Below are 72089 nucleotides of genomic sequence, written 5' to 3' on the forward strand. Positions count from 1 at the left end.
TCCAAATTCTCTCCCTCTCTTTGTCCTCCCCAAGACAGTAAGCAATTTGATCTAGGGGATTCATGTATGACCTTGCAAAACACATTTCCACACTGGTATTGTAGAAGATGACTAATATTAAAAAGATAACATGCTATGTTATTACTATAGTTATACTAATATAATAATAGTATATAATACTATAACATAGCATTTTTTGTTGAGTCCTTTGGAATTCTCTTGGATTGCCTTATTGCTGAGAATAGATAAGCCATTCATAGCGGATCCTCCTACAATATAGCTATTACTGTGTACAATGTTCTCTTGAGGACAGAGCTTAATAATAAAAATGCCCATATGTTAATTATGTTATGCTTTTAGGCTTAAAAGGTACTTTACATTAGAACATTTCACATGATCCTTCCAAGTGCTCTGTGAAGTAGGGCAAGAATTATTACTTCTACTCTACAGATGAAGTAATGGAGGCTGTGATAGGGAAAAGTAACATCCTTAAGGTTATGTGTCTGTTAAGTGTAAATCTGAGACTCATGCCCACCTTGGAGAATCAGATTTAGAGCTGGAAGGGATCTTGAAAATTATCTAGCTCAGTTTTTTAAAATTTTATTTTATAGATGAAGAACTTGGGGCCCACAGACTTTAAGAAATGTTCAAAGTTGTTGCAGGTTGTAGGGAGCATTTGAACCCAAGTCTTCAAACTCCAAATCCAGTGATCTTTCCTTAGTACCACACTGCCAGACCATAAATTAACTGCCTTTTAATGACACTATCCTATAATCTTAGTAAGGAGTCAGGAGTATCTTTAGCAAATGAAAGATCAAAGAAAAATGGGTCAGGGATAAGACATAAGGATAATTAACTTACGGAACTGTCTCCTGGAGCTAAATATTTGGAATCAAAGAGAAGGAAGTGCCTTCTTCATCCAGGGAGTGTGTCAAGGAACTAGAAATGAGGCAGGGTACACAGAGGCCATATCTGGTGAAACATGGCCAAGAAACAATCTGACTTCGTCACTTTCTAGCATCCAAGTGATATAGAAGTTCAAGGGTATGGAAGGAAATTGTAGACTTACAGTTTCAAATGCTATTTTAGCCAAACCGTGTGACTCTGTTAAAATCAGGATAGGGAATGTTCATTCTATAAATGACTGATTCTATCATTTGTTTATTGTTCTTAGTCACTTGATAAAAGCTCAATTTCAAAAATCCCAATTTTGTCTTCTTTGAATTCAAGGGTGAAAGGGATTTCTTTCCATCCCATACCTTGATCAAGAGAGATAGAAACATCAGTGCATTCCGAAGGCCAGCGAGGGCAGCGAGTGGCCCGGCTCTGAAGATGAAGGGATTGCTGTGGCAGAAGGAAGGGACAGGATTGGCTAGAGGCAGTGGTACCATCCCACAGATGCTTCACTCCTCTCCACTATAGACTGCAATTATGACCTCTGCTACCTTTTAGTGGAAGCAGATTGACTTATCTTAGGTTTTCTAGAATCTTGCAGTGATCTGACAGGAGAGCAAGGCATGAATCACAGAATTTGAATTTTAAGAGTGGAAGAGACTTTAGAAATCAACTCATCTCATCTATTTCAGTTGAAAAACTGAGGTAACTGGGATAAGTGCCTCTGAGGTTACATCATTGGTTTATGAAGAGGTAAGTCTATAATCCATGTCTCCTGACACTCTAACCAATACTTTCCTTACTATACAATAATAGCATTTCTGCTCAGGATAACCCATGATTTTCTTTTTAATTCCTAGTCTTTTTGTATGGGTAAAGACTCATGATTTTTTCCCTGATTCATGCTAGGGTTAGAAATATTTCCTGTGCTGGTACTAGTTCAATAACCATTTCTAGGAAGCCTGTACAACATCCAACCTGTAGCAAACTTCTACTTATCCTTTGACCTTCTAACTTTTCCATTTAGCTGTGTTCTGGAGCAGATGAAATTCTGACTGCTGACTTTGAAACCACAGTTAGCACTCCAATAATAGCCTTAGAGTCATGGAATTAGAATCTTAGCACTTGAAGGGACCTTAGAGATCATCTCTTCCAACCCTCTCATCTTACAAATGAAGAAACAGCCTACCAAGGTAAAATGAATTGGTAGCATCACAGCTTTAGAGTTGGATGGGACATTAGAGGCTATCTAAACCAACTCCTTAATTTTATGGGTGAGGAAACAGACTCAGAGAGGGAAAGTGTCATGTCTATCCAATGGAATTTGAATCTGGGGCCTCTGACTCCAAATCTAGCATCTCCCACCCCCATGGTAATACAGGAAGGACATAGAGAAGACAGGACTACTCAGCTTCCTTTTTGCTCATTTTTTTTCTACCACTAGGAATGATGTTCAGACTAGGAAGTATGGGGGGAAATGGCCAATTAAAGCCCAAGCAATGAAAGTAAGAGGAAAGTGTTTTCAATAAGGCTGTGATGATATCTAAACAACTTACATACTGGATGTAGGAAGCAGTTGTTACTGCTTCATGATCTTTGAAAAATCATGGAAAATTAGGAAAGGTGTCACAAGACCAAAAACAGAGTAAGTTTGTTCCAACTTTGAGAAAAAGGAAAAATATGAAGTTTTCAAACTTAAGGCCAGTGAGCTTTGATCCTCAGAAAAATTCCAAAATGTGTTATTTTATTTATTTATTTTTAACTCTTACCTTCTGTCTTGGAGTCAATACTGTCTATTGGCTCCAAGGCAGAAGAGTGGTAAGGGCTGGGCAATGGGGGTTAAGTGACTTGCCCAGGATCACACAGCTGGGAAGTGTCTAAGGCCAGATTTGAACCTAGCACCTCCCGTCTCTAGGTCTGGCTCTCAATCCACTGAGTAGAATGTGTTATTAAAAGATCATTTGCAGTGGCAACCTGGTCAGGAAACGGGACGTTTAGAAGAGAGGAGGGTTTTGGGGGAAGATATTGATTTTTGTGTCGTACATGTTGCATTTAAGATACCTATGGGATGTCCAATTTGAAGTACAAAAGGCAAATGGTGAAAGAGTAGAGTTCAATAGAGAGACTAGAGCTGGAAATGTATACATGTGTGTATAAAATCTGCATGGAAATAATATCTGAACCCATGGGAGTGGATGAAATGTCTAAGCAAGATAGTAAAGAGGGAGAAGAAATTCCAAGTCAGATTTTTGGGAACTACCCAAGAATAAACCATAGTTAGTAGATGCAACTTGGATGATAAACAAGCTAAAGAGCCTGAAAAGTGGTTGGTTAGATGGAAGAACCAAGAGAGAAGGAGGTCCCCAAAACTGCATGAGGATTACTTAGAGCAGTGATTCCCAAAGTGGGTGCCACCGCCCCCTGGTGGCTGCTGCAGTGATCCAGAGGGGACAGTGATTGCCACACTTTTTTTTTTTTTTACATTCTATTCTGAGTTCAATAAATAGTTTCATAATTTCCAGGGAGCGCTAAGTAATATTTTTTCTGGAAAGGGGGTGGTAGGCCAAAAAAGTTTGAGAACCACTGACTTAGAGGAACACTGCGGAGGTTAAGAAGGATCAGGTGGAGAAAAGGTTTGCTCACTTTGGAAAGGGCAGTTTCAGTTGAAGGATGGGGTTGGGAGCCGGACTACAGAGTGGTCAGAGGGGAGAGCAAAGAGGAAGGGAAGGCACCTAATGGAAATGCCTTTCTAAAGGATTTTATTTGGAAGAGAAATATAATGAGCATTTTCTTAAGAGATGGGGGAGATGTGGTTGTATTTGTAAGAAACCACTAGATAGGAAGAGATTGTAGGTGGGGACAATTTCCCAGAGAAGTCAGAAAGAGAAGGATTCAAAAGATTTATACAGAAGGGTCGCTTTTGGCAAGAAGGATCACCTCTCTTCACCTGAGACCAGAATGAAGGAGTTAGTGGGAGATGTCTCTGTGATAAGAGATGGTGAGCAGAGGAGAAGAGGAAGCCTTTTTAAAATGGCTTCAAGGAATGAGGTAAAATCAGGACACTAATACATTGCTGATGGAATTGTGAACTGATTTGACCATTTTGGAGGGCAATTTGGAATTATGCCTAAAGGGCTATCAAAGAATGTAAACCTTTTGATCCAGCAATACCACTACTAGGTCTACATCGCAAAAAAAGATTTTTTTTTTTTTAAACCCTCACCTTCTGTCTAAGAGTCAATATTGTGTATTGGCTCCAAGGCAGAAGAGTGGTAAGGGTAGGCAATGGAGGTCAAGTGACTTGCCCAGGGTCACACAGCTGGGAAGTGTCTGAGGCCAGATTTGAACCTAGGACCTCCCATCTCTAGGCCTGACTCTCAATCCACTGAGCTACCCAGCTGCCCCCCAAAAAAGATTTTTTTAAAAAATGGAAAAGTATCTGTTTGTACAAAAATATTTATAGCTGCCCTTTTTGTGGTGGCAAAAAAATTGGAAACTCAAGGGATGTGAGAATGGCTGAACAAATTGTGGTATAGGATGGTGATGGAATACTATTGTGCTGTAAGGCTTGATGAACAGGAAGATTTCAGAAAGAGCTGGAAAGACCTCCATGAACTGATGCAGAGTGAAGTAAGCAGAAGCAGGAGATCATTGTATACAATAACCGAAATATTGTGGAAGGATAAAATGTGATAGACTTTGCTACTAACAGCAATGCAATGATCCAGGACAAATCGGAGGGATTTATGACAAACCAGAGAAAGAACTGTGGGAGTAGAAATGCAGAAGAAAAACATATGATTTATCACGTGTTTATTTGGATATATGATTGGGGGTTTTGGTTTTATAAGATTATTCACTTAAAAATGAAAAATATGGAAATAGGTTTTGAGTGATAATACATGTATTTACCTAGATTTAATTGCTTGTTAGCTCCTGGAGGGGGGAAGGAAGAAGGAAGGAAGACAACATGAATCATATGACTTCGGAAAACTTATGTGGAAACTCGTTATTAAAGAAAAAACACTAAAAAATAAAATAAAATCACCTCAATTTTTGGTGGCAAGGTCCAGAGGGGAGAATGATGGGAGTAAACTAGGGCTGAGGCTTGGCAAGACCTGATCCTTGATAGGACAAGGGGGCAAGGAATTAAATTATCTCTAGGGATTATCTAGTCTTATATGATTGCAATGACAATTATCTGAGTGCAATTACAAATAAAACACACATAAAATCAATTAATCATTACTAGTGCATTACCAAAGTCTGTAAATCCTGCAAAGTTCGAGAAGAAATGCAATTTTGAATTTAACTCTACTGACATCTGCTGGAGATAAGTTATTTATCATTAGAGCCCCAGAGGTAATGCTTTTTTTTTTTTTTTACTGGAAAGCAGGGTTTTGTTTAAATTAGGGCAGTGAAGGCCTGTAAAAGGAAATAGTATTAATATGGTTGGATCAAAATATAAGTTCCTGAATCAGTATGGAACAAATTTAAAGACAGGTTCATGAAACATGGAGATATGAATTTTATTAGAGAATCCATTAAAATAAAAGGTAAAATAAATAAAAAAACCCCTCTTACCTTCTTGTCTTGGAATGGAACTGTGTATTAGTTCTAAGGCAGAAAAATAATAAGGGCTAGGAAATGGGGGGTGACTTGCCCAGGGTCATACAGGTAGGAAGTGCCCAAGGCCAGATTTGAACCCAGGACTTCCCATCTATGAGCTTGGCTCTCCATCAACTGAATCACAAGGCTGCCCCCAATTCCATTCCCTTATATAATGATATTTATTGACATTAGGGAGTTGTAGAAAGAAAATTTATTATAAATGATCCAAAGACGGATTAATTCCTAGAATGTATATAACATTCAGGGAATAGAAGATTGGAAATAAATGATAACAATAATACTTGATTTTCCTTCTTTCTAAAACTTTTTAGACACGTTGCTTCTAAGCAATCTACTGTCATTTAGGCCACACAGTGGCTAGGGTGCTGGGCTTAGAGTCGAGTTCAAATCTGACCTCAGACACTCGCTGTGGGATCCTGGGCAAGTCGTTTAACTCCTCCTATTTGCCTCAGTTTCCTTAACTGTAAAGTGGAGATAATCACAGCCCCTACCTCGGTGCTGCTGTGCTTAGCAGAGTGCCAGGTCTACACCGGGTGCTCGGCGAAGGCTCACTGCCTTCCCTCGCCCCTTTCCCATGGGGGTCTGCCTTGTCATTACCCATTTCACAGACTCGTAGATTCAGAGCTGGACATTAGAGACCACTAGGGGGCGAATGGCCTGCCAACCTCAGAAGGGCCAGATAAAAATGTAACTGGAAAATGTTTTGCAAAATAAATAAAACCACAGCAGATGTGGATGTGGACTTGCGGTTGGCTAAGTCGACGTGAGGTCTTCGGGGACCTGTTTCTGAGTTAGAAATCACCGATTTTGCTCCACCCTCTCATTTTAGAGATGAGAAAATGAAGGCCGTTGAGGGAAAGGGCTTTGCCCAGGGTTCTAGCGCCCTGCTCCCGAGTACCTCACGATATTCCTGCTGAGGAAGAGGACTCTGTTCGGTAAAAGTGGCGGATACCTCATGGGCATAACAATAACCAATAATCAATTAACAATAAAAAAACAAAATTGATTTTGGCTACTTTTCAGGCTCAGTGGTTGAATTTAAAGCTGATTTCATCCCTGTGAAGTTCTGGGACATGGTAGATTGGAATGAACATTGGACTGGAGACTCGCAGGCCTGCCTTTATTGGGCTCCGACATTTTTTAGCCTTTATTAACCCGGACAAATCATTTAATCTTGGGGCTTGTTTCCTTTTTCTGTAAAAGTGTAATAATCCTTAGTACTATTTACCCGCATTGGGTTGTTGGGAACAAAAAGCTCTCTACGCCTTAGAGCACCGTGTGTCAATGGGTTGCATTATTTTATTTTTCAAACGTTCTTTATTGTTCTAGAACCACCTCACGGGGATCTGCAATTATGCTAGCAGGCGTGTTTTCTCCGCGGATAGGGACCCCTCTGAGACGGGCGCCGGGGCCCAGGCAGATGGCAAGAGCCTGTCAAACCCGGACTCTGTCTCCGGTAAGAAACAGGCGCCGGTCCCTCGTCTCCCCATCCCGCCCCTCCAGCCTACGGCCCGGGAGCACACGGCGTGACGGGCACACATCTGGCGATGGACGGACAAGAGTATGGTGAAGAGGAAAGCTCTCCTCAGTGTCGGCGCAGGCGGACTAATGCCGAAGCGCAAAGGGGTGGCGCGGAGAAGCGCTCCTCCGAGGAACTTGCCAGGCTGCTGCGCACAATCGGCCTAGAGATGCCCCTAGTGTGGGGACAGTCCTGAGCGGTACCAGCCACAAGACCTACTGGGGAGGGGAGAGAACCGCGCCCGGCTCCCTGCGTGGCTCTCCTTCCTGCGCCGGAAGCAATCGGAGCAAGGGCGCGGGCGAGATGGCGGGAGAACTGGTTTTCTTTACGAGGGTCGTTTCTGCCCAAATTTGGTTGAGGTCTTCCTGGGGATCTACGTCACCAGAATGGGACAGGCTTCCTGGGATTCTTAAGAACCCCAATTTCATGGTGTAGCAAACAAGAGGCCCTGAATGTTCCTGTATGACCTATGGCCTACTTTTGTCATACTATTTTATTTTTTAAATCCTTGGCATTAGGACTGTGCATTGGCTCCAAGGCAGAAGAGCGATAAAGGCTGGGCAATGGTGGGGTCAAGTGACTTGCCATGGGCCAGCCAGCTAGGAAGCGTCTGAAGCCAAAATTGAACCCAGGACCTCCTGTCTCTAGGCCTGACTCTCAATCTACGGAGCCCCCCAGCTGCCCCCAACCACGGAATGAACACGCCTTTCCGTCACTGTGGGAGCTGCCCTTTCTCTCTACCGGTTCTCCACGTGGGGTCCAGATAAGATCTCCATTTCAGAAGGGCGGATGCTTGGCCTCTGGCTGCCCAGATAAGGGCCCCAGCAGGTGCTTCAGCTTTATGCAGTGACCAGCCTGATAAGGGTCCTCGGCTGCCCTCTGCGCAGTCTGACCCCTGGAGCACTCCGCCTCTAGGCTGGCTTTCACTAGTTCCTTTTTAATCCCCTCTTTGTATCACTCTGTTCATGAACAGGCGGTCTGAATCGAGGTGAAGGCCGGAGAGCACCCCTGGTGGGGGGACGAAAAGGCTCCGTCCCAACCCCTCTAAAGCTGTGCCATAAACGTTAAACCTTCAGTGTAAGGAGCTCTGGCGGCTGGGGGTTATCATGGGCTCAAGGACGCTGTGACGGGCAGCTATGGAATCCTCTGGGTTTAACTCGAGTCCTTAGTGATAACTTTAAACAAACATTTTTGCTACCAATCAAAAGTTACTGGGTTAGCATCTTATTCTTTCACGATCTTGTTCTATTCACCCCACCCCCACCCCTCAGGTTGTCAATAGTTATAAATAATCTGTGTTCAGGTTTTGATGGTTATTCCCTTCATGCTCTATTTTGACAGGAAGTCGCATTATTTCTGGAATACAGTTTTGAGTATTTGGAGGCAGCTCATCTTTTACCTCATCTCAATCCAGCTACCCAATCCAGGGGAGGAATCCTGAAAGCTTTGAAGGTGGTTGTGGAACTCACAGACATTCTTTCCCTGCCATAGTACAAGATTATATTTAAACTTAAGTAGATAAATCACAGAAAAGGTAATAAAATCTTATCATTCATGGTTTAAGCTGAAAAGGATAAAGATGGTACCATTTCTCTTAGCTCTATTACTAATGGATTGGAAAGTTTTCCATAATTCTTATGGGGGAAAAGGAAGAGATGAAATATGAAAGGTCATGGAGAGTGAATGACTTCTTATTAAAAATCAATTTCTACCAATATTAGCTGCTTTGGGCACCTAGCAATTCGCATGAGAGTGTCAAGTATCAAGTTTTGCAGCATGTAAACCGCAAAATTTTATTGTACATTCTGGAGATTTGTAAGCAAGGGGGAATCCATATATAATTTCTAAAATTGTATTTCAGAGAAACAATCAACAAGGACCATCAAATTTTACCAGAAATCCTCTCAACATTTCCTTAAAAATGTTTTTCTTGTTCAAGTTTCATTATGAGAGAAACTCAACAATTGTAATGGTGCTTTATAAACCGATTTATCAAACAAGTCTTGCATCTGCCGGCGTAATGACAGAGTGCCTCATAAATGTTTTTTCCTAATACTTATTTGTGGCACAATAAAACATTAACTGAAGATTTATTGTTACCATGACTATAATTTGAATGCAGATGAAAAGTTAATATAATGTAGAGATGTGAAATTGAACTAGTTGACTATGTGCAACACTGCTTAGATTCATCCTTCTATCCTCATTATGTCACCTCTTTGTTTATCATGTATTCGGTTTTCTCCTATTACTTACAAATTTGTCAAATAAGTCCCTGGGGAAAATATTGTGAAAGAATTTTGGAAGACAGTATTTGGGCATCTTATACAGTGAAACCAATGTTACCAACATGGACTCTGGCTTAAAACTGATGAAGTTCTCACATATTATTAGGTGATAGGTTTGAGTATAAAGGAGGTGAAATGTAGCAATTAGGTATGAGAGCCCAAAGAAGCAGATATTGCATGAAACTTTTAAACATTGGATTCATGGAGTATTACGTTTAGCCAAAAAATAATTATGTGACAATCATGATCTTTTCTTCAATGTTATTACTAGGGAGATGGTGCAGTAAAGAAAGGAGACTTTTTCTGAAATGCTAAGACAGAAAAGAGATCGAATAAATCAAATCACTATGAACAAGTCCAGCTCTAGTCAAATCTCTTCTCTAATATGGGGACCAAGTTTTGTTTGTTCATGAGCCTGGGAATGGGTGTCTTTGTGATTCCTCTTTTTCAAGTAGAGAAAAGAAATTGGGGAAAAAATAAACAGAGGCGGAAAAATTGGGTGGCATGAACTATGATGTGTTTTGTGGCTGAGTCATGGGAGGCGATGGTACTACTCTAAATATTACTACTGATTCTCATGACTTAATGTTTCCTGTGCTTCATTTCCCTTTCTCAAAGGTAAGAATTAACTGGCATAATTATATATTTACCCTTAACCTGAAAAATAGAAATAAAATTTTGAAAAAATGGAATCAAATTTCTTAGAAGATGCAACTTAATTTAAGGCCCAAAATTAACACTTTTTATTTTGGAAATTCTTTCTTGCCATTCATAGGAGGCACTGAAATGTCTAGCCTTTTACTAGAGAAGCACTTAGCAAATATAGCCATGCATGCTACAAATAATATGTTTAGTCTAATCCAAAACCTTTCTCTCTCCTTTAACATTGCCAATTCAAATTCATTTAGGAAAATAATCCATAGGACCACAGAAATGAATTTCTAGAATTACTGCCTCATTTGTTAATAAGAAGATGTTGGCTCACATGTATGAGACTTGAAAGACACTCTTTGTGGCCTGAAGGCTGAGGGAATGAACTAGAGAACCTTTTAAGGTTTTATACACTGTAGTTACCAAACAAATATGCACACACACAAAATTAGTTGTTGCTCCAAAGATCTGCTGTCTCAAAAAATACTGTTTTGGAAAATCAGTTATGGTCCAAGACGAAAGTCAGAGATATGCTTTAGGGAATGATCCAACTTTTGTGACTACAAGAAAAGAATTTGATTTGTGACACATTTTTCAATAAAATACACATTATCATGACATTAAAAATATTTATTGAGAATCAATAAACTAAAATAAATAATTATATATGTCTTCTTTCCCCCAAACATAACAAAATAAGCAAAGAAACCAAACCAATTTATGGGAAGAAAATAGTTCTTCTATAAACCAAGGACATATTTGTGCAGAAACAGGGTGCTTTGACTTTGACGGTATCCTTATTACCTACTGGAGAAAGTGAAAATGAGATGGGGAATGTTTATAGTAAAAGTAATAGTAGTGAGGAAATCTAGGAGAAATAATTGTAGGTGTGTAAAAGATCACTTTTGTAATTTTTATTGTTGGATTATAAAAAGTAAGGTATTTCGAGATCTACAAAAGAATACTATGGTGGTGGCAGTGATAAACATTTATTTTAATTTATTCATGGAAATTATTAATGCTCAAGGTGACATTATATCTAACTTCTTTCACCTAAAATCCTACCTGCCACAATGATTTCTAATGTGATATAGTTACACAATTGGCATCAAAGGGAAGAAAAAAGAAGGGAAAAGAATTGAAAGATGATTAATGGTTGCAAAACCCAAATGACTCTAGGTTTACTAGAAACAAACTGTCTTTAAAAAGTTAATTTTAGAGACCAGGCCTAGAGATGGGAGGTTGTAGGTTCAAATCTGGCCCCAGACACTTCCTAGCTGTGTGACCCTGGGCAAGTCACTTAACCCCCATTGCCTAGTCCTGACCATTCTTTGCCTTGGAAACAATACAAAGTATTGATTCTAAGACAGAAGGTAAGAGTTAAAAAAAAGTTAACTTTATCCTATGATGAAAAAAATAGCTCCTAAAATTTCTCATTACTGTAGACAGGCATATATTATAAATAAATACTAACACTTTAAGAATATATGCTAAACTTGTTTCACTATCTTAGGTCCAGGAAGAATACACACACAAAAAAACTCCCCAAGACAGGAAAATGCAAATGAATTTTCATGGAATCAACTTTTTGGAGGTGAGATTTTTAACAAAAATACAAAATAAAAGATACTTAAAAGAAAGCTTGAGTTGAGGTTTCCTACTTTTTGCTGTCTCTGATTCTAGGTAAAATGGAAAAGATGCCATAAAATTCGATACTACCAACTAAAAATCTCACTTAAAAATTTCTAGCAAACTACCCCTCAATGGAGGTTTATTAGGCTATTATTTTAAGGTAATTCATGAATTGTTTGCTAGCAAACTATTTTAAAGTTATACACCTAAGGTATTCAATTAAGGATTTTCTTGAAATCTTTTTTTTGAAAAACAAAACAAAAAAACCACAGCTAAATTAAAATCCAAATATCAACTAGGATTCTCATTGAAAACACAATTTTCATCAAAATAGAAGTCTAGTTGGAGTTAAAAGTGTCTGAAGCAGTAAAAGCTAATCATTGCCATCCTCTATCTCTGAGGAATGTATTCTCTTTTGCCTTGGTTAGCAACTGTTTATGGTGAAGTACAAAAACAGTACCGCAGACATAGAGCTAAACCAAATGCGCTTTATTCTTCACAATCAGCCAAAGGCAGATTAGCATTGCTGTGCATTACATTTTCTTATTACTGTAATTGTCCACACAGCTGATCTGCAATCTTTCAAAAGGAAGGTACAGCTTACCCACAGCACTTTAGAAAGATACATGGGGGGGGGACCCCCACAATTTGTACAATCCACAGAAAGACTTACCAGGAAATTGTGTAGGTTAAGTGTTTTTAGAGTCTATTATCAGCAGTATTTAAAGGTTTAAATTATGTCCACTACTATTAGCTATTTTTATGCTACAAGGAAAATAATAAGGATGTCAACACCAGGAGCCAATATGTAGCCCCAGTGCCAGATTTCAACAGAAGTAGCTTCTTTTTGTTCCTTGTGAGGAGATACTGGTCAAATAGGTACATTCTATTTTCTTAAACTCTTTTTTAAAAAAAGCCTTATAACAGTTCCAAAAAGCTATAGAAAAAAGAGAATAAGAGGCAAGGTCCAATTGAGCCTTCTAAGACAGCAGTAGAGGAGGGTGCCGGTAAGCCAAGAGAGTTAGGGGAAGAACCACTGGTGCCTCAAAACCCTCCCACATCTAACTCTGAAGAATCAGAAAATGGCAAATTGTAACACACAACTGGGGAAGTATTTTTTAAAGGTGCATATTTTTGTTATCATGAAGTCAGTGAAACAAGTTTTTATTTATGATTTTGTAATTTATGTAATTTGTAATTTGTGCTTTATCTGCTCTAGAATCACTATATTTTAGTATATATATATATATATTTTTTGCTAATGGCCATAGGATACTTTTTGCCTAGTTAATCAGAATCTTGGTTTCCAGTTAAACATGGTAGCATTCAAATCACTTTTATTAGAAATATGGAAGAAAAATTCCATAAAGATAAAAATTAGAAAAACAAACAAACAAAAGGTCCCTGGGCTAATTTAGCAGAGGCTCTATTTGTTCAGTGGGGTATTCAGCACAGACATCCAAATTATTTGCCCAATAGGGGGAGCCCAGTTTTGTTTATTTATGAGATTAGAACTAGATGCAAACCAGGTGCCTAAGACAGTTCTATTTGTGTTCAACAAATAATTTGTTGCTATTGTTTGGTCTTCTCCAAGTCTCTGTAGCTCTATTTGGGGTTTTCTTGGCAAAAATGCAGGAGTATTTGCCATTTCCTTTTTCAGCTCAATTTTATAGAAGAGGAACGCAGGCAAATGGAATTGCCCAGTCACACAACTAGTAAATGTCTAGGGTCAAATTTGAACTCAGGTCCTCCTGATGCCTGGGTGAACATTTTATCCACTGTGCCACTTAGCGGTTCTTGTTAGATAATACCACAACTAAATAAACAGATGCTATGCAAGTCTGAGGGGCTCTTTTCAAGAAGTTGGCTGGCTGGATTTTCCTTGACTTTTGCAACAAAAGTGGGATAAGTCCTATCCTATTTAATAAGAAGGTCAGGTTCATATAACTTGATAGAAATTAAAATACTCCACAGCATTAGCAAGCAGTTCTAAAGCACAGTGATCACAAGGCAAGTAAAATGGAAGAAAAGGCTTAGGGAGGTGAAAAAAATCACAATATATTAATAAACAAAAACATGTCTCACTGATCTCATGGTAATGATAAAAACATCCACCTTTTAATGAGCATTCCAAAATTCAGAACATTTACCTAGAGCCAAAAATAATAAACATATAATTATTAGCATACTTTGAACTTTATCAAAACATTACAGTAAAAATTTTAGATTGATTATCATATATAATTTTTTTTTCAATTTGGGAATTCTATAAAAATGCTAGCTTATATCCACTAATAAAAAGATGAATGCATTAAATAAACTCTGAATAGACAATGTGAATTTAAAAAAGGCATTCGGATATCTTGGTCTAGCTTGTGGCTTCTTCTGCAATTTTCCAGAGGAAATATATCTCTGCCCCCTTCCCCACACATGGGCTATAGTATCTTTTCTATAGTCCAAAGGAAAATGAATATTTAATGAGAACTGTATGAACATTAAACCACATTGAAAATATTAAATAATGAGTAGTTTCTTACGAGTTCTGAAATATACATGTTTCCAACAAAATACCGTACATTTCACCCCCTTTTAGGAAAATAACCAAAAGGTATTTTTTCTCTGACCCTTCTATAGTAAAAGAAAATGCCGCAAAAGATATCAAGCAGATTAGTGTGGAAAAGACCAATTATTTAAACACAAAGTTTGGTCTCCTGAGTTGAGAAAGGAGGGTGAAAAGCAATGGACTCACTGTAGCTTAATGTTGGCATATGTAGCAATGAGCATGCAGTGAGATGCAAGGACATGTTTAGCCTTTTACACTTCAAAAGCTGGGAATCTGGCTTTTGCTGGAACAAGAAGGTCAGACAGGAAATAAATTGTCCCAGCCATTCCTGAAGAAATCAAAAGAGATAAGGACATATTAAGGAGATTTTAGTCCAGCATAGTTTTCTGTCCTAGCTTTATTTTGAAATTAAGAGAATAACCTAAGTAGAATTAAAAGCATCTTCCCCTCATTATATGTTAGCCATAGCACTACAGTTTCTTAGTTTCCACATATAGTACATGTACATGCTTTACTTATTTGCTCATTACTCATAATGTAAGGAAATCAAGAATTGGTATAATAATTTTTTCCACTAAATGTGAAGGGTAGGGGGACAGCGGAAAAATTAAAAGGACCAGAAAGATTATATTAACTGGAGAATCACTCTGCTGGTGAAACAGACCAAATGCATATTTACATTATGAAAAAAACAAATAATGTGAAAAGAATACCTTCAAAAAGGGAGAAAGGTGTATCAGGAGTCCTGCATCCATGTTCTCCATAATCTAAACACCACTCCGCAAACTGAAAAGGAAAGTTGTGTCAGATTACTCACAGTACATGGCAAAACTCTAATCAAGACCACTTCTCAGTCTTCATCTGAAAAGTCAAAGCATTTATAGGGAAGAACACTTGTTATCTAATGCTATGGGAACTCCAAGGAAAGCTGAGACATTTGTGGCCCAAAGAAGAGGAATCAATGAGCTATCTAAACAATACATAGTAATATAGAGCTAAACTTCTTGAAATCAAGGCTGTATCACTTTTGTTTTTGCATTTCAACATTTATGAGGGAGGTTTAAATGACTGACTGACTTAAATTTTTATCTGAAAGATTATAAATGAATTGCCAAAGGAATGTAGGATTAAAACTAATAACCTAATCCATTTCTATCCTCGATTAGACTGAGAAATGAAATAAATTGTTTTCTAAAATGAAAATTTAACTTTAATAAACTTTAAAAAGGCTTTTAAAAATTTAACTTTTTTTGTAAACACTACAAAAAAAGAAACTAGAATAAAGCACTTTTTATAATGCTTTGAAAAGATTTTTTTCTTTGGCTGTTCTAAATACCTACCTTACAAGCTCTGTACAGATATTTCAAGTCATTGGTGAGGTTGTATAATGTCAGGAAAGCATATGCATTCCCTGCAGCACCATGGCACAGCCCATATCCTTTTTTGAGTAATCCAAACTTCCAGATCACATCAGCACATTTCAAGGCATCAGTAAGATATTTCTCCTCTTTGAATACCTATAGGCAGTTAGGAAAATCCAGTATTACTGCGAATGATAATTGTAACTTCACTGACAACTAAAATATATTAGATGCAGAAAAAAAGAGCCAAAAAGATCTAGAGAGTCTTAGCAGGATGGGTAAAATCAAAGATGACAAATTTAGTAGAGATAAATATAAAGTCCTGAACCTAGATTATTAAAGTGAACTGCAAAAGTATTAGGTGGGGAGTGTATGCTTACACATTCGCTTTTGTAAATGAGACCAAAAATTTCTGTATGCTCAACAGTGTGATGTTGTAGTCAAAAAAAGCTGCATTTGGCTTTATGCTGCATTAATAAAAGTGTCGTAGTGTCCAAAATGAGAGAGATGGTCCTACTAGACTGTCAAAGTCTATTACATCTTAAAAACTATGTCCACTTCGGTGTGCTGTGTTTTAGGTAGAAAATTGATAAATAGGGTCTCAATCAGAAGATGGTAAGTGGCTGGGACAGTGAAACCTTTGTCTTATGAAGAATAATTGGGAAGAATTTGGGATATTTAGCTTAGGAAAGAGACTCTTCAAATATCAAAGACTGTCATGTAGAAGATGGACTGGGCTTATTCTACTTATCTATAAGGAACAGAATAATAATCAGTAGGTAGGTCCTACAAGAGGCAGAACTTTCTAACAGAGTTATCTAGAAACAGAAAAGACTGACTTTAGGGTAGTGAATTCCTGAACCATGGAAGTAACTACAATGAAAGTAGATAATCTCTTTGTCCAAGATGCTGTAGTGGTGGAGGTGAGGTATGGGGGAGTGGCTTGGGGGGTAAGGGGGACATTGAACTCGATGGCTTTCTGAGGTGCTTTCTACCTCAGAGGTTCGGTGATACGTCTATCAGAAGCTGGGAATTAAGAGAAATAGAGCAGGAGGGAGGGTCATAGAAATGAGAGATCCAATGACTAAATGATGTTACATGAATGGTAACTAATTTTACTAACACTCAGTGGTTCTACTTATATATTAAAAATGAATGTGACTTTGTATTTGCAAAGGTTTTTTAGAGTGATCGATGAAGTAGCATTAACATCATCTAATTCATATCAAGCTGTCATCATTAGTCACCTCCCATAGAACACATGGCTTCTTTCTTCAGTGACAAAGATACACAGTTACTAGGAAATGAGGTTGAAGAATATTCAGGAAATTTTTCTCAAGTGTTTACTCCTTATTTTGGAAAGCACAATTCCATGTATGGTTCATACACAATAAGAATTGAACATTATACTTTATAAAAAATGAAGGAAATACAGAGGGCTTATAAAATTATTAGTTACATGTAGGCTGACTTGTTTTATCCTTTCTACCTTTCAAATTCTGGCCAAAGAAGCAGAAATAGAGCTTTATGAGAATATTCTTCAACATTTCATACCAAACCGGATTTTATGAAACCATAAGGCATTTTCTTTTTGTTATGGCTCCTTTGTAGTAAGAGGAAGAATGCTAATATACATGTAATAAATCAATGTTAAGAAGAATAGGAACAGATTAATATGGGGCACAGAAAAGGGTAATTTGGGCATTCTAGACAATATTCCAAAATGTTGAATTTGGTTGTTGAAGCTGGCATTGTCTATAAACAATTAGTGTCTATCATTTATAAAATACGTATCACTATACAAACAAATGCTGCCTTAGGCACAACAGACTAAGCATCCTTCATGGATGCCATTCATTCCTCCACCACCCTACTGCAAATCTTGTTTGTAAGGACAATTAAGTATATTCAACACCACATGGCCATTAGGAGTGTGCCAGGAGACCCTTTTAAAAGTCTCTGCTGGCAGTGACTCTGACTTTATTTAAGCCTGATCCCATTAATTTTGTGTTGTCTTATGTGATGCATTTGGAAAAAAATATTTTAGTTCTTAGGTAAAGGCCTTCTAAAAAGAGAGGATTTTTGATATTCTTTCAGAAATTATTAGGAGAAATTTCACTTTGTGAGAGTTACTGAAATTATACTTTAGCTTAAAGTTGTTCTCAATTCCCTTTTTTAGGATGAGAAAGAAGTTTGTACCTTGTGTGCCTGAGTGAGCATGTAGATAACCCCAGGGGCCCCATGGCACCAGTGGACAAGGAGATCTCTGGAATCATCCACACATGGAGGGTAGTTGCCGGAAGGGAATTTCAGCTGGCAGACATAGTCAATGCTGGGCTTGACCACATTATGCAACTTCACTTGGCTTATCTGAAGGCAAGGCTAGGAAACAAAATGATACTTTAAATCCAAACAGGTGTTAACATACTTAAAGAATTTCCAAATTAAGAAGCAAAGTAAATTTACCATATGCTTAAAAAATTCACTTACTTAGACATTTAAAGAAACATTTACATTCAATAGTATTTATACCTCAACTTTTAAAAACTGGCTTCATTGTTAAGACAATACCAGACTGATTATTAATCCTACTGAAATGAATAGTCTACCTTTTAAAAAAAAGCTTTTCTTCCTAGGTCTGAGAAACAAATTTCAAGGGCATTTTGGGTTCTAGTTGATCTTTTTTTTTCCCTTTCAGATCTCTTTCTGTAACTGGAGGTTATTTTTTTTAGTTTGAAGAATGGAACATTTCTAATTAGGATTATATATGTTATATAATTTTTGAATCTAGGCTTTCAGTAGAATTCCTAAAGAGGCTAGTTATTTCATGGACTCATCCATGTTATTCTGCTACCTAAAAATCCAAATAGGCATCAACATTACTTTAGGAATTTCCTAAAGGCAGAAGAAATTTATTATACAGTTGAAAATTTTACTTCTTTAGACATTTAAGAAAGTACTTGCATTCAACAGCATAAACAGCTTTTAAATGATCGGCTTCAATCAAGGCCTGTGTGGGATTTGATTTTATTATATTCCATTCAGCTATTTAATCAGTTAGTATTTCTTCTTGTTCATCACTAATTGAAACAATCTTCTCTACTATAACATATAGTGCTTATGGATGAGTATTATCTTTGCTAAAATCTTTTCTCTTTAGCCATAAGTCCCTCAACTGTACAAGAACATCAACAAGTGTTGAACTCCAATTAAAGGAAGCTATGCAACTCATGGGAAGTCAGTCAATAGCATTTATTAAGAACCTACCACATGTCAGGAACTATGCAAAGCTATGGAAATACAAAGAAGGGTAAAAATAGTCACTACTCTCAAGGAACTGACAGTGCAATGAGAGAGACCTTATTCAAAATCTTCTTACTTTACATTCCATGTGAATTCTACTTGTGCCAAGTGTATATTACTTAGGTAGGTATCTCCAAATGGCATTAGGCTCTGAGACTTATTACACACATAAAACTTAACTATTTTTTTCAAGCGAATTACACAAAATCCATCGAATGCCCCTTAAGGTTTGTTATCTGAAACTATGCTCAAGTAACATGTGCTCATTTGTTTTTTATTGATCTTCTTTTTCCTGCAGGGTTCGTTTCAAGAGATTGTCCTATATAATGAGAAACGATTTTCTCAATTCAAGACATTCTCCAAAAGAAGTGAATGCCATAGCAGGAACATTTAATATAGAAGTCCAAGTCACAATATTTTCAGTTTCCATAGTTCTGAAGAGGTTTTATATACTGATATAATTTTGGTGGCTTTCCAAATTAAAAAAATTGCATAGTGCTTACCACATGATACAAACGTGTGTGTGTGTGTATATATATATACACACACAGACATATAATCCACACAAGCATAACACACGTCAAACATGTCTGTATATGTACACAAGCACGTATATGCATACATTATATACACACATATTAATGTGAATCATGATTTCATCAGCATAGAAGAAAAAAGTGTAGGAAATTTGTTGATGTGGAAATTTTCCCCCATCAATGCAAAAATGATGATTCATCAAACCCGGCCTCAGCCACTTCCAGCTGTGTGACCCTGGGCAAGTCACTTGACCCCCATTGCCCACCCTTACCACTCTTCCACCTATGAGAAAATACACCGAAGTACAAGGGTTTAAAAAAAAAATGATGATTCATCTGAGTTATCTGGGACACTGAGAGATTAAGTGACTTGCCGCATGGTCAACAAACTGTGTCAGAGGGAGGACTTGAAAGTAGGTGTCCCAGATGCCAAGGTCAGATCCCTATTAATTATTCCATTTTGTTTTTCTCCTTATCTTTAATTAATTTAAGTATTTATGTAGGGGGGAAAACCTTATTATATCTAGTGGAGTTTACGGACATTATTGTGACATCGGGGAGGCCAACGAGACCATTAAATGAACATTATGGCCTTCTCGGAAACAACAGAGGCACAAAGTTGCCCTCTTCAATCTCTCTCTTTGTCATATTACAACCAAGTCTGATACTGACATTGGAATCATGACATTAGAGCTCTAAATGTCCGCCCATTTCAGTCAGTTGCAGGTTTTGTTCTTCATACATGTTATTAAATAACAAAAAACATATGTGGAATACTTTAATAAAGAGTTCACTGAAAAGGGAGCTGCCTTTATCAGTAACAGCCTCATTCAGAACAAAGAGCCATCAAGTTAAGTATTCCACCTTGCTACTCCAAATATAAAAAAGGAAAAAAAGGGATGTTAAAGACATTTCCTAATTTACGTTCAAGCTATTTTTCCATTTGTTTTCCTACTGTAATGGTTTCTCGAAATGGGAAGGGAAATATTTGTCTTCTGATCCTCAAGACTCCAGATCTTTCCTTCTACAAAGTACAGTTTCTCTGTTGCTCTTTTGTGTGTGTGTGTGTGTGTGTGTGTGTGTGTGTGTGTGTGTGTGCGTGTGTGTGGCCAATGCACTCGCACGCGGGGGGAGGTTGTGGTGGCAGAGTTGGATTGTACTTTATCTAGCTGAGGGCCAGAGATCTTGTGAGAAATAATATACAGACCTCTTGACAGATCTTAACCCAAATGACAGGAGACTCCTTAGAGTTTTAGTTCCTTTTCATATATACTCTCACCAAAATGTCCTTGGGTTTGTTTTTTTTAAGTTCTCTAATTTAGTCTCTGCAAATGCCTTTCACATACCACTGTTCCCTCAACATACTGTATGCTCTGTCACTCAGATGAATCCACCATCTGTAAACCTTAGGGTTCCTTTTGATGACTTGGAGTTTTAGGGACATTAGCAAATCTAAGTAGCACTACCTAATTTAGTCCACAATTCCTTATTTATAACCTTAGGTTTCAGTAAAGATCAATTTAAAACTCTTTTACCTCCATAATATTGTTGCCTAAAAATGCATCCCCTATTTAAAAACATGGAGTCAAGGCTTCAAAGCAACAGTCATAAAAACCATTTGGAACTTATTTTTTTTTTTTTTAAAAAGCAGATCAATGGAATAGACTAGAACAGGGAGGCTCAGAAACAACAAAATTTAATTAAGCCAGTTTTTAGTTTTTATTTGAAAAAAAAAAGAGCTATATGATCATGCTTCTCTTTTATCAATATAAGTATTCTTAAAAAATAAACAGGGTTGGTAAACACAATCACAAAAGATAAAATAGTTAATTTTGGTTACATGAAACTGAAAAGATTTTACACCAAAAAAATTAAACCAACTAGGGTAAGAGGCAAAATGAATGACTGGTAAAAAGGACAACAAAAACCTGCATACCTATACACACATGCATAAATTACACATACACTACATAAAGATACACATATATATGTATAAATATGTAAACATATAAAAAATCAAAAACCATTCTCCAACAGATATGTGGCAAAAGATATGAATAAAAAGCTCTCAAAAGGATTGCAAACCACTAACAACCATATAAAAGAATGCTTCAGATCACTAAAAATAAAACAAAATCAAAACAAAACAAAATCAAAACAAAACAAAACAAAACAAAAAAAGCCCTAAAGTTTTCAACTTATACCCTGCAAATTGGCATCATGTCAAAAAAAGTTTGGAGGGTACACTTGTAGGAAGATATGTATACTGATGTATCATTAGTGGAGCTGTGATTGGTATAATGATTTTGGAATGCAATTTAGAATTGTACAAATAAAGTAACTACGATGTTTATACTGATTCACAGGTTCCATTACTGGATTTATAATCCAATGAAGTTATTGATAAGATAGCTTCATATTTGCCAACATACTTATCTCATCACTTTTTGTGATAGCAAAAATTTTTTGAAAAAAAAAAAAAAAAAAAAAGCACAGGCATGGCTCAAGAAAAGTGATATAAGAAGATACTCCTAACTCTTTTGCAGATATGGCAGATCCACATATGGTGCACACTGTGTATATTTTCAGACATTTTTGATGCGCCAGTGGGTTATGCTGATTATTTTCTTTTTTTGTGGGGAGGGTCTCTAAAAATACTCATTATATAAGAGAGCTTTCAGGGAGAGAGGGAAAGATGCTGGGAGGAAACTATGGTGATATGAAAACAAAGAATATTAACAAAAATGTATTAAAAAATAAAACAATTCTAAGTAAAAGTAACAGAATTTACTTCTTTTGGTAAATATCTTAAATAAATAAAAGAAATAATTTCTAATTGTATAAGGCACAACTCTTTAAAATTATGGAACTGCCTTACTGCCTCCAATCGCTTTTCTCACATTCTACCAAAATCATGCCTTCATGGAACCAATGAACCTATGCTGCTTATCAGTGTCTGAAAAACTGGGAAAACAACTTGAAAATTCTTAATTTAATTATTCCTACCTGCATCAGGTAGTAGTAAATACCTGCCAGTCCATGGGCAGCCCCTACATAATATTCTTGATACCATTCATACATCAGTGGTGTCTTTGAAATGAAGTTTCTCTTTCTGGCAAGATTCTCACCTGATGATAATATCATTTCACAGACCTGTAGGAGGGAAACAAACATGAATAATTGAAATATTAGAAAAAAAATATCTTGGCATGGGACAAGGAATTTGTCTTAAGAAGTATGGGAGAATTAGGGATATGGACACTAGTCTTTGGAAATTATTGTAATTTTGTACATGAAAGCATTCATAGTTCTTTTCTGAAAACAAAACAAAGGTGAGGGTTCCTAAATGCTTTCAGGTAATAAATTATCTGTCAGAAAAAACCCAATATTATTTACATAAAGAAGGTCTCTATGTACAAAGAGACATCTGACTAATTCTCTGATGAAAAGTGATAAAATTCTTTAATGGAAGTGACATGGTTGCCAGTTGGCATCTCTACATAGGAAGTTCTCTAATAGCTCTCAATATTATGTGGTATTTCTTGAATGTGTCTGAATTTGAGAGACCACATGCTATTTCAGAATACCTTGAGTAAGAACAAATTCATATTTTGGAAAAACAGTGAGCAAGTGGATTTCATCAATAGCATTAAACAAAAAGTCAGTATACAGAGAATGTTAAAGGACAGGTTACCTGTTGAATATGGTGCCGAGGAATCTTTTCTTGTCCAAAGTTCTCATTCACAAAAAGTAAAGCATAAACATAACCCATTCGTCCATATAGCATTTCATCAGGAGCTCGGGGGTCAAGCTTATTCAGGTGCAGTAGGCTGAAAAACAAAAAGATACATGTAAGGGAATTGGATGGAATGCAAAGGGAGACATGTAAATAGAGCTCTTTCTGCAATTAGTTCTGTCTGGGGTTTCAAGGAAGTTATATATACCTTAAGGTAAATATAAAACTTAGGGATCAAATACAAACCACCAGCAGAATACTGACTCACACAAAAAGAATACAAGCAGAAATGTGCTTCTGATTAGCAGCTTTGTGATTCTAACTTTTATCTAGTTCTGCAAAATGAAGCCACACATAATTGTTCTTGGCTCTGTGAGCCAAGAAAGAGGCAGCATAGCATTAGTGGATAGAGAGCTGGCCTTAAGAAATCCTGGGGTCAAGTCTTACTTCTGACATACATTTTGGTAGTTATTTAAAAGAGCTAAGTTTCTTAAGGCTGCACTAAGTTGCAGAGAAGGTGCTGATAGGCACTGGTAGAGGGATTTTCCTTACTCAAAAGTTTTTAATACAAATGAAATAATAGATACATTTCCTATTCCATTTAGCTTTAAATCTATGATTCTGAGTGCAAAAATCTTTTGATGCCTCAATTTCTAAGTGAAATTAATATTGCGGAATTTATACTAGAACTTCAAAAACAAAACTTTTTATGCTACTGTTAGACTCAAAAGATTTCAATACCTCTCAAGTACTGTTTTTTAAAATGCAAAAATCGAGTTCTAAATGCATTGCTTTAGAAGCTTGCCCTGTGGAATGGTAAAACTTCTTGGAGAAAAGGAAAATGGTTTACACTAAATTAAAAGAAAAAGTACCAAGGGTGAATGATTTTAAAAAAGGATCCAGATTAATTCCTGTAATAACTAACAAGCATCCTGAATATGTCATGTGCTAATAATACTAAAAGCTAACATTATGTGGTACATTAAAACTTACAAAGTATTTTACATATACCATCTCATTTGATTCTCATAACCTCTTTGTGAGGTAGGAGCTATTATACCTCCTTTTAGAGATGAGGAAACTGAGGCAGAGAAATTAAATAACTCTGCCCAGGATCAGACAGCTAATCAACGTCTGGACAGAATTTAAACCCAGGCATACCTGAATCTAAGACTGCTATTTTATCCAATAAAAACAGAATAAACTGATTTAAATGACCTAAACTATTTTCAGATTTAAGTCAGACTATTGATGGTTGATGCTTGAAAACTCAAAGAAGGCTAATATATTTGTAGATTACATCATATTGGCTTTGTAAACTTTGAAAAACTTTATGAGTAGTCTTGAAAAAATTTATTGGACATACTTAAAAAAATAGGCTTGGTGGCATTCTCATTAAGAACTCTGGTGTAATGTCTTTTAAAGTAAGTGGGCAAAGTTATACAGTACCTGAAGGTAAACAGTTGTATGTATAAACCAAAAAATAAGCTGATTAAGGAATCAGTCATCTGAAATATATTAGCTTTAAGGGGGCATTTTCTTCTAGGTGTAGGAAAAAAATGGCATCAAATTTAGCTGCCAAATCAAATATTTACAGCTTGAGCACACAATCCTTCTGTAGCTGTTACACTGGTATCTATGGTTTTTTGAAAAGAAAAATTCCTTTGTCTCATGACTTTTGGTGTTAATTTTATCCCCAAAGCAGTTATGTCAAATCACTCAGGCTAAATAATACACAAATTGCAATTTTTCCTTACTAGCTCCAGAGTCTAGTTTCCTATAAAGATATGAATTATTATTTTCCTAAAATGTTATGACCACTTGTAAATAAGACACATTTTAGGATATAAACAATGTTTTGAGTAAAAATTGGCATCTTTTAGCTTTACAAGAATTCTTCAAGAATGCTAAACATTTCCATTGTAAGTAGTTCTAGGTTTTCTTGTGTCTGTTAATTCAGTAATACTTTTCAGGAATACTACGAAGATAAAATCTACTTGTCAGTTATAAGCTAATGGAAATCCATGTTCCATAATAAAGATATGACAGCAGATGCTTTTAAAATATAAAATGTGGTATAATGGAAAGAGAATTAGTTTGGAGTCAGAGAACTTGGGTTCAAATGTTAGATCTCTGTGGCTTTAGACAATTCATATATTTCTATGTACTTAAATTTTCTCATCTAAAATTGGTGGTGTGGTGGTAGGGAATGGGGTGATCTCTACAAAGGTTTCTTCCAGATATCACCATGATTTCTATGATTCTGCATAGAATTACAAATGAAAATAAGATGTGGCTGCAAAGCTTCAGCAAGAGAACCAAAGTATTAGTAGTCCTTCTGTATCATAAAAATACCAAGTTTTAAAAAAATGTAATGCCTTCTAGAGTAATGTTTTTAAGAATTCAGCTGACTTCCTATTTCACCAAAATAAATCATCAAATTGTCAAGGATGTTAATGAAGCCTTTTCCATTGCCATTCTTTTTCCTCAGATTTTTATAAAGTCTCTATTTTCCAGAGATACAAACTTAATAATTGCCAATAGATGGCAGTGCAAAATTAGAATTTTGACTAGCATGAAGCCAGTCTTATCTATCTGCCATATGAAAGTTCAACGAAGAAGTGGATATTCTCTAAACATTTTATAATAAAGGATAGTATCCTATTAAAATTATCTTCTACAGTTTTGGAGCAAATAGCTATCTCATACTTGGTTTTAAATTCAAGTCATGAAACTCTTCATTTGAGTTCAATCATTAAAGGCAATGCTTTTCTTTTAACTACATGCTTTATATTTTGCACAATGGTGTTAAACTGAAGACATAATAGCATTTATAAAGCATAATGGATACTTTAAGTATTTTTAAAATCTTAAATTTCAGGAGTTGATATCTGCTTCTCCATTAATTTGTTTTGAAATGCTGGTATTGACTGTAACATGACATTTTTTATTACAGGAAATAAAATTGAAGGAGAAATAAAAGCATATAAAGAAACAATTTTGTCATCTCTCAGACATTTTTCAGAGTGTCTAGTTGTTTGGGGGAATTTCTGGATTGCACAAGGAAATCATCTTAGGAAGTTTTTCCAAGAAGCATTTTCCAGACATATTTATCTTATAAAAGGAGATAAAAACCATAAAGTAAAAGTTCCAGATCATCCTCAGTATTAGTGGCAATCAATTATGTAAGAATCACTCCCCTGATTATAAAATTGTAATAACGACATTCATTTGGGGTCATGTTTTGAGATCTCTGAGTAGGAGTTAGAATAGTAAAAATGGGTATAGGATAAACTAGGAAGCAGAATGACTTGTGCTGCTTATTGTTTGTTTAAAGTTATATAAGGCTCCAACTTACACAAATTCTTGTAGTAGTATACTTTGACACTGACACTCTAAAATTCTTCATTCCCAAAAGATGATTTATTTAAAACATGTAAGAGGGTTTGGCTAGGGTGTGATGCTGGGAGCAGAACCCATTTCACTACACAACATAGTTTGGGTGCTAAATTTATTTTTATCAAAGGATTGTTGTGTCGCATATTAGATGGGAAATAGTAGGAAACAAAAGGGAGATAACTTAGAAAAGGAGAGACCAGAAATAAGCAAGTAAATAAATAAATAAATATCAAATAAGTATGAAGAGCTGAGTTTTCCTCAGCTGTGATAAAAGTATTAAGATAGATGGGCTCATCAAGTACAAAGTTCTGATGCTACTAAATTTGTAATGAAGTGATTTATGGCTTTGTTAAAAGAGAAGAAATTATATAGGATCTGTAATTTATTTTTTCAAATTATTATAAATTCCTTTGCTCTGTTATAGTCTTAAAAACTGAGAAGAGAAAGCTACTGCCATAATGAATGCATTTTCCTATCACATACCCACATTTTGTACTCCTTGCCTGAAGAGAAATTCTAAAAAAAGATGGATTAAAATTTTGATAAAAAGTGTTTATGACTATGGTGGTCATATTAAAATTGGAATATATGAATTGGGCTTACCTCATCTATTATTTTGTAATCTATAAAAATGAGTCATCAAAAAAGTTTCTGAAGGACTCTCACCTCACATAGCTGAAAACTGAAATATAGTCTACTGGTTTTTATGTTCCAACTTGCATTGAACATGGAACAGAACTCTTTTGTGGGCTAATGTTAGGCAATTCAGCCTCAAGAGAAGAAAACTATGCTAACTAGCTTTAAGGGTAATCAGTACTTCTTCACTTGTCACTGCTGCCTAACCTAGGCCAAACTAGCTGGTAAGTACCACACAAGGAGTTTCTCAACTGAACAAGGAATCAAGTGATAGGAATTGAGTGATTTGGTTCTATTCCTAGCAATGTCACTAAGTTGCTGCTAAGCTGTAAACAAACTAATGTCAAGATACTCTCTCTGAAATAGAAACTATAGCCTAATTACAAAAAGGGACTTGGGCATGAGTTACTCAATGATCACAATAAGAACACCGGACTTTATAAATACAAGGTAATGTCATTAGAATATTCTTAATCCCTCGCTTACTCATGTAAAACATATGCAATAAGTGATCTCTAGACATGAGAATCCTCCCCCAGAGAAACTTACCGAGTGATGCAGTCCTCTGCTTGTTTCTCATTCCCCATCTTGTGGTAGACTACTGCTCCTACTGCTAATGGGCCACCATCCCCACAAAGGAAGGTGATGGTGCGCTTGGTCAGGCAGTTTAAACTCTTTTTTACGTATTCATGGGACATCTGTAAGTAGACTGGGTCTCCATATACATCATAGAGATGTAAGTACAGTAAAGCAATGCCTGGAAAGGAAACATTTGTTAAAGTAGGTGAGGTCAGCTGATGTTCTCATTGGTAGATGTGGGGCCTGGAGTTAGGAAGAAAGTGAATTCAAATTCAGCTTCAGACATTTACCAACTGTGATCTTGGACAAGTCACTTACCCTCTGTTTGCCTCAGTTCTCTCAATTGAAAAATGGGCATAACAGCACCTACCTCACAGAATTGTTGGGAGGATCAACTGAGATAATATCTGTAAAATGCTTAGCACAGTGCCTGGCATGTAGTAAGGATATAAAAATATTTATTCTCTTCTCCTTTCCTTTATTCAAAACAGAATGCAACTACTGATTGTGTACATTCTTCTATCATCTCCAGGGTAATGAGTACATAAGACACTCAATAAATATTTGTTAAATAACTGAAATGAAAGAATCAAAGTTGAAGGACAGTAATGAATAAGAACTCAATTAAATAATGTTTTATGGTTTCTTTAAATAATATCTCTCACAACCAATCAAGTTGTATGAGTAATATTATTTCCACTTGATAAGGGAACTTAAGGGAATTTAAATGACTTGCCCAGCGCGTGAGTGCCAGTAAGTAGAAAGATCAACTAGGCCAACTCTTTCATTTTACATATGAAGAAACAGAGACCCAGGGACATTAAGTATCTTGCTCAAGGTTGCACAGCGACTAAATGGTAGAGCTGGGATTTTAACCTCAAGTGTCAGGAGGCTTTCTGGGTGGCCCAGTGGACAGAGTGCTGGGCCTGGAATCAGGAAGACCTGAGTTAAAATCCAAACTCAGACACTTACTGGCTATGTGAGCTTGGACAAATCACTTACTGCATCTGCCTCAGTTTCCTTATTTGCAAAAATTAGATGGAGAAGGAAATGGCAATATCTTTGCCAAGGAAACTCCAAATAAAGTCTCCAAGAATCAGATACAATTGAACAGCAACTAGATGTTAAGAGCTGAGGCTTGAACCTACCCTTTCGATTTTAAGCTCATTGCTATTTCAATGATAGCAGGTTGCTGCTCTTCAAAGAAAATAGCAAAATATTGATCCTTATTAGCATCCTGACTAGCACATCAACGCTTTTTTCCTTTCTCTAGACATGAAATTTTATCAGTGTAGGGAATTCTTGGTGAGGAAACTCCCTCTATCCAATGCACATTAACATTTTTTCTTCACCTTATATGTAGGCTTAGAGAATTGCCAGGCACTGAGAGATAAATTAATTTGCTTAGGGTCAAACAGTCAGTATAGAGGTGAGAACGGGACCCAGTTCTACCAGAATCTGAGGCCAGATCTCTCTGTACCATGCCATGATACTTCTCTTATTTCCAGTGATTAGACAGCCCAGCTCCATGTACAAATAAGCAGGCATCTGTGAGCATAAAAAGAGAAACTAGCTTTATGCCTCAATAAGAAGACTTCAGTTTTTCTTTACAAGATGATTTTCTTCTCAAAGATTAAAAAGAAATACTCTACTCTCCTATTCCCATCTTTTTGTTATTCAATCTCGGGGAAAGTATATCCTATTTTCTTTCACTTCTTTTCTATAGGTGCTCAGCTGCATTAGTGACACTATCAAAGTTGTATCAGTAACTTTGTCTTTGAGCCTTACTCTACTCCTTTCTTAGCCTACTCTTGAAGATCATACAAAACTAAGGAATCTTTAGGAGGCTCTTATTCCAAAAGCTTGCCACAGTAGGTAGAACTTCCCTTCTAAAGCCCATTGGTCTCAGCAGACTCAAGGAGTATGAAGTAGAGAACCTACTTGCCTGCAGCATTTCTAGAATTTTCATTCTCCTTATGGTATATTTTCCATCTCATTAACCATTTCTAAGAAGACACAGGTCCTGTGTTTAAATCTAAATTAATGAAGCCCATCTCTGTACAGATTTCAATGCAGGAAGAATGCAGCCTACAAAATCACTTTCCACTGTACTGAGGCCAATTTTAAATTTAGATCATTTTCTCATTTTGCATGGGTAATCTCCAAAGCTTTGTGCTACAGACAATTCAATTTCACATGTATATTAAGGACAAATTTCCATTTCCTGCTAAAGTTAATAACCTAGTACATTCCTTTAAGGCAGCTCAATGTTAGTAATTCCACAAGCTGATGATCAGAGGTACCAGTGCTTGGAGTTTGTATGTACAAGCACATGAAACTGTGTTTTGGGATAGGAAAAAAAAATCTCTTTTCACAAGTGATCAATGTCAAGTGCTTCTCCTTGAATGAGGTCCTTAATAGGTTTTATCTCCATCCACCTAACTCATATGAGAGAGTGGTAGTTTTTAAATTGTTACCTTTTCACTATGCAGGCAGCTTCTATTCCCACTGCTGTCTCAACTGCCCTAATTAAGTAATGTAAGCACCATGGCCAGATAACTGACATGACTGAAGTCTAGGAAAATAAAAAGGGAATAAATACAAGCCTCATAACTGTTTCCTTCTACAGGCCTTTTCCATCTCATTTTCAGAGATTTCATTGCAGCATACACATCAATTTTTCTTTTAAAGGAACTTGAGCTATCTGAAAGCTTTAAATGTAAAGTTTGGCATATTTTCCATGATAGACACTAGATAATAATTTCTTAAATATTGTCCTGTTTTAAGTGAAATAGGATAGCAATTCCCTTGTTAAAGAATTTATAGTTTAGATATAGACAAAATGCTTCAAGACAGAAGACAATTAGAGTGGGGGGAACTGGAGGAGGTTTTTTTCTAATTTTAGTAATCTATCCAAGATCCAAGTTTCTATTCTTTAGCTATACTTTCTATGTACTCAGTTTTTACATTTCTAAAATAATGGATCTTCTATTTCCTTCATTTTATTCATGAGACTAAAAAGCATTAAAACTAAAGCATAAGAGGGCAGCTGGGTAGCTCAGTGGAGTGAGAGTCAGGCCTAGAGACAGGAGGTCCTAGGTTCAAACCCGGCCTCAGTCACTTCCCAGCTGTGTGACCCTGGGCAAGTCACTTGACCCCCATTGCCCACACTTACCAATCTTCCACCTATGAGACAATGCACCGAAGTACAAGGGTTTAAAAAAAAAAAAAACTAAAGCATAAAATATGCTTTAAACAAAAAAGGGGAAAAGTTACCAATTATAATGGTAATAATGTGGCCAGATCAAAAAATTACAAGGCCAAATAAAAATCAATTCAGCAAATAAGCTGAAGTTTTTAAATGCAATGTTTATTCCTACAAAATTTTAATAGTATAAGAAAGTAAAGAGAAGTATTTTAAATCCTCAGTCCTTCAATGTCTAGAAAACCTTGGGTGAAATGGCTTTAAGGAAGCTCCATATACAATCATCACATCATCTTTATTTGACCAAAAGTTTCTGGACAGGAACAGCAAGGGATTTGAAGGCTGAAAAGTAGGTATCCCTGCAGGGTTATATAAGGAAAATTTAAAAGCTTCATATTTCCATCTATCCAACTTATATGTACATTGCTTCTGGCCCCAAATCTTTATAAAATCTTTATATTTGTGAGCAATAAATTTACTCTGAAATTAAGAAAAGAAAACCTTATAGGTGAATTATTTCTCCCCCAAGTTAAAAGTTAAACATTTAACCTCAGTCTCTTGCCAGAAGCATGTTTCAATCAAGTTCGTTGGTCAATGGAGAAGCAAAATGAAAACATTAAGATCCCTCAAGGAGACTAGAAAATTGCATTATCTTTTTTTTTTTTTTTTTTTTTTTTTTTTTTTTGTGGCAAGTGAAAAGGAGAGAGGAAAGAGAGGTGTAGTGTTTTTTGAGATTAGCCAAGCAGAATGCTAACTATCCAAAGAAGAAATGAAATTTTCATTTTATAGCTACTTTTGGCTCCAAGGCAAAAAAAAAAATTCTTTCATTGTCTTAATTCCAACTTGAAATTCCTATCTAAAATGGTTTTTGGAACTGATTACTTAAGGGAATTTATGTAAAATCAATAACCAAAGAACTTCATGGCAACTTGTCACACATTTTGTTCAGTAAATACAAGCAGCTATAATTCCCTATTCCCTTTGCATTTGGAACTTTTGTAGTTTGGAAAGGACCTTCAAAAGTAATTTAGTTCATATCCTCACTTTACAGATAAGGAAAAAGAAGCACATAGTAAACTGACTTGTCCATGGGCACCAAGTTGCAAGTGGCAGAGTTAGGATTGGAACTCAATTCCCTTAACATAAACTTCTAGACAGTAAACTCCCATTGATCCAAGATTGGCACAGTCGAAAGCTTGTTGGATTTGAAGTCAGAGGCTACTTACTACTGGTGTTAATTCACTCCTTTCCCCCCTCCCATGACTGTCTTTTTTAACTCTAAATCTATGGTCCTGTATAATAAAATATATATCACATTCAAAGTATACTTAATACAATTTTATCATTCTTTGATTCAGGAAATATTTTAGCATCTTACAGTATTCTAGGTCATCATTACAACCATCAATTTCATTGTAGAATACCACCAAAGGAACAGTAGTTCTATGAATTTTTTGTAATTTGGATTTTGATAAAAGAGTTTAATAGTAGTGTAGTAGGGAGTAATGATTGAAAGTCTAGTATAAATAAGATAAAAGTTGTGATATTAAGAATATGAATGCTATTGAAAATTATAGGCCAGTTTTTGCTCCAAGCAAATGAATGTGACCACATAAACACTTTTAGTGGCATTTACAATTAAAGGATTCTCCTTGATTTGTTGTTACTGCTGGATATTTAGCTGTAGAAGCTGGGATCGATGTTGCTTTTCTAAAGATGTTCAGAGGTTATCTTCTTGTAAGCGATTTTCTCTTTACATTAATGCCATTGATACTTCAAGAAGAATTTTCAGCAAGAAGAAATGCTCTACTGACAGTTAATTGCAGTGAAATCACTTACTTGATTTCTGGTTAATCAAGGTGTTCATTTCCCCAGTAACAGCAATTGAGACTAGCTATGATGACATTTCAGGTAATAATTCTAAGGTCAGAATACTGAAGACTTAGAATTTACTCTTTTTCAGAGGAAATCTTAAACCTCTGATATTTCCTTTGGTTTACTCTAAGATGTATCAAGAAAGTAGGGTAAGTACCTCCTACTACAAAAAGAAAAGCCCACCATATACTCTGCTCAGTATTAAGTACTGATAAACATTCTCAAACAACTTTTCTGAAATTTTATTCTGACTTAAACAATCAACTAAAAAAAGTTATGAGATCATAAATTTAGGGCTGAACTTGGCCAAGGAAATCTAGTCCAGAGGTGTAAAAATGTAGGCTGTGGGCCACTCTTAAGTATGGGATGAATTAGATTAAAATGTAACTGGGAAATATATAAAATTAAAAACAAACAATAGAACCTAGGTCATATTAATGTGGTTTTATAAGTCAAGGATCCTTATGACCCTATTTCTATTTGAACCTGACAGTACTGATCTTCTACATATAATTTATTTTACAGATGAGGAAACTTATTTTATTTCTATTTAAATAATCATATATCCCCAGAGGTTAATGTTAATGGGTGTCTGCTGCTTTGTATAAAATGGGTTTTAATTTCCCAGCTATAATCATGATAAGCTGTAGGGCAAATGAAAATTAGATATGTAAGGTGTGTTCTTATATTCCTGCAATAAGTCCCTAGGATCTGCACCCATAATGGTCTAGTACTAGAGCAGTGATGGGCAAAACTTTTTAAAGAGGGGGCCAAAGGAAAGGAAATGCTCATCCATCAGTTTGTTTCTAAGGCAACTCTTTCGAAGTTTCATTGTATTATATCCTACTTATTGTATTTGTCAGATTAGGAATAATGTCACACCATGGGATAGAACATTTCAGGGGGCCACATCTGCCCCACAGGCTCTAGTTTGCTAATCACTGATCTAGAGTAAAGGATTAGTTCATGGGAAAAGAAGTAGAGGCAGCTAGGCAATTCAGTGGATAGAAAACCAGGTCTGGAGACATGAGGTCCTTGGTTCAGATCTGGCCTCAGACATTTCCTAGCTGTGTGACCCTGGCAAGTTACTTAACCCTATTGCCTAGCCCTTATTTCTCTTCTATCTTGTAAATATTTAGCATTGATTCTAAGACAGAAGGTAAGGTATTAAAAAAAGGCAAAAGTACTGAGATATTTGTGTAAAAATATTATTGTTTTAATCCATTACTTCTGTTAAAGGGATTTTCTTAATCTCTCCCTCTGTCTCTTTAAGAGCAGAAAGATTTCTAAGTAGAAGGGAACCAACAGGTATCTGTGAGAGAGAGTTGAAGATTCTGTTACCTAGGAAATGAGGAACACATATAAGGAAGGAATCAGCTGACAGTTGGTCTTTTAACCTCTGGACCTTGAGGGAGCAGGAGTCTGTCTCTGAGGCAAGGGCGATTGGCAGTTTTTACTATTGACAGTTGGGATAGAGAAACAGATTTAAGGAGTTCATAGGTGATGAATATTTAATTAACATAGGTAGGTAGTTAGTGAATAAATTTCTAGGTAGGCAATGTAGATAGTTAGGCCTGGTTTGCCAGGCAGAAGAACCTGTCCTCCAAGAAAGAGTAGGGTTTTTAGAAATTTTAGTTAGGATTAGGAATTTAGGTAAAGCCATAAGGCATTAGAGCATTAATCTCTCTTTCCTCCTTTCTATTTTCTATCTGTACTTCTCAAATTAAACTAAGTGTTTTATCAAACTGATCTCACTTTTGTCAAATTCCTACCAAATTAACCCCTAACACCCTCATTAATGAAAACTATTCCTGTTCTCTGGATGAGACATAAAAATTGGAGGAAAACATCTTGTTCTTTCTAGAGTAAAAAAGGTCATTTTAATATATTATTTGGATTTGGTATTAAATGCTATTTTATTGTTAGGCAGGACATCCTTTTTATGTGGTTTATTCTCTCTTCAATACACATTTCTCTTGATGTGACAATCAGCTTTAAAAAAACCACTCTTACTTTCTGTCTTAAAATCAATACCCTTTAAAATTAAAAAATTTTGGAATGGTCACACTTTAAGTCATCAATATTTATAATTTAACATCTTGATTAATAGTTCATTCCTTGGCAAAAGTTACTTAATAAAATTTAAATGTGTATGCATGCATATATGCAGATGCACACATGTGCACACATGTACACACACATCACTGACTAGCTCTGGTTATGAAGCAGAGATGTGACTTGGAAAAAAGCAAAGTTTAAAAAATCTTAAATCTATTCAAAGGAATATATGATATGAAAGAAGAGCCAGGGAAGCCCCCTTAGGAATTATTGCTAACAATCCAGCTTAACATTTTTCTTAATACAGTTCTGATGTGAGCTGGGTGATGGTTATGGTTAAAAGGTATTCAGGCTGTCTCAGAGCCTGGGTGATACTGTCACTAATCATGGCTACTAACTTGATTCAACAAAATCTTTCAAGCCCAAGTAAGACACCTAAGTTTCTGTTCTTGTCTGGAATGTTTTCCTCACATCACTTCCTGCCTAAAACCTGAACCTAAAAATTGGGAAGAATCCTTCCTAGGATTTTGAAGACCATTTTATTCTTGTTTAATTTTGTACTATAGTTATTTATGAACTAGCAAAGCTCACTACTGGACTAAGAGGTTTATGAAGGTAGGGATAATGGGTTTTCTTTTCTTTTTAATCTTCTCATACTTAGTAGTATAATATTCTGCATATAGATGCCTAATAAATGTTTCCTGAATTGAACTGAAAATGTGACAGGAGCCTGAACTAGTATAGTAGAAGTGGGATGGAGATAGCAGGGAAGCCTGAAAGATATTAAAAGTCAATATTAATAATAAAGTCAACATTAATATTAAGAGATATTAAAAGTCAAAAGGAATTAATGATTGACTAAGTTTATGGGATAAAAGAGGGATTAATCAAAAGAGTTATTCCAAGATTTTGAGATGAAGAGATTAGGAGAATGGTGGTACTAGAGGCAGAGACAAAAGGTTTGGGAGAAGAGTCCACTGCAGCATGAAAAATTTTATGAATTCTGTTGGGGTAGTAAATTACATTTCCCCAGACTGAGTTCAAGCTATTATATCTGGGAATACTTATTTTTTGTGAGAAGTGTGGCTAAAACTTGAGGGGAAAACACTTAAATAATGCAAAATTTAAGAATCATGTTCTCTTAAGCAAATAGAATTATATTTTGTCTAAAGAGCACAAAGTTCTTCATAAATATTATCTCATTAATCTCAAAACATTGCTTTGAGGAGGTAACTGACTCTTATTAAAAATATTCACAATACTTTATAATTATAATGTGCTTTAAATTATTGATTAAACATTCCTAATGTCTAATCCTATGAAGTATGAGGGCAATTCAGGAGTGGTCCATTTTTAAATGGCTCCATTTACTGTAATAAGGCTGATGAAATTATACTTTAGAATTGAGGAAACCAAATCAACGGGTTCTTTTGCCCTGCTACTAAAATTCTAGGGGCAAGATTTATTTTTAGTACCTTGAATCAAAGAAGTTAAGTGACAATATAATTGGTGATTGCTAAAAAAAAAAAAAAAAAAAAAAGTAAGAGCATACAAAGAAAGAGAAGCACCAGGCCAGAATTTTAGATATCCAGAGTTAGGGGGAATGATGGAGATATCAAGAGAATCAGAAAAGGAGACAGAGCAGTAATCAGAAAGGAAGAAAACGAAGAGACAGCAATGTCATGAAAATCCAAAGAGTAAAAAGGAAAGGGTGGTAAATAGCAACAAATACTGCAATGAGGTCAAGAATAATGTGGGTGGTGAAAAGGACATCACATCTGGCAATTAAGAAACCATTAATAACTTGGCAGAGAGCAGTTTCAGTTATATGACAAAAGCCAGATTGCAAGGGTGAAGTCTGAGGAGAGAAAATGGAGGCAGTAGATAAAAATAGCTTTTTTTCTAATGGTTTGGCTGTGAAAAAGAAAAGTTGAAGGATGATGAGAGGGAAGTGGGTAATTTTAAGTGAGAGTATTTTATTTAAGATGGGAAATACAGGGCATGTTTATAGGTATTAAGAAACTAGTAGACAGGATGAGATTGTAGAGTAGGTGCTAGGGGGTGCAGATGAAAGGCATCTTTTGTAGGGAGAACAGATGGATGGTCTTTATAAAACACTTCTATTTTGCATTTCTGTGATTCTTCCTTTTTTTTTTTTTTTTTAAATTTACCTTCTGTCTAAGAATTGATACTAAGTTGTCAGTTCCAAGGCAGAAAAGTGGTAAAGGCTAGGCAATTGGGGTTCAGTTGACTTGCCCAGGATCACACAGCTAGGAAATATCTGAGGTCAGACTTCTCTTCTCTAGGCCTGGCTCTCTATCCAGAGTCACCTAATTGCCCCACATTTCTGTGATTATTTTCTCAACACCATCTATTTTATAAATACACCTCAGTGATGTAAATCCTTTGTCAAGATGAGGAGGGACAATCAAGTATTTTCACCATGCTTGTCCTTTCCTTTCACATTTTCTAGGTCCCGATTCTAGGGAAGGAATGAGAAGACATTAATCTACATCAAAATTAATTTCTGCTCCATGTTTTCCATCCAGGATATTTTATTTGGTTTCCTAAACAGGTTTTCTCAGGCAGTCAACAAAATCCAAATGGAAATTCACCTTATGTCTGATATGCCACTTAGTTAAAAGAATAGATAGCAACAAAAATCTAGTTTGGAACAAATTATTAAAAGACAAAATGTTTTTGCTTCGATATGAACGTAAAAAAATAATCTGTTACAAATAAACATGTTTAAATGCAAAACAAAACAATATTCTCCACTTTCTTGCTTTGATTGTCAAAGGAAAACTAGAAAGGTGATAAACCTAAATAGTTAACACTTACTATTGTTCATGATTTTACTAGAGAACCAAGTAAGAAGTACAAAAAGGTACTGTTTAGTATCCTGTGTCAGTATAGTTGGGAAAGTGATGGTTTGTGGGTAGATCTGGACTGTGATTTACTAGGTGTAACCTCAGGCAAGTCACTTATCCTCCCTGAGCCTCAATTTCCTCTAAAAAACTGTTGGCCTAGATGATCTCTACAGGCACTGTCAGCTCTACTGTCTAATTAGTGCCCTAATTAGGCATTAAGTGTTCATTAAATTGTTCATTTATGTCTACTTTCTCCACTAGGATATACATGAATTCAACCTCATTTTTATCATTCAGTGTGCCTAGCAGAATGCCTTCATTGGTGCCCAATAAATATCTGTTTACTGACAGATGACCAAATCTCTTTTTCCTTTTCTGCTCTTTGAACTCAAGTCAGGTCAAATATGCAAATTAATGGTTTGAAAAGTTTATTTAAGTCTTCTACCAGCTAAGTCCCAATTCAACCAATTGTGGTTTGAGAAGGATCAGCAGTATCTGTGAAGGCTTTATTTATCAAGAATGCCAAGTATCAGGGGCAGCTGGGTAGCTCAGTGGATTGAGAGCCAGGCCTAGAGACGGGAGATCCTGGGTTCAAATCTGCCTCAGACACTTCCCAGCTGTATGACCCTGGGCAAATCCCTTGACCCCCATTGCCTACCCTTACCACTCTTCTGCTTTGGAGTCAATACACAGTATTGACTCTAAGACGGAGGGTAAGGGTTTAAAAAAAAAGAATGCCAAGTATCCCTTCTCAGGCTTCTACTTCCTGTTCCTTGGCTACTCTTCAAGCATTTCTACATGACTTACTCTAAAATTAGTATCTCTAATTTGGATTTCTCTCCTAAACTCTAAACAATGGCTCTTAATTTATGCTTGACAGGCCTTTGCAGTTTTGTGGCAGGTGTGTGCAAATCCTTAAAAATGTCTTTTGTGGACTGAAAAAAATGTATTTCATATTGTTTTCAAATGTACATAAGTATTAGGATTAAGAAAGTACAAATGTATTTTAAAGTGTAAAATAGTAGCTTATTATTAATTTCCTTAATATAGTATTACAACTTCATCATTTGAGAATCTGAGGACTTTCTAAAAATAAAAGGTGTGAGTTCCTCATCCACAATTTTACAAATGGAAGTTTTCATACTTTAGAAGAATAAGAAGACTGAGCTTACAATCAGGGAAGCAGGGTCAAATCCCAGCTTTGCATATTTAACTCTGAGGAAGGCACTTAACCTTTCAATGCCTCAATTTTTTCATCTGTAAAATGAGGAAAATACTTGTGCTTCAAGGGTTACTATGGGGAAACTATTTTTAAAAATTCTGTATTAACATTAGCTCTACTGGCTAATGTTAATATTCTCAATGTTTAAACCAAATGTATTTTTATTCCTAAATTTGTTCTTTTTCTTGACTTTCCTATTTCTCTAAATGGCATCACTATTCTGCCAGTTAGTAAGAATTGAAACCTTAATCTTTGACTCCTCTCTTCCACCCTAAAGTCCCAAATTCAATCAGCTATTATGTCCTGTCAATTACATGTTAGTAACTTTTCTCATGCCTAACCCCTCTTTTCACCACCACCATTCATTCCTAGTTCAGAACCTCATTACCTTTTGCCTGAAGAATATGAATTTCTTTGATACCTTGATTCCCATCATCTCCAGGGTCTTCTTCGCTTCAGCCCACTATTCTGCCACCAGATACATAATTCTAGCCAGATGATCTTATAAATATCAAGGTCAAAATCCTTTGCATACTTCCTTCACTGCTTCCCTCCTCTCAATATCTCAATTAAAATCTTAGCTGCCCTCCATGAAACTGAATCCAAAAGCCATCAATTTGTATATGAAACCTTCCATAATATCACCATGCAAGAAGTGATCCTTCCCATTCCTAGTATCTTATTCAATTCCCATCTTCATATTATATTTATACATATATACATTTATATTAATTTGCGTATTTGTCTTATCTCTTCTACTAGAATATAAACTGGTAGTAGTTTGTAAACTTGGGGTCTGGGATTGTCTTTTAGCTGTTTTAGCATGTAAAAGTGCCTTGTAAAGAGTAGGTGCTTACTAAGTATTCACTGAATAAATGCACACAGTCTTTCAGCATGCTATGGTTCATGAGAACACCTTGTTGGCAATAAATCAGCATTCATTTACTATGGTAAAGTTTTGCCTATAAGATTCTGGCTTTGGATATTAAAACATACTGAGGAAAAGCAAGTGTTACCTACTGCACAAAAAGAATAGCTACTTAATAGAACACAGAGAAAATAACTCTCAGGTTCTCTCTCAACTCTGGAGTCAAAGCCATTTACCAATTATTGTAAAAGGTTATAATTAAGTGTTAATGAATTGCAAAATGCTTCCTTTATAGTTCTGTGTTCTTTATCATATTCACTCACCCTAGTGGCAATATGCCTCTTTGTAAATCTGAAGGATGTTTGGTTCAATTCATCAAATTTAGCATGAATTACTATCTTTAATGAAGACCTGTTTATAAGTAGAATCAAATGACAAAATGAAGTCACTAAGCTAGTTTATCCTATTCCTTTTGGATAACCCTGGTATCAGCAGCAGGTAAAACCTACATTATAAGGCAGTTCTCAAAGATTATGTTGCAAAGTGGAAGGATAAATCTCTTAAGACATAATAATATTGTGGACCTTTTGGACTACTAATATTGATGTTTGAAAATGTCATCTGGTAGTTAAAAAATTTTATTTATAGGAGCAGTTGAGTAGCACAGACAGTACAGCACGAGATCTGGAGTTGGGAGGATCTGGATTTAAAATTGCACTCAAGCACTTGCTAGCTGTATGACTCTGGACAAGTCACTTATCCCCAGTTGCCTAACCCTTGCTTCTCTTCTGTCTTATAATTCATACTAAGACAGAAGGTAAGGGTTTAAAAAAAAAGAAAGAAATGTATGCCAATTTAATAAATATTTGTTAAGCATGAAAAAATGAAATAGTTTTTGATCTTAAAATTACATTCTTGGTGAAACATGTACACATAGTTAAGTAAATACACAATATTTATAATAATTTGGTGTAATGAGTGTGTGTGGAGGGGTTGAGATGGGTGAGAGCACTAACAACTGGAGGATCACAAAGACCTCATTACCTTTTTGTCTTTTATCAGCTAGGTACAGAATTGGACATGGATGAGGGAAGGCCTGAGTTCAATGTATTATAAACAATTTGAGAATAGAGAGATCACTTTCAGGGATGAGAAAAAGATGGATATAAAAGCTATTTGGAGTCAGAAATGAAAGGATATTGAAATGAAGGATAAAGGAAAGGGACTAATCAAAATTTACTCTCAGGTTATGAACTGGTAACTGGGAAGTAGTACAACAGGAATATAAAATTAGAAATAGAGTAGTTAGGAAGGGGAACAAGTTTTTTGGCAGGGCTAATTTGGCTGATTTGGAGATATAAAAGCCATCCAGCAGGAGGATGAAAATATGGTCTTATCACTTTCCTATTATCCCACTAAAGTAGTTGCAGGACACTAGCAAGGAGATTCCATAGGCACAACAAAGAAGGTTTAAGCTGGAAAACTAGCATCTTAAATCTAATGCCTGCATATGTTATATATATCACTAGGTATGGTATTACATACCATTGTACATTTCATGAGAGGGATTTTTGTGAAAAGAGCTGAAGCTGTTCACTTTCTATATCTCTTATTAGCAGCTGTAAGAGCTACCAACTGATTTGAGACTACTGGGTGATAATTTACATGAGAAGATACTCCACAACCCTGTTCTACATAAGCAATTATGAGAAAAAGCTCTTGTCTTGGCCCAATTAATTTTCTATTCAGCAATCACATTGAAAAAATTAATATAGGATTAGGAAGAAAAAGTTATACAAAAGAATGCCAGCGGATTCCATTTTCTTTAGGTGCAAACCATAGGAATCTTTCCAAGGTTTAATTTTAATCCTAAAAAACTTTTGCCCTGGACTTTTTAAATACAATGTATCCTTGCTTATCCTTTCAGATTCCCTTTCAAGATTTTTACCCGAGAACCTTAATTTGACTCTCTATAAAATCTTCAAAATCAATCAGATTGATTAAAAAGTTCTACACATTGCCAATGTCATGTTGTCATTGCTTGAACTGCCCTATTCAGTCTTCATGACTTTATGTTCTCTATTCTAAATTTAGGCTATAAACTCCAAAGGTAGGAAATGCAATCAATCTATATTATCAAATTTTGAGGTATTCAAATATCAAACAATAAAAATAGGGAAAAGGATGACATATCTAGTACTCTATTAATAGTTATCTCTCTATTAAAGAATGCTTTTCCCACTTACCACTTGAGTGATAACTCACATTAATAATGATAATCCTGTGCTATTATGCAATGTTAAAGTGTTCTCTGAATCAAAGATTAAATTGTTCAGTATTTTTTAGTTTTTTTTATATTTTACTGAATTCTAGTTCTTTCAAAATCAGTAATTACTGCATGACATAGAAGTTATTATTCTCTTACCCAGAATAAACACAATAACTCATTTTTAATTATGCAAGATAACCACTTAAAAAATTAGCTTTTTAAACTTCCAAAATGGGCAGGAGATAATAATGGATTTTTTGTTTATAAAGTTTTAACCATCTGTTATTCATCCTGAAGGCAGAAAGCCAGGTATATATAGCTTTTATGTGTCACTGAAATTAACTATGGGCCATATTAAAATACCAGTTATATATATGTGCCAAATTTTTTTAAAAAGCAGTTTCTGAAGCCCATTAAAACCTCTAATCACTTTATTACATTCTTCACTGCTTCTCCAAAAAGGCAAGAATATATTGAGGGTGTAAACTTAGTATTGAAGTAAAAATGTCAAGAAATTGTTTCCATTTTATTTAAATTTGTCCTTAGGAATGACTATATATCAATGTCACCAAAGATAGTATAGATTGTGCCTGAATCTATGGGGGGATTTTTTGACATTTACTTCACAAGAGTAGTGAACAGCATGAACTTTTAGGAATTCTGCTGAAAAAGTCTAAACTAAGCTTTTAGCGCAAGTCCAAACTATCAAGTGAGAATAAAGGGTGTTAATGTTTATGATATGAAACATTTGCTTACATTGAATATTCATCTACTCATCTCTGGCCTTTATCTTCTTTCCTGAGACTTCTTGGGGAGCCCTGTGTTAGTCTGAGACCTAGGTATCCTGCCTCTAGCTTCATTCCAGGGTCTTCTGCAATGCTACTGAGGCCATTTCTCAATTAGATCCCCCTTGAATTACCAGCTTGTGAATCCTGACCAGATTCTCCCAGATTATACTTTTGCCTGCTACATCTGCTGCCAGCTCTCCCTGGACCTCACAGCATTATAATCTGCCACAGGTTGGACCTTAAAGAAGAAATCTTGGAAATGCTAATCATCTGCCTCTTCAATATATTGACCTCTCTTTAGCCACTGCTAACTGCCTGGCCTTATTCCATAATGTACAGCATATTTTCAACCCTATCTAACTCTCCCCATCCCAGTGATTCTGAATTCATGTCTGTCATTGTACAAATTCCACCTCCTGACCCCCACTGATTGCTCTTACTCCCATCCCGCTCAAGTGCCTATTTACCACCTCTTCTCCACTCCCAACCTCAAATGTATAATAACCCTGCAGCTGGCTCAGGGAAGGTAGCTTGGAAAGTGCTAGTGTGGGCAAAGGCTGGCTAAGGGAGGAGGCTTGCAAAGGAAACAGCTAGCCACTTATGGCTGGTACCTTTTCTTTCTCTGATCCACTTTTTAAATTATTTAAAACATATAAATTAAGATAGGGTCTCCAGAGAATTTTAATCTTTACACACCTTAATCCTGTTGCCATACTAAGAGACTTCAATATTCATACTTCCTCAAAGACCTTAACTTTTCAGGTCTTCCCATGATTTATTCCTCCACCCCGCCTACAGACAGAGATGGTCATATCCTTATTCTTGCCATTACTCACAAGAGTTCACTTTCATGCTCATGAATCTTGAAATTCCTTTATATGATCACAATCTTTTATCATTCCCTCACACTTATTCCTTTTTTAGTCCTTACTATAACTTTCAATCCTCCAACTCTTCTTTATCTAGTTCATCAATCCTGCAACATCTATGCTTTTTCCTCCTTTTCCTGCTGCCTCTTTGGACATGAATAAGCATTGTACAGGAAGAAGTATAGATGAGTTATGATCTCTATCTTGAAAGAATAAGTCATGTTTTTGTCATTACAGGCCTAGTGGAGTATTTCTTTTCAGTTACATCAAGGATGTTTCCAAATACTGTATATGATGCTAAATTAGTACCTCAGGTTTAGAGCATGAACAAAGTCTCTATCACCATAAAAAAGGCATAACACAATTTTTTATGGATTTCATGTACTATTGTTACCAATAGTCATGCATGTTTAATTAAATTAAATGAGCACCAATACTATATAAACCTAGAAAAAGAAAAGGGGGCAATTATGTCCCAAAGATAAGAAATAAGGATAAGTGGTACACAAAATAGAAAAAACCCAAAGATCATCTTTAGCAAGACTATAAAATGTATCTGTAACTGAATAAAGTATTTAGATACACAATATATATTTAGAATATGTTTAAACAGTACTGTAAGTACATTTGTTATAATAATTTTGTATGAGCAATCAGATTGCCTTCTTATGAAAAGATAAGGTATTTAGTAATACTTGCTGGGAAAAGTGGCACATTTTAGTTCCATATTATACTAAAAATTTAGGTTGTTTTGTAAACAGGCATTGCGAAGCATTTTACTTATCAAAACACTAGAAAGTATCAGGATATTTGCCTTAAACTAATAAACAATTTATCTAGATGATGGTGTTACATTACAAAGCACCAAATTTTCAGCAATAGAAATCAAACTCAAACATTTAGTGTAGCAATTTACTTCATTTAGTTGTTAGTTAAGCTGCAACAAATGCTATGGCTATAAAGAAGAATAAAGTAAACTTGGCATATGGAAAAGGTACTGTATGGGCAAAACAGAGGTGAATCAAAAAAACCCATCCCTAACTTGACAACAAAATTATTTTTTCAGTGTTTGTGACAATTCAGACTTTGGTTTCAAGGCACCTTTGGTGTCAAGGTCAGACCATTTATTAAAAGTTGAAATATGAACTCCATCTTCTACTTGGGAAGTCCTAACTCTCTGACACTATGACCCTGGATTTTAGTCGGAATTGGTGGTTTACAACTGAAAGTCATTTGTTATAAAGCCTTAATTTCACTTAGCCATCTTTCACATCTTTTTCAAGATTTTCTTCTTTTTAATGTAGAAACAGAGAATTTAAAATCTAAATCCGAGTCACTGTTTTGACTTAACTATCAAGAGAAAAACAACAATAAATTTCACTCACATAGCTTGTATTTTTCAGAAGTAAGACTGTAAACCAGTTTTTCCCAACATTATCTTTTACCCCAATATAGCATTCTGTATCTCTTGACAAGTATAAACTAGTCTAATTTTAATATTTAATTACTCTATTGGGAAAAAAAAATCTTCCATATGCCTAACCTAAATTCCAAATACTGAAAAAGCCTATTTCTTCTTGTTCTATTTTCAGAGGAAAAGGAAAATATGAGGTCTAAATTGGGTTATTTTTTAAGACTATTAGGTTTCTTTTCATATTCCTTCTTCTAGGCAAAATCTCAGTACTTTTGCTTTCTCTCACTGGTTCATTGTATAACCCGTTAGTCATCTTTCCTTCTAAATTTCCTTCTAAATTGTCAGACTTTCAAGTTTTGAAACTCAGAAATAGACAGAAACTTAGCATGATCTGCATTAGGTGAAACAGAAAGATTAATTTATACCTCTTCCATACTATAATTCACTAAAACGTCAGGTTCGATTAGTGTGAAACCACTGACATGAATTCTGTTTTAATAAGGTATCTTTTAGCTATATTTCCCTGGGTCTGATCATTCTCACATCTTGCAGCTAAGTATGTTCTTAGATCAAGTGTCCTTACCACAACTAATTCTGTTTGTTTCTTAGTTGATTTTTCACAGTAATTTTTTGCAGCAGGCCATTCCAAAGTGGTTCTCACCTATGAAATTAAAGAAGATGCTTTCTCCACAATCAATGAGAACATCAAATATAGGCTACAACCTACTGGCTTGCCATAGTGGAATGAGAACAAGTTTTGGAATACCAACACCTGGGTTTGATGTCTGCTTGTATGTCCTTAGCTCTGTAACAAGTGGACTCCACCTCAGTGAGCCTCTCTAAATCTTGTAAAATGGGTAAGACTTCCACTACCTATTGTACATGACTAATGAGAGCAAAGTGGTTTGTAAATTTTAAAGCACTCTATAAATGTTTATGATTTTTATAATTACTCCACACAAATGCAATTTCTGAACAAAAGTCATATTTCTTTTAGGCTCTGTCTACCAGACTGATAATGATCTGTTAGTAACAACTTTTTGAAAGAAAACAAGTAAACTTGTAGCTTATTCAACTAGACAGTAATGGTCAGATAATATTCTTGTTCTCATGTAAAAGATAGTTCCTTGCAAGGTCTTCATACCTGCCCATCCAGTGTAGATGGTGCAGTCCCGAGGGTCAGCTGACTTTAGGCCTACTTCCATCTGCTGAAGTAGGTCTCGAATCTTATTGTTTATACGGTGTAAGAACTCCGAAGTAAGCTGTAAATATCATAAAAGGAAAAAAATACATGTGATAACATATAGGATGCTTGACTCCTGGTAGTGGAATGAACTGAGTGTTGGGCTCGGAGTAAGACTTGAGTTCAAATTCTGTCCCCACTGCTTACTAGGTATGCATCTTTGGGCAAGACCCTGAATTTCTCTTTGCTTGTTTCTTCATCTTTAAAATGGGGATAATAGTATCTACTTTGAAGGGTTGTTATAAGGAACAAGTAAGATAATATGTATAAACCTTAAGATGGTATATAAGTATTATCTACTCATATTAGATCATAAACTCTTTCACAGTAAGGGTTATTTCATTCTCTTTAGTTTTGTATCCCAACAGCCTAGTGGAATGCTGGTAAACAGTAGGCACTTAATATTTTTTAACTGATTCTTGAAGAGAAATTTTCCCAAATAGGAAAGCTCTTGAATTGACTATAGGAACACATTTTTCTGTTTGGCCAAAGTGATCAATTATTTGTTAAATTATTGAAGAGTTCCAATTGTTAAATTACTGAAGATGCTTGCTATTTTGGGTGGGCCTTGCTAAAATCTTTTTTTTTTTTAAACCCATACCTTCTGTCTTAGTATTACTTACTAAGTATTGCTCCTAAGGCAAAGAAGCAGTAAAAGCTAGGCAATTGGGGTTAAATGACTTGCTCAAGGTCACACAGCTAGGAAGTATCTGAAACCAGATTTGAACAGTCTTCAGGCCTGGTTCTCTTATCTTACTGAGCTGCCCATGACATAATGTTTTTGAATCTTCCTAAAAAAAGTTTCGGTTAGATAATCATAGTACCTATTTTCATAGAATATGTGCTCACTAAAAGCAAAGACTATGTTTTTTGCTATTTTTTTTAATATCCCTAGCACTGAGCAGTGCCAGGCATGAGACAACTTTTATCATAAATGCTTAATGATGATAACAGCACTTTATAATTTATAAAATGCCTTTTCCTCAAGAACCTGTGCCATAGAGTGCAAGTCTCAATATTCCTATGTAATGGATGATAAAACAAACGCTCAGAGAAGTTGCCACTTGTCCAAGGTGACAGTGTTGAAACTGGGATTCTCCTAAGAATACTTATCTCCACTATATAATACTCATTCTCAGTACTGAGAGATGGACAATACCCCTTTTCTTTTTGTTTCTAATGCAATTCAATAGAACAAAGGTTTCTCAGATTAAATAAACCAAACAAAAAGTTAATGATAAAATGGTTTAAGTATTTTCCACAAAATGGGAATTCTTTACAGCTTAATTCTCCATGTATTATCTTCCCTATTTCTTCAGTCTATTAAACTATCAAGTTACAATGATTTTAAAAATTTAAGTATTAATTGGAGGGCATTTACTGTGTTTTATTAGATACATAGTGGCACTGTTATTTCCCCTAAATATATGTCTTAACTACTTCTGCTATAAAAACTTATAAAGAGTAATGGGGGAAAGGGGGGAGGAAACTAGGTAGCACAATGGCTAGAATACCAGGCCTAGAGTTGGGAGGACCTGGTTCAAATCTGACTTCAGATACTTCCTAGCCATGTGATCTTGGGAAAGTGACAACTCCATCTCTTGCCCTCATTTTTTGGTGTTGGTACTAAGATGGAAAGTAAAGGTTTTTGTTTTTTTTTTTTTAGGTAGTAGAGTAGAAAAAAAAGAATTTCAATGAAACTTCAACTACCAGTACCATACAACTATCAACTACATATACCTAAATCACTTCTTAGTTGCGCTATTTATAATTCTGTAGAGCAATATCCAATGTTGTATTTCACTAAGATAAAAAATGTCCTTTAAGTTTCTAAAGGTTAAAAGCTTTAAGAAAATAATATATTTATTGAGATGAAATGTACTTAATCAATCATATAAAAAGTCTATAAATCAGAGCACATGCTAATGAATACATGTAATCTCATGTACCTAGTCAACATCTCTCTCTATATATGCATATATATATATATAAAACTACATTTTATGCCCAGCCTATAAATATAATAAAAGTGATTCTATGATGTAGAATAGTAATCATTTGTGTAGCAAGTCATTGAATAATTAATATTGGGGCAATAACCTGAAGAAACTATCAAAGACTAGCTTAAGAGTCAAAGATTTAAGTACACTTTTATTTTTAGAATATTCCTTTTTAGATATATTCAGCTATCTGTGTGTCTAAAGTGAAATTTGGGGGTTATCATATTAAAGAGGGCAGATCTCTGGTGTCTGATCCTCTGTGTTTTAATGTTTTTGGAACTGGTTCTGTTCGTTTGATTTTGTTTTCTGGAACCTGTCAGGAAAAATGTGTTGTGCAATAAATTGTGATTATTGTTTTGGGTCTGGGGAAATCTAGCTTAGATTTAGCACAATAGTGATGTATTCTATTTAAGTGTTCAGTTCCTGACTTTCATATACTTTTAAAAGAGGGAAGAAGCCTTTGGTGGTTTAGAACTAACTTATAGTGGTGAAATACTGGAAATAAAGCAAAGCAAAAATGGAAAGAAATAAAATGATATAACAGCATAAAATTAAATACATAACACCAAAAGAATTTATGAATACTACTTTCCTCCTTAAAAGAATTTTACATATAAGACAATCTAGGACATGAGTTATCATTTTGCCGTGATGGCACACCCTGCAACCTCAAGGCCTTTAGTGCTGAGGTTCTGGCATGAAATAATGTCACATAAGCAATCTTTAACAACTTATGGAACAAGTCAGGACCTATTTTTGTGGCTTCTAGATATTCAGTTAGCCTAGATTCAGAGTTAAGCTTAAGCAGCTAAATGGAGTTAAAGGTTTACAAGATTGCAAAGACTTTCTCACTGTAGTAATATTTAAAGAATAAAATTCAAATTTATTTCTATAATCACAACCACAGCCCTTTTTTCTGCACCACAGAAATGCAAATAATTTAAGGATCTTCAAAGATCATCTGGTTCCAATTTGTACTTAAAAATGTATAGCCTTTTTAGCATCCCTCACTAGTGCTCAGTCAGTCATCATCTGAAGATGCTCATTTAGGGAGATTGTCCAGTTATTGCCTCTAAGGCACCCCCCCCTTTTTTTTTTTAACTTTTTAACAACTCAGAGTATAGCAGGTTTCTTCTTTGTGGCCCAACTCTGAGTCTGGAACTTCTAAAGGGTACTTTTATTCTGGCCCTTTGGATCTACTAATGCCATTTCTATGACAATTCCTTCAAATCTTTGAAGACCCTTTTAAATCTAGATTGTTTGGGCTAAACATCCTGCCATGCTTCCTCATTTGACATTGTGTAATTAGAAATCTTGAACCTTTGGACTTCATCTCCCAGAATCCTTTTCTCTTCATCCATGTAGCATCCTTACATATTGTAACCCTGTTTGCTCTCTTTTCCTGCATGTGCAGCTGGGAAAGCTGGCTTTACTCAGGCTTTTACTTTTGTCTTTTTATTCCTTCTATTTCAAGTTATTATTAATAAATCTTATTAAATATAATACTTGGAGTTGTTGTATATTAATTTTTAAGCTTATAACATGCAGTCCCTTCACTAGAGGAAAGGCATGGCTGCCAAATACTGAGATTCCATTTTAGGCATGGAAAAAGAATGAGACATGGCAAAGAGATTGACATTAGACTACTTTATACCTCCTGAACTGACCTACCTTTATAGATACCATTTACTACAATCAGGCATGTGTTTTAATAAAAGGATGAACTTTGGAGCTAACCTGACAATGTGCTCTATTAAGGTGTTTAGTGGTCAATAAATTCTAGGGTAGTGTGGTATTGAGATATATGATTGTTACTCTCAGAGAATAGCAGATAAAACAAAATTGCTAAAAAGAATTAGTTTATGTTCTGTCTTAGAACAATACCCTCTATTGGTTCCCAGGCAGAAAAGTGTTAAGAGCTAGGCAATGAGGGTTCAGTGACTTGCCCAGTGTCACACAGCTAGGAATTTGAATGTAGGACCTTCCACCTTTAGGCATGGGCTCTCAATCCATTGAGCTATCTAGCTGCCCCAAGGTTGTGTTTTTAAAGAATGAAATTCCCCAAAATAAATACTTTTGGATTAGTTTTTCAAAACTGGTTACTCTTAAAAGTATTTTTATTTATTTTAAAAATTCCATTCCCCAAATAAGGGATTAAAGTATGCATATTATTATTTCCCAAACATTTTTAATTTTCACTTTTGTATGACCTAAGGTAATTCAAGGCAGCTCCTAGAAGTATCTACAAATTTAGCTAATCAACTACTTCATCAATGAGGAGAGAGTGTTAAGGAAGAATGAAGAATAGGAAGGATTTTTTTTTTAAGCCTTTAACCCAAATTTCAGGTTAATCTAAAGAATTAGATTCTTAATCTAAAGACAATCCCCAACAAAAATAAAAAGCCACATCAGACATAGATCAAGCCTGTGTGAGCATCTTGAGAACAAGGAAAGCCTTTTACCTTTCTTTGTATCCCCTAACCTTACCATGGTACCTGGAATATGTCAGGTGCTTAATAAATGTTTACTGACTGCTTGTGTTTTCAACAGATAATAAGCTTGAAATAATGTCCAGTTATAAAAGGGAAAGCTGTGAGTCATCAAAAACAATAAAACTACAACCTGTCCTTAAAAAAACCCACCACTAAAAAAACCAACCCTCATTCTCCAAACCTGAGAGGCAATAAAAGGCAGTGAATGAGGACAAGAGATGGAGGGTGAGGTGAGGGAGGAGGAGTGGGCTCTCTCAGGGAAAGATATTGGTCTTGCCTTTGACACATATAAAATGTAGGGGTCAAGAGAAAGACTAGGTCTATCAAAAGTCCAGGTTTCCTCAAAGAAAAAGCCTTTATACATAATAAAGCAAATGACATATCCATCTAGTCTTATATGAGTTATGAAAGCTTTCATGTGGAAAAATTAAAAAAAGAAGCCTGATTCTATAATTTTTTGTTTTTGTGGCAGATGGGTGTTTGATATATATATATATAAATGAGTTCTGGACTTGGAGTCAGAAAACAGGAGTACAAATCTAACCTTAGACACATTTGTTATTTGTGATACTGGGCAAGGGAAGGAAAGAAATATTTTTTTCCTTTTTAAAATTTAAAAACCTTACCTTCCGTTTTAGTAGGAATTCTAAGACATAAGAATCACAATTGGAGTTAAGAGACTTGCCCAGAGTCACAGCTAGGAAATGTCTAAGGCCAAATTTGAACCCAGAACCTCTGGATTCCAGACCTGGTGCTCTCTCCACCATGCTACTTTGCTGCCCAGGAAGAAGCATTTATTTATTAAACCTGTATTATACATGTACCAAGCACTGTGGTAAGACTACAAACTTTACAAATCTCATCTGATCCTAACAACACTAGAGGATAGGTGCTGTTATTATCCCCATTATCCTATTATCCAACAATTATATGTTTACTGATGAATTGAATATTAATCATGAGAAAATTGAAGCAGAAGTAACCTGCCAAGTCTCAAAGTGTCTTAAAGATAAGCATGTGAACTCAGGGTTTCCCGACTCCATATCTGGTTCTGATTTATTGCTCCACAAAGCTACCTTACTTAAACTCTTCATGTCACTTAATGTGTCTCCCTCAATTTCCTCAACCGTAAAATGGGGATAATAACAGCACCTACTTTCCCAGGTTCCTTTGAAGATAAAAATGGGATTTGTGTGCTTAGCACAATTCCTAGTACATAGCAGGAACTTAATAAAATTCCTTCCTTCTCCTTCAATTGTAACACTCTACGTGAACTATTGATTTTCCTGGCTTCCTTTTAAGTTCAAAATAAAATCCCATCGTCTACAGGAAGCATTTCTCAACTCCTCTTCTAGTGATTTTCTTCTTTTAATTATTCCCCATTTATCCAATATATACCTTGTTTATACATATGTTTACATGTCCTCCTCCCAGTTATACTGGGAACTCCTTGAGGGCAGGTTCTGTCCTTTGCTTCTTTTATTTTTTTTATTCCTTGTACTTAGCACAGGGTCTGATACATCGCAGGCGATTAAAAAATGTTTAATGATTGTTGTTTCCCCTTTTAGATCATAAGCTCCTTGAGGGCAGGGTTTGTATTTTGCCTACTTTTTTTGCATCCCCAGCGCTTAGTGCTGTTCCCTGCACACAGCGGGCAATTAATAAGTGTTTTGATTCCTTGATCATTTTCTTTTAACTTACCAGCAGGAAAATCAAACAGTGGAGTCAATGCCCAGTCGAAGTGGAGTGGGAGGAAAGGGGTCAAGAATGGCTCTCGCATACGTCGGCGCCCCACCACCCCCAGGCCACCTCCTCCCCCTCCCCCCCCAAAAGCAACACCCTAAAAACTCACCCTCCCATAAGCATCAAAGTATTCCATGGCCTGGGATTTATTATAATCTGGATAGGGATTCATGAAGGCCCTTTCTGCCATGATGCCAGCCGCGAACCTGTAAAACAGGGGCAAGAGAAAATGCTGGAGTCGGCAGAAGGAAAGGCTGGGGGTGGGGGTGAGGGGTGTCACTAGGCAGCCTTTAGGCTGCCTGCACCATCGGTCAATCAGTCAGTCGGTCAGATTCGGGCAGGGGCAGCCGCGTGGGAATCTCCCAGGTAAGGCCTCGCTCGGAGCCCAAGGGGGAATCCTCAAAACCCGCCCCAAAGCCGAGACCCTTCTCCCGGGTCCTTCCCGCTCCCCTTACCCTCTGGAAGGAGACCCCCTTTTTTTTCTCCTTTCAATAAAGAAACCCTGGAAGTACCAGATCTCCTCACCCAGCAGCCTCCTACTCCAATAACCGAAGCGTCCAGTCCACGCCCACTTTCTGACTACCTGGGCCAATGGGAAGTGTCTTCCCACTCGAGGGGACCCACCCCCTTGTTGCCAGTTTGTTAAAGAGACAGGAGGAGGATTCTAGGCCTGGCGGCGAGCAGGTCCCTCTAACTGCCTCCCCTCCTTAGACGTTGGAATGGCCCATGCTGCACCTCATAGTTCATCTCTCTTTTCTCCCCGTCACCCACCCGTGCCACTCACGCACGCGCACGCACGCAGGGACTCACAATGCCCCTCCCTGCCTCGAGGCGAGAGACTCAGTGCTGTTTTTATCGCGAGAGCGAGCACCATTAATCACTCAGGCAGTGCTTTATCCCAGGTTGAGGGTTCTGTACCTAGTCAGACTCTTCAGTCCCAGAAGGAGGGGACTAGAAGGTTGGATAGGAGGTTCTCTTTGATTCTCTGGTTTACCATTTCCGCTTCATCTCGCAGGACAGGGTTGGGGCGGCAAACCAGAACCTCGCTGCTACTCGACCCCTCCGACCTGGAAAAACTTCCTCGCTCTAGGCTACACCTTATTAAGCTCCTACTGTATGCCAGGCCCTAGGCTGAGTGCTGGGTGTTGCGCCCGCGCGCCCGAGACAAACCTCCTTCCCACTAATACCTCCAGCTCCTGAGGAGGGACTTCTTCCACTTTCCTTTCTCCTCCTTTCCGGCTAAGCTACCGAGCTGATTTTCCCCTCCGTGCCTCACCTGGTGCAGATTAACCCCATTTTCCGGTACTGGCAGGTTGTCCAACTGATTAAGGATCCGAAATTGATTCTTTGACTTATGGTCATTCTCCTCTTGTCAACCAGCCCAAGCACGTCACCTGGGATGGCTCCTCTCCAAAGCCTCAGAACCAGCCGCATCTTGGCCCCGATCATTCTCCTAGAATCTGAACCCAACCCCTTTTCGGTTGTGCCTAATTGACCCTCTAAACTTGAAATGTAACACTCCCCCTAAAAGTGACCTTGACTGTCCTAACGAATTTCTTGAAGCTGTGCGGCGGGCAGGTCGTCTTTCTCCTGGCTTGATAATACACTCTTGGATTATCTTCTGTATTAGAGGAACTTCAAAGTCATTCTTCTTAGGGAGCTGTGAGGTGTATTGGGAAGAGCCCTGAAATTTGAAGACAGAGGAACCGAATTCTAACCTAGATAGTAAAATGAAAGTTGTCACTTATGTACTAAAGTAGTATGAGATTTAGCACTGGGAATACAAGAAAGGCAAAAACAGTCCCTGATCTCAAGGATTTCACTATGTGGTGGGGGAGACTGCCTTCTGGCAACTATACTGGGAGTTTGGTGCATCCCTTTACCAAAAGTACAAAGGAGATATAAATTGGAGACGATCCTAGAGGGAAGACAATGGCATTAAGAGGGATCAGGAAAAAAGTTTTTATACAAGGTGGGATTTTATTTAAGATGAAGGAAGCTCAGGCGACAAAGATTAGGAGAAAGCATTCTAGGTATGGAGAACAGCCAGTAAAAATGCTTAGAGTTGGGAGATGGAATGTCTCACGAACAGCTGCTGTATCACCAGAGTACTGGAAGGTTGAAAGGTGTAAGAAGATTGGAAATGTAGGAAAGGTTAAGTTATGAGTGGTTTTAAAGACCAAAGGATTTGTTTTTTGTATTTGTATTTTATCTTGAAAGATCCTATGGAGCCATTAGAATTTATTGAATAGGGGAAGAGGTTGTAAAACAATAGTATTTATAGAATGCTTTTATAAACATCTCATTTGGTCCTCACAAAAACACAGAATGTTACATGCTGCTGTTATCCCCACTTTACAGATGAGGCAACTGAAGCAGAAAAGAGGTTGTGAATTGCACAAGGTCATCCTAGATGAGTGAAGCAGGATATGAGGTCAGGTCTTTATGATTCCAAGTACAGGACTCTATGGAATGGGCCACTTTAACTGCCCAGCTGTTAAGTCATTTGTCTACTAGCCCCAAATCACAGCTAGTAAATTATAGAACTGGGAATGCAACTCTGCTCCTATGACTAATATTAATAACTAGTTTTAATATAGTACTTTTCACTAAACTAAGCTATTGTCAACTGTGCACTAGTTTGCCATTTGACAAATTATTTATTATAAGAAAATGTATCAGGGATTTTATGTGTATTTTGTTTAGTATCAGTAAATTATAAAATGAAATTAGAGGGGCAGCTGGGTAGCTCAGTGGAGTGAGAGTCAGGCCTAGAGACAGGAGGTCCTAGGTTCAAACCCGGCCTCAGCCACTTCCCAGCTGTGGGACCCTGGGCAAGTCACTTGACCCCCATTGCCCACCCTTACCAATCTTCCACCTATGAGACAATACACCGAAGTACAAGGGTTTAAAAAAAAAAGAAAAAAAAATGAAATTAGAGACCAATTTTAGGTTAATTTAAATAAAAACTATGTTAAGGATCTTTTAAAAAATCATTAAACATTTAGTGTAAGTATCACACATCTTAATCCAATTTTGGAGATCTTATGAAATAATATTCTAATAGAAAAGAAGTATAACATAAATACCTTTAGAAAAAGTATGGGAAATGAAAGAGGATATGTTAATAGAGTGAAGGCAAGTTTAAAGAAAATGCCAGGGAAAGGATGATGAGATCCATTAAAAGTAATTGAATAATGCTGGAACATTATAGAACTAACAGAAGAGTTGAAGTAGCAGAAATTATAGCATTCCCTTTGCAGATAGTGTATTATAGAATAATATCTAGTAAAGAACTAGTAAAACTTTGAATCTAGTTAAGAATATAATAGGAACTAAAGATAGAAAGCAACTTCTCAGATCAATTAGAATAAAAATAAATAGCTATATATGTACACATGCATGCATATATATGTATATATACATATGTACATACACACGAGTATATAAAAATAATTCTAAAATTTTAACATTTGCATGTTATTGCACTTTAGATTTTTAATACACTTGTATTCCAACCCCTATAGCCGACTCCTTGTAGCATGAAGTATATACCATCTCTTTTGAAGAAATTCTTAGGGACTCAAGTGGTTAAATTAGTAAAATACAATAGCACAGCATGCCACCTTAGGTTTAGGTCAGAAGGAAAAGTCTTGTCTGTCCAGTGGATCTGAGGTCTTTTTGATATGCTGATTGAATGCTTACTTTGTGGAAAGATGCCCCTGCTTTCATATAGCTTAAACAGAAAGGAATCAAGGAAGGGTAACTAGGATGGTCATGGGTCTTGAGATTATACTATATGGGACATATAGCAATTCTATATATAGAATATGCTTTATATATAGAATTGGTTGAAGAAACTGTTGTTTAGCCTGGAGAAAAGAAGACATTTTGATATGATAGCTATATTCAAACGGCTATCACAAGAAAGAGAAAAGAGATTTAACTGTCCTCACCATATGTAGAGCAATGGAAGAAACCTTTAGAAACAGATTGGATCTCAATGTAAGGAAAAACTTTCTCAACAATTAAAATTATCCCAAAATAGAATGAACTCCATTAGAAGGTAGGGGGTTCCCCTTTACTGTCCATCATTAAACAGAAGGGAGGTTTGTTGGGGATGTTGTTTAAGAGAGGATTCTTTCTCAAGAACGAGTTGGACTTTTGAGGGCCCATTTTATTCTCCAGTTTTGTTTACAAATTAATGAAGATATACAGCACAAATATAACTATAACAAGCATATTAACTGAGTTAGAGATTTGCAAAATGTCTCCAAGTGATCATAGTAGATAACATGGAAACAATAGCATTTGAGTTGGAATTTAAATGATAGGGATTAGTCAAAAAGCCTTTATTTTGTGTTTTCATGTACCATGCATTGCACTAAGGATACAAAGAAAAAGAAAAACAATCCCTGACTTTACATTTTCATGGGATAGACAAAATGTACGAAAGGAAAAGAGAATGAAAAACATTCCAGGTTTAGGGAACAGCAGGTGAATGAGAAAGCAGCAAGTGTTCTTAGGACAGTTTAAATGCAGTGCATATTTTTCCCTATGATTAATTCAAGTTGAGAGGAAAAGTAGGGTAGAGTTAGATTTTAGTAGACCCTAGAATAGCAGGCAAAGGAGATTAGACTTTTTTCATTAGACCCCAAAAGGGAGCTACTAAAGATATTTGAGCAGAGGAATGGCCGCATATATACCATATTAGCATTATTGCTAGATAAATGAATTTTAATTAATAATAACAATACTTTTCTACTGAAGTCCTATAAAGTTCTCTATTACATTTGAAATATTTCCCTTTTAAGGTCTGACTTAAGCATCCCCATTAACCCCACCCCAATGTAGCTTCCTCTGTTCCTCTTGGCTGGAAAGTATTATTCTCTTCCTCTACAAATTCCTCATAAAACATTACTTCTCTTTTGAATGTGCCAATATCTTTCTCGTATCATATTTTTTTACATACTTGTTTTGCTCTCTTCCCATTCACCAGTTAGAAAGTTCCTTGAGGTTAGAGACTTTTGTCTTTAGTTTATATTTATATAAGTACTTATATCTTCAGCAACTAAAGCTGTGTAGATTGTAAACATTTTTCAATGTTTTTGGTAGTAGAGACTTTAATGAGAGTACTATACATTAAAACAGTATATGGAATGAGTTTCATATTAGATGACCTTGATTCCACTCTGTTTATTCAAAGTTAATATGAAACTTGATGCTAATTGACAATAATTGATAATAATGAAGGAATAAGAAAGCATTTATTAAGTTATTTTGTTGTTATTGTTCAATTGCATCTGCCTCTTTGTGAGGTCATTTGGGGTTTTCTTGGCAACAATACCAGAGTGATTTGCCATTTCCTTCTCCATCTCATTTTACAGATGGGAAAACTCATGTAGAGTGTTAAGTGTCTGAGGCTAGATTTGAACTCAAGAAGAGTCTTCCTGAGTCTAGATCTGGTACTCTATCCTCTGTTCCACTTAGCTACTCTATTAAGTGAGGATTATGTTCTAAGTCCTGGGTTCAAAAATACAAGCAATCAAGACAATCCTTTGCCCTCAAAGACTTTAGATTTTAGTAAAAGAAGACAACACGTAAAAGGAAGCAAAAGGGTTGCAGTATGGAAAGTTTCCAGGAAGTGATGAAACCAGATTTCAAGAAAAGGCAAAAGGTACACCAAACAGAACTTAGCATTTTAGGGAGCAGTTCCAGTGGGAGGGAGACGAAGAAGATGAGCAAGATCTCATCTTCTTCATCTCCCTGCAGGATGTACAGTTTAGAAATAGCCAAGATTCTTCTAATTAGTATTTCAGATTACTAGCGATTCTGGGATTCTATTTCCCCTCTGATCCTAAATTTTTATAGATGATATTGTCATTAAATAGGGATCACATTAAAAAAACCCTACTACATAAAAAAGATGGGGAAGGGTGAAAGAGGAAGAAAGGGTATGGTAGAAACTCCTCACATCTTCCTTGCCAATGGCATTGGGAAATTTGTACAGTGTGACAGAAATTGTTTCATGAGAAGAGTTATGCTTTCCTAACTAGCTCTAATCTTAGAAATTCATTCCGAAAAAGTAATCCCAATTTATCTTTTCTTCCCTCCCACAAATCATCCTCTAGGAAATGATTCTGTAATTGTTTTTGGACCAAGTGAAAGGTAGGCAAGAGTTATGTAAGTATGTGTTTGATATCCCATGTCATCAGTACAGCCTCCTTCTATACAGTGTTATTCTGAGGCAGTTTTCTACTTTACACATGGTACAAAACTTATGGATTGACAGCAGCTATTGCCTGTGGTAGAAACAAGGACGTAAACAGACATACACCAATGCACACTACAGTACACTGTTTTAATTTCCTTGAGACAACAGTTCCTATGGCGACTGGCAAGATTTTTTTTCCCTTTCCTTGTCAGGCCTTTTATTAGTGTGCTGATAGATTGCTTTCTCTAAATGTACCTGCTGGGTGAGTACTGCTATGATGTGAGAAAGCAGGTGTTCTGGGATTTCCTTGGGAGATTTAAAAGATGGTAAGCACAGAAAGTTGAGCAAAGATGTAAAAAGACTTCATTTATTATTTTTTTCTTGTACATTTAATACTCAGAGATTTATTGGTTAAAAGTCTTAGTCCATACATAATTTTACTTAATTGGTTGGGGGCAGTGGAAGGAAGAGAGATTTTTAAATATTGTTGAAAACATTCCTTTGAAATCTTTCTCCTGGGTTCTCAGAGCCAATGCTTGTGCAGTGCCAACTCTGGCAGGTCCTACCAAGCAAGAAAGACTTTGGATGTAAGCCTGCGGAGGGGTTCTATATCTTATTTGTAGACCAGTCTACCTGTGTTGAAGAAGTTTATCATCAGAACTCACAGGGATTTTTCTTTTTTGACCATAACTCTCATGAAAATTTTCTCCTGAGGAACTGAGGAATTATGCTCTGTATCAGCAAAGAGTGTATAAACAGTGATAAAAATGGTACTTTGAAGTATTTTGTAAATTAAAAATGTAACATGCAGTTGAAAAGGGAAAATGCCTATTTCTCTGAATACTAGGGTATCTAAATATTTGGTAGAGATTGAGAGAGTCTTCTCTACAAACCCACCATATCTGAGAAAATGATGTCAAACTGTTACTTTTGTTTCTTTAGCTGAGATATGGGGAAAAACACATTTCCAATCTCTTAAATTCTTTTACAGGAGCCATTGGCCTTTAAATAATTTTTAAATGGAAAAAAAATCTTAAGTCTTCTATCTGCCCAATAACTACATTATTTTTATTTCATTCTCTCTGATTTTGGTGCCACCCTTTCCTCACCTAACATTCAGGAATTGGAGTTTAGGTGAAAGTTTTGAAACTCTTTTGAGGCATATAAACCTTGCAGTATGAATGGGCCTAACAAGTACCCAAAGTATGTCAACCAGTTTATTTTACTGATTCTGTGTAGGAATATAGCTAAAATTTCTAAATTCCTATTAGCTACTATAGGATGAAGTATGCTGACCTAGTGGGCATTTTGCTAGTATGGCTATGGCTGCATTATTAGAAGACCCAGTTCCTTTCCTTTTATCATAGTTTTAGTTAGAACTTCAAAACTTGTAGCTGGAGAAAGTAGCAGATAAAGTCTAACTACTTGATAAAGTCCCCAATGTAAGTTCCATGAGGGTAGAGACTGACATTTTTTATATTTGTATCCTCATCACTTAGGTAGTAGATAGTCATTAAATGCATATTGAATTGAAATTGAAATGGAACTTCACAATTTTGTTATTCCTCCCCCCACACCCTGATGAAACTCACATGTGGATTTTTTCTCAGGCAGGGCTACCTCAGGTTCAAGGAAGTTTTTAGGTCTTTATCCAGTGAAGTTTTACTTTTACCATTGAGATAGGAGACATAAATAACTCAAAGCTAAGACATATAAGAAAAAGGCATGGTAATAAAAGTAGCAATAAATCATTTCCCTCAAAAATCTGGGGCACACTCTCCGAAGATATCATCATAGAGTAAAATAGATACTTAGGTGACATGTGGTCAGGGCACATTGGTACTATGTTATATGGATTGTGTAAGTCTGAGGGAGCATGGTCAATTCCTTAATACCATTAAGTTTTTTCCCCAACTTGGGATGGGGTCTCAACTCCAGGATGTCACAATAACCCTGGAATTACTGTATAGATCCTTAGGGAAGGTGGAACTCTCTAGAGGAGAAAATATTACTGACTGCCTGTGGGCTTAGTTACATCTTTTCAGTATTCCTTTTTTAGTTATAATTTTATTCCTGGGTTTTATTCTTTTATTCTATGTTTTATCTCTTATTAGCTTTGTTCTTGCCAGAGAATGAAGATACATAGAAAAGAGCCAGAAATGAGCCATCTAACATATCAATTATTATTATTTTTTTTTAACCCTTGTACTTGGTGTATTGTCTCATAGTTGGAAGATTGATAAGGGTGGGCAATGGGGGTCAAGTGACTTGCCCAGGATCACACAGCTGAGAAGTGGCTGAGGCCGGGTTTGAACCTAGGACCTCCTGTCTCTAGGCCTGACTCTCACTCCACTGAGCTACCCAGCTGCCCCTAACATATCAATTATTAATGAACCTTTAATATTGAAACTGAGTACCTGCAAACTCAGAACTGCCTTTTTTTTGAGAAATTTTCTTCCTTCCTAATATAACTGTCTAATAGAATCAGTCACTTCATAAGGTAGTGGGTTCTCCACAGAAAGTAGTGTTTCTACCATATCAGTAGAAGCTAGATGACCATTTATCACTGATATTATAGGTGGTTTTCTTGTTCAGGTGTGGATTAAAAATTTCAGGTTCTGTGTCCTATGACTGATCATAACCTTATCTAATGATAACTGAGGGGACATAACACTATAGAAAATGAGTCAATCTTGACATCATGTTCACTATAAATATAATCTGAAGACAAAAGGAAGTTGTAGCTAAGAAACTTTTGCCTGAGGTTCTTCTGTTCTGATTATTGGTTTCCTTTTCCTGACTATCATTTTAGAGTGGACCATAGCCATTCTTTCACTCTGGACTTTTCTACCTCCTCAGCAAACTTATGTTCTCTTTTCCAGCTCTGCTCCATATGTTTGTCTTCCTCCATTAGAATGTAAGCTTTTGAGAGTAGGGATTGTCTTGTTTGATTGTTGTGTAAATAGAATTAGCTCGATCCCATTAATAGTCAAAAATCTACTCAACCCAGGCGTGCTAATGATGTCACTCCCACCTCCCTTAGTGGGGAGGGGAGACGAGTTACCCACACGTGACAATAAGTAACAAATCAAGAATAAGGGACTGCCCTTTGGGCAGTCCAAATCAATGTAGAAACTGCCATTTGTCCATTTGAATTAGAGGTGGACCACAGGAAGTGATGAAAGACACGATCTCTTTAAGTAAGTTAGTGAACTTCCTGTGGGGGCAGTTGCCGTCTCGAACTGGAAGAAGAAGCATCTCCTGAGACCACAGACAGCTTACACTCTGTATTGTCACGTGGGTAAGTTAGGCTGGCTTCCTTGGCCTTGCTGGGCCAATTCTAAACTCTGCCTATCTGGCTGTTGGGCCTTGTGGCTTACAGCTTCATTTATTTAGCCTTCTAACCTTCTCCCTCTGTACTAGCCTCTCCTTTTTCTCTTTATTCCTACTTTTACCTACCTGATTGTAAATAAACTCTTCAACTCAATGCTGACTTGGGTCTAATTTAATTACGGAATCAACCTAATTGTTGATTCCTGGCGGCCACATATTTTAATATATACCTATAAATACCTAAATTTTATTCCTTACATTGTACTTATGTCCCCAGTTCAGTGTCTAGAGCATAGTGTAAGAAATGAAATTAATATAAAAGGATAGATTTAGAAATATCATGGTTTTAAGGAATTTATTGAAAACCATTTACAAATGAAGCCACGTGCCTGTTTAAAGGGACCTGCCACTACCTATTACTCCCATCCTTGCTTCTGCTTCACAATCACAAAAGAGGAAGTACCAATCCAGTCCTCAGTCTTTATACTTTTCTCTATGTGATTATGCTTCCTGTCCACATGATTACACAAGAGAGGAAGCCAATTTGCTCTTGGGAAATGTAGTTTGAAGGAGCCCTAAATGTCCACAGGAAGTTTAGAGCAGGGACCTCAAAATTAGTTCAAGGACCCCTAAATTTCCAATATCATATTCCCCCCTGAAGAGCATGAGGAGACTGGTGTCCCCGAAAGCTCTTGTAAACATAACTAACTTTTAAATTACAGAAATTTGGGGATAAAAAGAAAAGAGGACAAAAACAATGATCCTATGATTACTAGCCACATTGACAAAAAGCCAATTGGGGGCAGTCCGCTTTGGCATAAGAGTATGCATTCAAAACAAATGCATTCAGCTCTCCATAGTTTAATCAACTGCACCCCAAACTTCATTCTGGATCTTCTTGATGCAGTGTAGGTTCTTTAGGCATCTTCATGGTGCCTTCTCCAAGCAGGTTCATTGTCTGGATTCTGGGGAGATGGCAAATTTCTTATCCTGAAATTACTCTCAAAATAATTTAAACTTTATATTATAGATTATAAAATATACATTCTCTTCTGAGGAGAATTATACATTCCCCCCTGAAATTATTCTCAAAAGAATTTAAGTTTTACATTATAGATTATAATACAGACATTCTGATTATAAAACATACCCCGCTGAGAACTAATAACACATTCTCCCCTGAAGAGGGTTAAGGTCAACATCCAGATCAGCTAAGGATACATGGCTGAGTTTTTGGGGTTGTGTGAATCAATCAGCAAAAGAAATAAAGAACAAAAAATCCAAATTAAAGAGAAAAAATAACTTGTGAATGAAATGTAAAATATCAAAGTCTTATGTGCAAAAATGTAAGGAAAAATAAACTTATAATAGGTCTTTGAATCAAGGCCCAATTAAAGTGATTTAAGTGTGCAATTGCAATTACCCAATTCAAAAGCCAGGACTACAGAAAGTTGCCACACTTATAAGAGAAATAAAAGGACCAAATTTGTGTGCAAGGGAAGTATCTTTCCCTCGTTTGATTTGCCTGCACTTCTCAGGGATAGGGTGAGCCATAATGATAGCCAACTTTTGGTGCTTGACTAGGGATGAAGCTCAGGGAAGTCTGGTCTCTAACATATGTCAGAAAAGCTGCAACCCCGAACCCCAAACACTAGTTTCAAGCCCTTCACTATTGGCATAGAAGTTCCTCAGTCCCACCTGGATTGGTATGGTCTGTTTGACCTTGTGCTCCTTGGCACTGTGTAGATTCTCATCAATCCCATTGGGACTGGTTGATCGGTCTCCATGACCTTGTGCCTTCTTAGCACTGTTTAGTGGCTCTTGTGTTCCCTTCTCCTGGAATCAGACAGAAGTCATTAATCACAGTCCCATAATATTTATTAATTTATGGCAAGTTTCCATAGACTAAAGCTTTTTTGGGTATGCATTAATATTATAATAAATATATATTCACATATTAAACTTACATTAAGGATTACTATTAATTATATGTACTTTAAGTACAAAATGAGAAAAAGGGAAAAATGAAAAACCTCAAATATTGTATTGCATATAGAAGGGAAAAAATAATAAAAGAATGTTTTAAGAATCAAAAATATATATATTAGAATTATTGAAAGGTTTTTCACCCAAAAATGAGATTCATTTCCTTTTAAGCCTTTGCCATGGACTACTATGAGTGTAAATGACTTTTATAAGATAGCAGAAATTTATAATGCAATTCATTTTTTTTAAACCCTTGTACTTCGGTGTATTGTCTCATAGGTGGAAGATTGGTAAGGGTGGGCAATGGGGGTCAAGTGACTTGCCCAGGGTCACACAGCTGGGAAGTGGCTGAGGCCGGGTTTGAACCTAGGACCTCCTGTCTCTAGGCCTGACTCTCACTCCACTGAGCTACCCAGCTGCCCCCTATAATGCAATTCAAATAAAGTACCAACACTTTCCAATAATTTCCAATAACACATTTAAAGACAATAGCAAACAAACCCATTATTATAACCACTTGCTATGATGTTTAAAAATTGTATACTTGTCACAAATTCAACAGGTATAGCAAATCATTCAACCTTGGCTAACAAAATCTATTACTGCCTCCATGCCAGTTGTGGGGCAAAGACAAAAAAAAAATCTGATTTAAATAAAAAAACAACTTTCTAGGTCTAAAATATCACCAGGAATTCTAGGTCCTTTTGATGGGAAAGTAAATTAACATAGTTAAAATACTCCTACAAGAGTTCTTTTGGCTTCCTGTGTAATATAAAAAAAGTTTGAAAAGGAAACTTCCATATGTTTTCTCTACCTTTTTAAGACAACATTCTTTAAATATATACATATATATTGTATATGTATATATAAACCTAATATCCACTCAGAAGTTACTATGAAATCCTAAAGTCAATTTTTAAGACCTCTTATAAAATTACAATTTAAATTCTTAAGGCATCATAGTATTCAAGGTTGTATACAATTGTCTAGATAGAATAAAAAACTGTTAAGGCAACAAATATGGGATCTCAGATAGTTGAGATGACAAATTCAGTATACGTAGGACTTATGGGCTTTTACAACTTAAAAAAATGTTTGTGTTAGATGTTCAAGGTCTTTTTACAAGGATATATAGTTTAGTAAAATCATTGGGAACTAGTACAGATAAAGAATCATATAACAGAATTAGATTAATACAGGTAAACTTAAAATTTTTTTTAAACCTTAAAGAAATCAGGAAATGCAATAATATAAGCAACAAATTACAAGCAGTGTAGTGAAAAAATCCAATCAGAATAAACTTGTTCACTATTAAGGAGTTACAATGAAATCACAAACAGAATTTATCTATCAGCCAAAAACTTAGCTTAAAAATTATTCAGTGTAACAAAAAGATATTGATCAGATTAATATATGAACTTAAAACAGCAAAATTAAATCATAAAACAACAATCAGTAAAATACAATAAGATACAGAGGCTTTTAAAAAACCATGGAGTCTGAAGAGGTTTAAATCCACCTCCACTCTTTTAAAAGTTTCATTTAAGTTACTTTTATCTGAGTCCTGCACTGAGCACAGTGTGGATGACTCCCATAAAGGGTATAGTTCAGGGGTCAGGCAACATGTGTAGGGGGTGAATCTTTCCTCTGAGTCTCAGGCAAGATAATCACAAGGAATGGTAGGAAGAAGAAAAAAACATCCCAGAACTGGGGGCTGTTAGGGTCCAAGTACTAACTGGGTCTCCTTCCCCAAAGGCAGAGCATGGAATCCAACTGGGCCATGTGGAGTAGGCTCATGGTTGGGGGGTTGTAGTAGACAAGTGGCTATATCAGGTTTGAAAAAAACACATGAAGGGGCTTGTGGGCATAGAAGATCCCTTTAGGTTAATAGTCCTTAATGTCTAAGAGGAAACACCCCTGATGTGCCCAATGAGAAAGAAGGGGTTTATACTTTCCAAGTCTCAGGCGGCAGCAGCAGCTCCAGGAGCAATGGCTGAGGTTGGTTGGCCAGTCCTTAAACAGAAGCATTAGCAGGACTTCAGGTGGAGCAGCTGGGGTGGGTGGCAATGGCAGGATTAGCAGGAGTTCATGTGGGGGTCTGGTGTCTGGCATCTGAGGGGATGGGGAGTTGGCAGCTAGGCTCTGGGATCAGCACTTGGGCGAGAAGGTCAGAAACGGCTCTCCCCCAAAATCCCCCCAGGGAGGGTCAGGTAGGCAGGCTGGCACTCGATGGTGCTAGGTCCATGTGGAATATATGAATTGGGAGCCAGGAAGAGGCTGCTGGGGCTATCAGCAAAAGCATGGTGTTTGCCAGCAAAGTAACTTTCCCTTTTCAAAAAAGTCACTCAAAAGAACTGAGCAAAGTGGCCAAAAAGAAAAGCACAAAAACGGCAAGAGCAGGTCCACAGCTTCGGAGAGGACTTGGAATGTTCTCAGAGTTCTGCCTGAGGGGGCAGGGTAAAGAATCATGGCAGAAGTGGTGTGGCTTGTTAGGCTATCTGAGAAATTGAGAGTTACGTTTCCAAAGTGGTTGCCATTAATGTAAGAAATAAAATTAATATAAAAGGGTAGACTTAAAAATATCATGGTTCTAAGGGATTTATTGAAAGCCATTTACAGATGAAGCCATGTGCCTGTTTAAAGGGACCCACCATTACGTGCTCCTCCCATCCTCGCTCCTGCTCCACAATCACAAAAGAGGAAGTACCAATCTAGTCCTCAGTCTTTATACTTTTCTCTATGAGATTATGTTTCCTGCCCATGTGTTTATGCAAGAGAGGAAGCCAGTTTGCTCTTGGGAAATGTAGTTTGAAAGAACCCTAAATGTCCACAGGTAGTTTAGATCAGGGACCTCAAAATTAGTTCAAGGACCCCAAATATCACAATAGTAATTTTTATTTGTGTATTTAATTATTGTAATGTATTTATTATGTAATTATATACATATGTACATATAAATTATGTAATTTAATTATTAGTGTATTTAATTAAATGCTTTATCCTTATCTATATTGATGGTTGGCATCTGTTATAGATGATTAATGAGTAGATACATTCTATAATGAACTAGATGAAATTTTCTTAATGAAAATAACAAACTTTAATACTTGGTAATTTTAATGCAAAGATGAGCATATGGGAAATCAGAAAGAAAAAAATCTAGGAAATAACTCAGGACCAAGTCAAGTTATCAAGATAAGCACTTACTATGTGCTAAGCAAATGAAAAAGATCAAAGGATTATGCAAAAGTTTCATATCTATGTATTCTGAATACTCTCCATAGTAGGATAGATTGAAATGGAAATACAAAATACCAAACAGCATCTTGTAGTAAGTATATTCTGATCTCAATCCCTGAGAGCCATGATGGCAAACCTAGGGCACACGTGCCAGAGATGGCATGCAGAGACCTCTCTGTGGGCATGCCAAGGACCCAGTGTGCCTGTCCCTTCAGCACAGAGTTCACCAGAGTTCCTAACTAGAAAGCCAGAGGGAGGTGCAGCTGGGCTGTTCCCCTCCCTCTGTGTAAATGGAATTAGCTCACCCTCATTCATTCTTTAGACTTTAGCCCCCAGGAATAATGTCACCCCACCCAACTTAGAATTAAGTGGGGAGGGGGGTGGTCTGTGACCTACCCGTGATAGTAAGTGACAAATCAAAACCTGGGCAGTCCAAAACAGTATTGAGGCTGCGATTTGTCCACGTGAAACTGGAGGCGGACGCAGGAAGTGACGAATGCTGCTATCTTTTAAATATGATGGTAATTTCCTGGAGGGGGGGGTTGGTGCTTTGAACTTGGTGTTGAAGGATCTCGGGTGAAACCTCAGGCAGCTTTCCTCTGAATTGTCATGTGCATAAGTTAGGCTGACTCTCTTTCTCTTCCCTTGGCGTTCCTGGAGGCTCTAGCATTCAGGGAGGCCTCTCTTCTTGGAGGAGGCCTTGTAGCTAGAAGTCTTGTTTAATTCACCTCTGTGCCCCTCTGCTGGGGCCTCTGAATCCCTACCTGGGTCGGGCCTCTGGTCCAGGCCAGAGTTTCTCTCTCTCAATTTCCCTATCTTCAACCTTCCTAATTATAAGTAAACCACCAAAAAAGTCATCTTGACTTGGGTCTATTTTATTTTGAAATCAAGTTAATTGATTTCTGGCAACCAAACCTTAAATATCTAGTCCAACCATAATAATTCCCATTTTCCCCTCTTATACCTCTCTTCCCAAGCCTCTGATGTTTTTCAAGAGACTTTCCCTGAAATTCTGTAGGTCTCTTAAAGCTAGGAGCCAGAAATGCCCCAAGCACTTGAAGCTTGAAGAGTCCTGAGGAAGGCTGGAGCTCTCTTGCTCCCTCCAACTTTACCTGTCACCTATCACACATGATAGGGCGCTCATCTCCATCAATGAGGAGAATCCTATACCAATGTGCTTACATGTTCACATTCCTCCTCTGGGCTTAAACTTCACAGTCCTCTGCAAAGATTTTCTGGGACAGATCTATAAGCTTGCAAGTATACAATTAAACACAAACATCAGTGCTTTAAAACAATAAGGATGATTTTTCTGGGATCCTAGGCAACCAACCTTCCAGACCATTGAAATGAAACAAATTAGAATTAACAATATATGCAATAACATAGAACTATATATTACATGAAAATAGGGGAATAACCTGTCTCAGACTGTTCATTACCTTGGGATGGGGATGGGGAGGAAGGAAGAGAGGCAGAAAATTTTAATTGTAAAATGTCAGAAAAAATTGTCAAGAAATATTTTTACATATAACTGAAAAAATAAAAAAAATGTAAAAAACCAAACCAAACCAATACATGCAATAGAGATAGCACTGGACAAAGGGTCACCTGGGAGGATACTTCAGTGACACCATGCCTCATCACATACAGAACATAAACACGCATAGTTTAAAAGTACTTGAATAACCAGAATACACAGCAATCAATCTTTAGCAATAAGCATAGCTCACTAACAAAGCAAAGCTGGCTAGTTGCAGCCATAACACATATATTAGAAGAAATAGACCCAGAGTACATCCTACTCTCCTAACTTTCAGGTCAGTGTTCTTACTACATCAGATTCTCTTCTGGGGGGTAAAAGATACCCTCTGGTTGAGTTGGATAGCTTTTTTTTTTTTTTTACATCTGACTTCCATACAAGAACAGACAACTATAGTGCAAACTGACTACTCTTTTAGCCAACTAGCTTAAAGAGAGTTTGCTGAGTAATTTATTTTTTGGCAGTCCTTAGGAAAACCTTTTGTTCACTTGACAGTAAACAGGCAACCTGCCTTGAGGCACTTCTTTCTCTGGCAATCACCAAGTGGAAGTTCAGGAATAGAGGCAATCTTAGCAGCCTGGAGACTAACCTCAGGGTATTATTACTAGCCTTCCCTACTTCTTTCCTCTACTAGTATTTGGAGTAGATTTCTCCTAAGGAGACTTCTTTTTCCTGAGGCCCTGTGCTGTGAGACTTTTTCCCTTAGATTCTCATTTGGGAGCATTCAAACTATTCTACCCACTTCCTTCCTCTCTAGTCTCTTGAGTGAATGATTGAGACCAAACACGTCTGGGTGACAGGAGTGATGGGATACCCTTGGTAAGAACAGAAAAGCTCAGATGAATGGTGAGTTTGGCAAGAAGGTAATAAATTCTGTTTTGTACATGTTAAGTTTGAGATGCCTACAGTGTATACAACTGGCGATGTTCACCAGACAGTTGGCGATGCTCACAGGGAGTTTAGTAGACTCTGTAGGATTGGATATATAGATCTGCAAGTAGTCTGCATAGAGATGATAATTGAACCCTGGGGAGTTGGTGAGAACACCAAGTAAAAAGGATTAGAGAAAGAAAAGAAGAGGGGCTCAGGACAGAACCTTGGGTTGTGCTTTTTAGTGGCGCCTAATCTGTCTTTTTCAGATTCTTAAAAACATGGCTTTATATATGTAGGTATTTGGATAGTGAATTTATCTTCACAGATGCTTGTGTTCTAAGCCATACATGCCAATTTTTAAAAAGCCAAATGGAGAAAAGCTTGGCAGCAGTGAAAAGAAAGGGAAATACACAGCAGGCACCAATGTAATACAGGATGTTCAAATCTTGAAAATGGAATTAGGCCACTGAATCAGTTTGTCTGACTGTCATGGACCACAGGGATGTGTCCTAGTTCTTAAAAAAAAATAAAACCCAACACATCAATAGTTTAGTACAGGTGTGTGACAAAATTCAGTGAGAGAATGACCTAGTGGGAAATCATTGAAATTGGGTCTCGCTGGATCTTTACTGAACTTGTTTCTTTGTTGTTTATATTTCTTGAGCTTGGTTTGTTCGTGTGTGTACACACATGCATATATATGTAGTCCCCAAAAATTGAAATTCTGTTTTAAGCTTTAATAACTTTAGATGTATAAAATCTACAAAACCTACAAAATTAATTAAAAGTTCAATTATTTAAATTTCTTTTATGCTTTTTTAGCTTTTTGAATTTGAATGATAAATTTTAAATTTTAACAAGATGAGACAGACATTAAGACCTTGTTCTTTGGATGATTTTAAGACTAGGATTAAAAGGCAATCTTTTCATTTACTGAGCAGCAACCAATAAAAATTTTTATGTAAAAAGTTTGGAAATTGACTTGAGTGATACACAGCATAAGCCCATGCTTATGTTGATATAACAATGTGTGGGGCTGTGTTGTTTTGCCCATGTAGGTTATTTGTGTCCATTTGGGTCTGTCTAGATGTGGCTTTTAGTAGAGGAAAGACATTTTGAGCGTCTCCTCCTCCCACCCTTCCCCAAAGGAGATTTTGATTCCTTCTGGGAGGAGATACAAGAAGCTGGGGCCAGAGACTGGCCTCAACTCAGCTTTCCTTAGAGAAAGGGAATACTAGGCTAGGATTGTATCTATTTGCTTTCTTCAATATTACTAATCTAGGAGAAATTTTTTAAAATTTAATTTAATTTTTCTTATCATACACAACATACTTCCATATTGATCAATTTTGTGAGAGTACATTCATATAAAACCAAAACCCCAAAATAAAACTGTAAATATATTGATGTGAAAGATAGTATGGATTGATCCACATTCCTCTAACTCCAACAGTTCTTTCTCTGGAGGTGGGTAGTATTCAGGAAAAATATTTTTTAGATTCAAGCTGAGCTCCTGATCTCTATCCTTTAATGGGAAAAGAGGGTCCCAAGCTATATATCCAAAGCTTGAATCTCTTACCATCAAATACCACTTTCACAATGAACATATATAGTAAAAAACAAATGAACCCATTTATCCAAATCAATAGCCAAACAAATCAGAGAAAATATATATAGGAATATATATGTCAGATGTCATAGAGTGGATGAACTCTTACTTCATTGGGAGTAAGCTAATAGCTTAACCATGAAAGAGAGTCTCAGATCTTATTCAATGGGAGATTCTCCAAAATCTCTAGAGCAGTGATTCCCAAAGTGGGTGCCACCGCCCCCTGGTGGGTGCTGTAGCGATCCAGGGGAGCAGTGATGGCCACAGGTGCATTTATCTTTCCTATTAATTGTTATTAAAATTAAAAAATTGGGTTCCGGGTTAAGACAGCGGCAGAGTAAGAAGCAGCTCTTAACCTCTCCTGACCAAAACACACAAAACTCCTCAAGGGGACATAAAAACAAGTCCAGACGAACAGAGGAACCCCACAACAGGGCACAGCGTGGAAGGTACGTGGAATCGAGGCATTTCCATGCTATAAAGGGGTGAAACAGCTCTCACTAAATCGTGGGCCGAGCAACCACCCCACCCCCACCCCCTCCACACACAACACCTATAGCACCGAAGCCAGCTAAAAAGAAATAGAGCAAGTTTGGAGCACCCATCGAGTCATTGGCAGCTCCGGGGCCTGTTCCTGAGAGCAGCA

General features: G+C 36.5%; 1 protein-coding gene across 1 annotated transcript; it reads right to left on the bottom strand.

Annotated features, from left to right (window-relative positions):
• Positions 1-13711: 13711 nt before the first annotated feature.
• On the bottom strand, positions 13712-53170 carry LANCL1 (LanC like 1). Its single transcript, XM_044667514.1, has 10 exons — positions 53101-53170; positions 52755-52851; positions 46312-46429; positions 27700-27907; positions 23074-23209; positions 22386-22532; positions 17740-17922; positions 15520-15696; positions 14893-14965; positions 13712-14507 (listed from the first exon to the last, which is right to left on the bottom strand). The coding sequence occupies exons 2-10, from the start codon at positions 52833-52835 to the stop codon at positions 14431-14433; spliced, it is 1200 nt and encodes a 399-aa protein (XP_044523449.1). The 5' UTR covers positions 52836-52851; positions 53101-53170; the 3' UTR covers positions 13712-14430.
• Positions 53171-72089: the final 18919 nt, after the last annotated feature.

The sequence above is a fragment of the Gracilinanus agilis genome, chromosome 3 (genome assembly GCF_016433145.1).
Source record: "Gracilinanus agilis isolate LMUSP501 chromosome 3, AgileGrace, whole genome shotgun sequence".
Lineage (NCBI taxonomy): Eukaryota > Metazoa > Chordata > Mammalia > Didelphimorphia > Didelphidae > Gracilinanus > Gracilinanus agilis.

Coding starts and splice junctions, on each gene's coding strand:
- LANCL1 (XM_044667514.1), bottom strand. CDS start 52,835: ATGGCAGAAAGGGCCTTCATGAATCCCTATCCAGATTATAATAAATCC. Junction 15,697..17,739: donor TGCTCACTCAGGCACACAAG/GTACAAACTTCT, acceptor AACTGCCTATAG/GTATTCAAAGAGGAGAAATA. Junction 14,508..14,892: donor ACCTTTCTCCCTTTTTGAAG/GTATTCTTTTCA, acceptor TGATTTCTTCAG/GAATGGCTGGGACAATTTAT.